The following is a 63201-nucleotide window of genomic DNA, read 5'->3' as shown; positions in this document are numbered from 1 at the left end:
ACGTCTCGAGATCTCGATTTGAAACATCTCGAGATCTCGATTAAAAACATCTCGAGTTCTCGATTTAAAACATCTCGAGATCTCGATTCAAAAGATCTCGAGAAGTCAATCGCTCGAGTATTCGATTCCAAAGATCTCGAGAAGTCAATCGCTCGAGTACTCGATTCGGAAGATCTCGAGAAGTCAATCGCTCGAGTTCTCGAATTCAAAAGATCTCGATTATCAATCACTCGAGTGATCGACTTGAAAAGATCTCGATTATCAATCACTCGATTATGCCCATCACTAATATATATATATATACAAGGTGTTCCGTTTTAACCTGCAAGACCTATATTTTCGCAACCATTAGTCCTAGATGTATACTTAAAATTGAAAAATGTTCAGGATTAAGATATTGAAAGTTTGAAGTGAAAATAAAAATGAGTCAAAAAATACGAAATTTAACTTTTTATACGGGCCCCAGGTTCCCTAACTTATGTTTAGAGAAATAATCTCTATTGAAAACTATTACGGACACAAAAAACTTGACATTTGTGCGACTAAAACTCAAGGAGATATTCGAGTTTAAAGTTTTAAGGGACCATACAAAAGATGAGATTGGAAATTATTGCCATTTCAGAGGAATGTGAGGTTGTCGAAGTAAATAAAATAAGTTGTTATATTTTTCATTGCTATTCAAAAATAAATGCAAATGTAATGCCATGATACGCAAAAGCACTCTACAAAACCTTGAACAATTTGAACTAGTATGTTGTGGCCATCACGAAACTTTCTTCTATATTTTTTTTTTTTTTTCTGATCCCTCCCCATGCTTGACGAGGAAGCAATATTCCCAACAAAAACAAAATGACACATGCAAAAACTTGACGACTATCCCAATGTCTGAATTATTGCAAAAGCAAAGCAAAGAGCGAAAATTGAAAGTTATTTTAAAAGCCTTGCTTGAATGAATTACAAATATTTTATTTGTTAACAAACATAAGATGGCAACAGTTCAAAATTTTAAATCATTGAGATAATATTTCCTATCATTTCCATACAATTAAAATCACGAGAAATACGCAGACGACAATCTATTACGATTAATCTTTCTTATTGTTGCATTAATAAAAATATTTTTATTCGCAAAAAAAAAAAAAATCAACACCTCTTGGAGCGATCGGCGTCAAAATCGAACCAAAGCCTGTTTACATATGGATTCACATATATTCCAAATTTCAACCAGAACGTAGCATTACTTCTTGAGATAGGGCACTCAAAATGGAAAAAAAGAACGGGTGATTGCGCTACCCCCCTTTTAGCGGTTGACGCAAAAATAAAATCAGTTCTTATACCCACTAAGGGCTACTTGCCGATAAATTTTTCTTTCATTCCGTTCATTATTTCTTGAGATACAGCAGTCACAATTGACGACAAAAAACGTTCTACAGCTCAACCCCCGTTTGAGTTATTGACACCAAAATTGAATCAGCACCTGTTCCTGTTAATACCAACAAATGGACCAAATTTTGTTTGATTCCGCCAGTAACTTCCTGAGGAATAGCAAGCACGCGTAACTCGAAAAACGTCCCATTGCTCCACCCCCCTTGGAGGAATTCGCGCCAAAAACTAATGGGCACAAGTTCACATAGGGGCACATATGTGTACTAAATTTCGTTGGATTTCATGCGGTAGTTTTTGTTGTAGAGCGGCCACAAAAAACTGGTCACACACAGACGTGACACACATACATACACACACACACACAGACAGACAGACATTTTCCAAAAATGGTCGAAATGGACTCAGCACACCTCAAAACGTTCGAATCCGTCAAAATTCGAAGTTCGAAAATTTGCACGAATCCAATACTTTCTTCTATATATTAGATATAGAAGAAAGTAAAAATCACACAATATGCACACATATAATTTTAAATCCTTGTTAACCGCTATATTTTCCCCCAAGAGTTATTATTGATGGCGAGTGTAAAGTGGTGTAAGTCATAAAACGCTGTGTATCATAGCTCGGTAAATATTGGTCCTACTACTGTCAAAATTTTCTGTTGGAGTGATTTTTCGATGGAGATTATTTCTCTAAATATATGTTAAGGGACCTATTGCCCGTATAAAAAGTTAAATTTCATATTTTTTGACTCATTTTAATTTTTACTTCAAACTTTCAATATCTTTACCTGATCTGCATCTGATTTTGAACATTTTTTTTCAATTTGAAGTATTCATCAAGGACTAACGGTTGCGAAAAAAAGGTCTTGCAGGTTAAAACAGAACACCCTGTATACATATATATATACGTATTACGAATAATCTTACGAAATAGCTCATAACTGTGACATGAATTTATGTAGATTCTAAATATATTCAGTTATAAATGAAATTTTATTCACAACATTCGAAACCATTCTTCGACAGACAAGAATATCAATAACTCAAGTAACTATCATTATAATTTTCAACATATAATATTCCCAACGGCTGTAAAGAGGTCTTTAATCTTTTTACATGAGTTTTGAAAAAGCTAAAAACTTCAGAAATATTCAAAACATGAAACTCACAGTATCTTTTAATTTACTTATTAAATTTCTGTAAATTTGGTGAAAAGTTTCAAAACCCATAAAAAATTTAACAGGAGCTCATTTTTAATGATATTTATTTATCGGTGATTTTCAATGAATTTAATAGCAAAAAACATAGATGCATAGGACATATTTTTTCTTAAACAAATTCTTTGAAAACAGAATTGTATTGTTTCTATTACTCTAATTTAACTTTCACATAAAAAGATGAATGAGGGGAAAACCGCCATTCATTTTCTTTCTGAAGACCAAGCATTAAAACTCGAAATGAAGTCCAGGATCTGTTGTTTCTGCCCAGCAGGGAGTTCAAGTTCATTCACTAGGTCGACCATGTCTGAGGTATTTTCTGGTGGACATCGTTCTGACTGCAAAAGACCGGTTCTAAACGTGACTTCTTGAACTGCCAATTTCGTTACGTCACCACATCTCCGCGATATATCTCCAATAACGCATGACAGCATATTATAGGCAAGTCTGTAAAAACAAATATTGTGTAGTACATAAAAAGAGAAAAACAATACGTGTCCTTAAAACTACTGTTCGTTTTGTGCTTTTTAAGCCAAAAGACGTGTCAGACGAGGTTCATTTTGATGCAAATTATAGATTATCTTGAATAGAGGTTCTCAACCTTTCGAACTACGCGCCCCCCTTTGAGTATTGATGTGAGCTCACTATGTGAGCATACTTTAAAACTCGATTAGTGCTAGAAAACGTCTCACAATGACAAGCTCATTAGAATGAATACATTACATTGAAAAAACAACCGTTTGTTTACCCCCCTCTTTCTAAAAAATGATTTAAAAAATAATGAATTTACTTTCAAAAGTAAATAAAAAAGCAATAAATTGTCAACTCCAAAGAAGCAATTTTCATTATCAAAAAAAAAAAAAAGTGTTTATGTAGAAACATAAAGGACTCCGAGTTTCTCCGCTAAAAACGAAACATATAAATTAAAACTTTAGAGTGAAAATGAAAAACAAATCTTATCAACAATAATGTTTTAAAAGTAAAAACCATTGCTGCGGGGTAGGAGTCAATCTCATTTTTTGGGTAAAAGCGTCAGATTCGAGAGTTGAATGTTTTAATTGAAATAATCGAATTCATTATTTTTCGATATTTATTTAATCATTTTATTTTTTTTGATTTTTTTTTTTTTGCTTTTCGTGTTTTCTTTCTCGGACTTTTACTGGGAAAGTAGGCTAAAAATAATGATAATAAAAAAACCCCTTAACCGTGTCTCTAACTATTCATTTACCCTGCCTAAAAAGGACAGTGTTTTTTCTTTGCATTGATATTGTGCGGGCAGTGTAACGACTTTTACAGATTTTTTCGCTCTCGCATTTTTCGCGCGATCGAGAATGCAGTTAAGCGGGATACAGAAAAAGTAATGAAAGAGGAGTTTTAAATTTAAATTTTACAAAATTTCAAATTTCTATCGCTTATTTGTTTTTTAACTCTATGTGAAATGCCTGCACGCATGCATGTGTAAAAACTTTACGAAAAGACGTGCCAAAACGGTTTCAGGGATACACTAAAGAAATTCTGAAAAGTTACTCCTTTTTTCCACGCAGCGAAAATTAAGTATTTTTGTAAAAATTTTTCCTGAATTATTACAAGCTGCACGAATTCAGACTTCTTTTTCACTGCTGAGAAAAATATATTTTATTTACCAGTTTAAAGATTAACTGAACGTATTTATTAAATGTATCAGCTTAAGAGCGATTATGGCCCATCCAGATTGACTAAGCTCCCAATGCGAGCGAATGTGTCCCTGGATTTTGCAGCTTTTCTAGAATCGCAAGTAGTAAGTGAGATGCTTGGTACTTGCAATTCTGTCTTAGCGTTGGCCCTAGTTGCAAAAGTGCTTTTAGATCTATGTTTGCAAAAATCTGGAAACCGCCAAGCTACTACTTAAAACTTCTTTAGTTTTCTCTGAAGGTCCCAGAAACATGACTGGCTTTAATCGGAGATATTTTCGCATTATTTAGAACTAGTGGTACCCGCAAGGCTTTGCCCGTAGTTGAAAATTAATTGGTCATTCGGTTCACCAGTATATTTACAAATAATGGATGACGAATTTCTCGCCAATTGGCTATGTTCATTCGTCCATTGGCTTCTCCCATTCCACGTCATGATAATTTCGTAATTTACTCGTCCATAATAATTTTGCTCCGTATAATAATTTTGCTCCGGAAAATTTTCTTAAAATTGAAATAGAAAAAGAACAAAATCAAATTTTCCAAATATCGCTTCAAGGTGCACACCCCCATGCTACAAACTAACTTGGTGCCAAATTTCGTGAAAATCGGCAGAACGGTCTAGGCGCTATGCGCGTCACAGACATCCTACAGACATCCAGACAGAGACTTTCCGCTTTATCTTTACTAATAATAAAGCAGAAAGTCTCTCTGTCCGGAGGATGTCTGGATGTCTGTAGGATGTCTGTGACGCGCATAGCGCCTAAACCGTTCGGCCGATTTTCATGAAATTTGGCACAAAGTTAGTATGTAGCATGGGGGTGTGCACCTCGAAGCGATTTTTCGAAAATTCGATGTGGTTCTTTTTTTATTCCAATTTTAAGAAAAAAACTATCATAAATTACGAAATTATCATAACGTGGAACCGTAACATGGGCACAAGCCAATTGGCGAGATACGAAATTATCATAACGTGGAACCGTAACATGGGTACAAGCCAATTGGCGAGAAATTTCACCATACATTATTTGTAAATATACAGGCGAACCAAAAGACCTTTAATTTTTCTATTACGGGCGAAGCCGTGCGGGTGCCACTAGTTATTAGTAAAGAAGATTTAAAGATGATTTCAGGAAGGTTACTGTCTTTCTGTTGAAAACATTCCTGTTTTTTGCAAGATATGTTACTGGCAGAAATTAGGCACATCAGATGTCTATTATTTTCCAGGAACGGTTCTGAATAGTTTTTACTGTGTAATTAACATAGATCGTGGCCCCACTTAATTCTTGCAGACCTTGACAATCGCAGAAACTCATGGCAACAAAGAGGGCGCTGCAAGGAACCCCTGTTTCCATTACGTTTCCTTTGATTGGCGGATATAGGGGTTTCGTTCAGCGCCTCTTGCGGACAAAATGGGCGACGTCCAATCACAAATAAACAAACTTTGAAAGGTTGACATTGATTTGTGGATGCATGAGCTGCATCGGTTTGACACAGAAAAGTCATAAATTATCAAGGCCCGTTAAGCGTCAACGCCATCTAGTGGGGCCATGCTTAGATATATCGTTTACGTAAGTACAGTCTGACCCCTATAAGATGGAAATGCAATCATCCGGTTTACAAGGGGCAAAGGAACACATCTATTAGTTGTCAGGGTGCCAGCAGATGTGTGTGCCAGCTTTTGCAGGTGTGTGCCAGCCTTTAAATTGAGTAGGGTCACATTAAATTGACGATGGACGGGCGTCAAATTTTTAGTTTTTCCCCCTTATCAAGATAGACTCGTCTTAACTGGACGTTTGCCAATTCCGTGAGCAGACTGTATAGACGTCACAATGAAAACCATCAAAAAATATTTAGGGAAGATTAAAAGAGAAAATCATGTTACGAATCGAATAGAAAATGTTTCATGAATATAATATTCCTTTACTTAAGTACCGATAAGTAAACCAACGGATTTATGCATAAATATATTCCCTGTAAAAATATAACCTGACTCATGAAACTAATCGATTAATTTTACTTACAAGCACTGGAGTTTTACTATTTCGTCGAACGGTTCGGACTCATAATCAATATCTTTCTGAGCCATGTAGGTCTTGCGAAGTAAAGAATATTGTGGTGTACATACATCATCAGCATTTTCAACGCTTTCTTTTAAGCATCCCATGTTTTCTGATAAAACTGCAAAAAAAAAAAAAAAAAAAAAATAATTAGTCATTCTAAAATTTATCGTTTGCTCTAAAGTAGTTCGAGAGACTCTTGGTTATGAATGTTTTTTGGCAATTTCCAGAATGTCAACAAATTTTCGGTTTACAGTCTACAAATTTTTTGTAAAGTGAGCCAAGTTTTGCCAAAAACCTTCATAACGAAAGTATACTTCAATAATTTGGAGGATTTATGATACCGAGATAATTCAAAAGCAGTACATTCTACTAAATATTTTGTGCGTTTCACCTTCATGAAAATGTTACAAATTTATGCCACCAAATGTAGCATATTTATATACAAACAATTTGGCGAGGATCCGAGTTGTGCCAAAAACCTTCATAGCGAAAAAATTCCGAAAATTTGGAGGATTTATGATACCGAAGTAATTCAAAAGCAATGCATTAAACTAAAAATTTAGTACCCTTCACCTTAATGCAAATGTAACAAATTTATGCAACTAAATGTAATATATTTATGGCCAAACAATTTGACGAGGACACGAAATATGCCAAAAACCTTCGTAGCGAAAGTACGCCGATAATTAGGAGGATTTATGACACCGAGGTAATTCGAAAGCATCGCCTTCATACAAATGTAGCAAATTTATGCCAAAAAATGTAACACATTTATAGGCAAACAATTTGGCGAGGATCCAAGTTATGCCAAAAACCTTCATAACGAAAGTGCCTCAATAATTTGAAGGCCATGTGGTACCGAAGGATTCAAAAACAATGCATTAAACTGAATATTTAGCTCCCTTTACCTCTATGCAAGAGTGAATTGTTGTTGCATATATCTTCTAGTAAATCCTGAATCTTTGCATATTGCCCTGGCTTGAACTCTCTGAAATCTTCTTCTTTAGTAGCACATGCTTCATCATAGTTATTAAAACATTTAATACGCCTAATCAAAATTCTAGAAAAGGAAATAAAGTCAAGATTTTAAGAACATGTGAAGTAGGGGATTGTGATGCAAAGTAAAATGGTTAAGCTGACTTAGTTTTTTCAAAATGAACAAATCAGAAATTTGTTTTGAAAATTACAGTACATGAAGAAAGAACATTGTATTTTATAATAAAACTTGCGTTGAAATAGTATTTTTTATTTTTGGCATTAAATTGGAGCCTTTGAAAAAAAATTTCACTCTTTTTTTTTTCATGGGGCAAAGTGAAAAATAAAATGTTTTTCTGATGAAATATTTTCTATTTAATTATAAAACATATTTTTTATCAAAAGAATCAGTAAATAAAATGTTGAATGAATAAATGAAAAGATAAAAACATAAACGAATAATTAAATGAATAAATGAATTAATTTTACTTATGAAGAGAAATAAATGAGCAAGTAAAAGAACGAATAAAAAAGAAAGTAAGTGAATGAATGAATAAATATAAGTGAATTATTAAATGAAGGAATATAAATGAATTAATTAATAAATGTAAACGTAAGTGATTTATATTAAATGATTGAGTGAGTAAATGAAATTATTTCATCAGCCCGGAATAGGAAGTAACTGAGCTGGAAGGCGGTAACTTATTGCAAAATACTTTACATATTTCTTGGACATTTTCTCGATATTTTATTTATGTGCGTTCATAACTATACTGCAATGAAATTTTTACTTTAGTACTCACGCAGCTCTACGCAGCTGTTTCTTCTGTCAAAAATGATCTCTTCAAAACACTAGTATTCTGCCGTGCTAAGCGCAAAAGTCGTATCTGCAGCTGAGGTCAAAAGGAGAAAATACCGTTGAAATTTTTGCACCTCTATGTATTTGATTCAAACGCAATTTTCTCAGATTTTCTTAAAAAATATTTACCATTGACAAATGACCATAAAACGTTGCAGTTAGGTGAAATAGGTATGTGACAACGAACATACTAGTGACAGTAACTCAATTTTGACAAAATGTGCAGATACGACTTTTGTGCTTAGCACGGCAGTATTGGAAAGCTATAGGTAAAAAATTAATACCTTATGCAATAAACAGAATTGCTTAAAAATTGCACTTCAGTTAACTTTTAGATATCTCAAAAAAAAAAAAAAAAAAAAAAAAAAACGCTGAAAATTGTAAGTTTCTATTTATTACAACTTTTTGTTATAAAAGTACAGTCGATTCCCGCTACAACGCAACCCGACTTACGCGAATTGGCTATAACGCGACTTTTTGTACGGTAAAGAATTTTATCCCTAACGCGAATTCTTCACCCGCAACATGAAAATTTTCCGAGGGGAATCGCGGTTTTTTCGTAAATGAATCTTCATCCCTTTGGCATCGCTGAGGGCAGAAGTTCCCACACCGTACTAGTCTAAACATCGCTTATACAAATAACTACTCCTCATTTTCCATTTATTTTTTTCATTCTATATGGGAAAGTTAATGATATATAATCACACCTAAGAGCGCTGTTTCCTTTAAAGTTTATGAAGATAGAAAAAAAGAGAAAGTTCCAGCAACTATAGTACTGTAACGGATTCGGTGCGACTTCCACTTTCTTGAAATGAAGACACAGTTCTTGATAAAAGCACAGGAAATTTATTTACACTATGTACAGGAAAGATCGTCAACAGCTGCAAAATTATTCATCAGCAATTAAGCAATTATCACGCAACACCGTAAACTCAACGTTTACACACGTATTTACTTCCAAATACGAAAACAACACAGCGAAATGCCTCGCTATAAACAGAGCTAATACACACACTCAGTTCGAAATCTGAATCGAAACTCACTGTTTATCCATCGCTAACGGCTTAAATACACCGAAAAGAATTTTCTCAAATATTCCACACGCTTCTCGAAATGCGTTGACCGTTATCAAATTTTATCAATGAACAAAAAGGGAATAGGGGTCGTATATTTTAGCCATATGAAAAAGGGGTTGTATATTCATTACGGGAAACTATTTACAGGTTACGTTACTACAATAATTACTATTTACAGGATTTGTAACATTGCCCCCTTCCTAAGGACTGCACGTCCCGGGCAGTACAATCCCCAGAGAGGGTGCCAAACTTCTCTCACATGTTCACAAATATACACATTAATTAATAACTAACAGATACAGAAAATACAATAATAACAAGAAATATTACTAAACATTAAAAGCAAAAATTATCTACAACTTTTATGTTATCAACCATGGTTGTTTACGTAATACTCATGAACTATGGCCATAGTATGGGGCTAACCGATCATAATGTACAACCCTAGGTTTTGCATTAGGTGATTTTTGGATCCTCACTACGACGTCATTTAGTCGGTTAACGACTTTGTAGGGTCCATCCCAATGCGACTGCAATTTGGGTGAAAGACCTTTCCGTCGGATGGGATTCCATAACCAAACCTTGTCGTCTTCGTTGAATTCATGTCCAGTAGACCTTGTGTCGTATCGGGTCTTCATCTTCTCCGCCGCGTTGTTGATTCGCTCTCGTGCGAAGTTATGAACGTCTTCCAACCGGGCCTGGAGATCCTGGATGTATTCCTCAGGCGATGAAGGCGCATCCGGAGGACGACCGAAGACGAGATCACAAGGTAGCCGAAGCTCTCGTCCGAAGAGCATCTGAGATGGGGCATATCCGGTAGTCTCGTGGACAGCACTGCGGTAGGCCAGCAGGAACAAAGGTAGCTTCTTGTCCCAATCCTGTTGATTTCTGGATACCATAAGCGAGAGATTATTCAGGATTGTGCGGTTAAATCTCTCCACCATGCCGTCCGATTGTGGGTGTAGTGGTGTTGTCCTAGTTTTCTCAATTCCGAAAATTTGACATAGGCCCTTAAACACAGCAGAGATGAAATTCCTCCCTTGATCGGAATGAATCTGCAAAGGTGTTCCGTATCTCGAGATCCAATGTTGGACTAGAGTCTCTGCCACGGTAGTAGCCTCTTGATCTGGAATGGGATATGCTTCCGGCCATTTGGTGAAGTAGTCGATGGAAACAAGAATGTATTTGTTCCCATCAGCAGTTCTTGGTAGAGGACCCAGGATGTCGATCCCAATTCGTTCGAAAGGAGCTCCAACGTTGTACAGATGTAGCTTTCCTCTGCTTCTCTTCTTCGGTCCTTTACGAGCAGCACAGGCGTCACAAGAATGGCACCACTTCTCCACGTCATCCTTCGCCTTGCTCCAGAAGAAGCGCTCCCGAACTTTATTGAGAGTTTTCAAGACACCAAAATGTCCTCCAGTCGCACTACTATGTATTTCTTTCAGAACATCTGAAATCCTGGATCGAGGAAGTAGTAACTGCCACCTAGATGTCTTGCCGTCGTCAGATTCCCATTTCCGGTGTAGCACGCCGTTCCGTAAATGGAGTGAGTTCCATAAAGCCCAGTATCTTTTTGTTGCAGGACTGAAGATGGAAACGTCCTGCCAGCTAGGGCGTCGACTGTCACTTTCCATGAACTCTAAAATTGGTTTTATGTCGGGGTCTTCAAGTTGATCTTTTCGAACTTGGTCATCACTCCATGGATCAGGTTCTGATGATGTTGGAGTCACTGTCACCTGATAGGCGGTAGGGCTAGTCGTTCCATACTGTTTCTCGATTCGGGAACAATAGTGGCAGTTCTCAGGACAGGGTCTCCTTGATAAAGCGTCAGCATTACCGTGAGATAACCCTTTTCAATGCTTGATCTCCATGTCATATTCCTGGAGCCGCTGTATCCATCTGGCTATCTGGCCTTCTGGATTCTTGAAGTTCAAAAGCCAAGTTAACGAGGCATGATCTGTCCGAAGCAGAAATTTTCGGCCGTAGAGGTAATGATGGAAGTGTTCTACAGCTTTCACTATGGCCAGTAACTCCTTTCTGGTGACGCAGTAATTTCGCTCCGACTTTGATAAGCATTTGCTCCAGTAAGCGATGACATGTTCATTTCCGTCAATTTCTTGGGATAAAACAGCTCCAATTCCCTCGTTGCTCGCATCAGTGTCCAGGATGAAGGATTTTTCAGGCTGAGGATAGGCGAGGATAGGCGTTGATGTTAAAGCCTCCTTCAGTCGTAGAAATGCATCTTCGCATTCTTTGGACCATTCAAACTTTTGCTTGCTCTCCGTCAGCTTATGCAAAGGTCGTGCAATGTTGGAAAAACCCTTCACAAACTTCCTGTAGTACGTGCAGAGCCCCAGGAAACTTCGCAACTGATGGATGTTTTCGGGACGACTCCAACTCCTGACCGCAGATACCTTCTCTGGATCGGTTTGCACACCCTCAGAAGAGATGATGTGACCAAGGTAGTTCACTTCCCGGCGGAACAAATTACATTTGGACGGGCTTAACTTCAGATTGGCTTCCTTAAGCTTTTGCAGCACCTTCCTAAGATTTGCCAGATGTTCTTCGAAGCTGCGTCCCACGATGATGATATCGTCTAAGTAGACCAGACAGGATTCGTAAGAAAGTCCTCTTAACACTGTCTCCATAAGACGCTCGAACGTAGCTGGTGCATTGCAGAGGCCGAAGGGCATCACTTTAAACTGCCATAAGCCTTGTCCAGTTGTAAAAGCTGTCTTTTCTCGGTCATCAGGGTGTATCTCAACCTGCCAGTAGCCGCTCTTCACGTCCAGGGTCGAAAACCACTTGTGTCCGGAAAGAGTGTCCAAGGTGTCGTCTATCCGTGGAAGAGGGTAGCTGTCTTTCTTGGTGATTTCATTCAGCCGTCGGTAATCGACACAAAATCTGGTGGAGCCATCTTTCTTTCGGACCAAGACGAAGGGAGAGGCCCAAGGACTGGATGACGGTTCGATTATATCATTCTCCTTCATCTCTTTCAGGAGGGTCTCAACCTCTTCCTTCTTGGCGAACGGTAGTCGTCTTGGATGCTGTTTAATAGGGGGGTGTTCTCCAGTGTAGATCCTATGCTGCGTTAAATTCGTCCGGCCCACATCCTCCGATGTAGATGAAAACAGATGCTTGAAGTCGTCCACCAATTGTTCCGCAGCAGTTCTTTGATCCTTCGATAAGGGTGCACTCCCAATTAACCTCGATGTCAAGGACTCAGAAGACACAGTCTCGGGGGAATTGATTCTTCTAATGATGCAGTTTACGGGAGTACAAGTTGCTAACACTTCGCCTTTCCGGATATTCCTTGGCCTTTCACTCACGTTGGCGACTCTCACAGGAATTACATCCTTGGAAAGGTCCACAAGCGTAGATGCCACCAGCACTCCTTTTGGGTTATTGCTTAAGTTGGGGTATTCAATGAGTCCAAATCTAAAACTATTGCTTTCTTCAATGGAGCCGGGTATTAATGATTCTGACCTTGAGGGAATTGATAAATCTGTTTGGGCAATTATTTGATGAGCGGATTTTACATCACTTTCTGCGGGAAAGACTGCTATGTCTTCTCTCGTCGAGTGCAGCTCGTTAGTCTTGAAATCGAGGTTGAAGTCATACTTCTTTAAAAAGTCCAATCCGAGAATGAAGGGGTCTATGATAGCAGCAACGAATGCGGTATGATGGTAAATGGCATTTCCAAACACAATTTCTAAGTTCACTTTACCTTCAATCTCGATCTTGTCACCTGTCACAGTTTGGAGGGTAACGCAGGGCGGCGTCCACAGAATGTTGAGTCCAAATTGACGAGCCACATCTGTTCTAATGATCGTAACATTGGCTCCAGTGTCAATAATCAGTTCGCAGGGAAACCCGTTTACATATGCGTAAACAAACAGTCCATTACTGCCGCCACTCGTCGATGAAATCTGGAAAACTTTAAGATGGGGCTCATTCCAATTTGGCGACCTCCGCCCCGCGAGATTGCCATGGCTTAGTTTTCCTGGACCTGCGAGGGAGAGGTGCTCTTCCCTCTGGTTGCTTGGCGAGCTTCACAGTTTCTTCGCAAGTGACCCTCGCCGCCACATTTCCAACACTTAAGTGATTGTCCATTTTGGTCCTTGGGAGCCGAAGTCCTTTTGAGGATTCCTGCAATTTCTTTTATTTGCTTTTCTAGTTCAGCAAAGCGTGACGAAACCGGATCAGGCTCATCAGTTTTGACGCCGCGGATCGAATGGCGATCCTTGCGGGTTGCTTGCTGGGCGGCCTCCAACTTCATCGCATACACAACAGCATAATTCAGGTCTTTGACATCCGCCATCCGTAGAGCTTTCTGGATTTCCGGATCTCGAACCCCGTCGATGTAGTAGTTGATTGCCAGGTTGTCCCGAACATCCGCAGGACAGTCGCAAAAAGCAAGATGAGACAGTCTTTCGATGTCCGCCGCGAGCTCTTGCAGGGTTTCTCCGGTTCTCTGGAAACGGGACTTCAACTGGAGTCGGCTGAAATCTTTCTGGCACTTCTCACCGAAGCGAAGCTCCAACGCAGATGTGAGGGCGGCGAAATCCAGGCGCTGGCCGTCCGGAAGGTTCTGAAGAATGTCCGCTGCGTCACCTCTCAGGGATGCTGCAAGATGGCAGGCCTTGGTAGCAGAGTCCCATCCGTTCGCTTCCGCCACTATCATGAACTGAGTTTTGTAAACCTGCCACGAAGTTTTCCCATCAAATGTGGCAAGTTTAATGGACGGTCGAGCAACCGATGTGGGAGCGCCAAACTGTACAGAGCTGCTTTCCGCGGTCGCCAATCTCCTTTCCAGGTCTTTAAAGATGTCTTCTTTAAGTTGATGAAATTTTCTATCTTCTTCTTCCAGTTTATTTTCTACAGCATTGCATCGGCCTTCCACGGAACTTAATTTTTGTTCAAATTTCTCTTCGATAGCATCAACTCGATGCTCTATCTCATTAAATTTATTTTCCATCACAGTCTTTACCGAAGTAAGATCGTTTTTAATTTCCTCTTGGTTAGAAACTAGGTCATTTTTCAGCACCGTTAAATCACTTTTCAATTGGTTTTGATTAGCCGCCATATCATTTTTTAATTGTTCTTGATTAGCTGCCATATCATTTTTTAATTGTTCTTGATTAGCTGCCATATCATTTTTTAATTGTTCTTGATTAGCTGCCATATCATTTTTTAATTGTTCTTGATTAGCTGCCATATCATTTTTTAATTGTTCTTGATTAGCTGTAAAACTTGCAGTCAAGTCACTTTTTAATTGTTCTTGATTGGCTGTAAAACTTGCAGTCAGGTCACTTTTTAATTGTTCTTGATTAGCCGCCATATCACTCTTCACAGAGGTGATTGCGTCAAGAAGTTGTTTTAATTGTTCATCCATTGCGCGAGTAATCACCATAAAAATAAAGTCCTAATTCAAAAAAAGTCTTTATGAAAAAATGTCCAAAGTCACACTTACTCCAAGAAAGTCCAGAAGAAGCCCCACGTTGGGCGCCAATTTGTAACGGATTCGGTGCGACTTCCACTTTCTTGAAATGAAGACACAGTTCTTGATAAAAGCACAGGAAATTTATTTACACTATGTACAGGAAAGATCGTCAACAGCTGCAAAATTATTCATCAGCAATTAAGCAATTATCACGCAACACCGTAAACTCAACGTTTACACACGTATTTACTTCCAAATACGAAAACAACACAGCGAAATGCCTCGCTATAAACAGAGCTAATACACACACTCAGTTCGAAATCTGAATCGAAACTCACTGTTTATCCATCGCTAACGGCTTAAATACACCGAAAAGAATTTTCTCAAATATTCCACACGCTTCTCGAAATGCGTTGACCGTTATCAAATTTTATCAATGAACAAAAAGGGAATAGGGGTCGTATATTTTAGCCATATGAAAAAGGGGTTGTATATTCATTACGGGAAACTATTTACAGGTTACGTTACTACAATAATTACTATTTACAGGATTTGTAACAGTACATTTGTTTTTCTTACTACATAATGTACGTACCGTAGTGGTTTATTTTACGTCTTCCTTTCCCATTGATCATTGATTTTTTTGCATCGTAGCAGTTTTTTATGTTGAATAAAACGTTTTTTATTTTAAATACAATAAATAAAAATTCAAGTTTTTGTTTAAGAAACAGTAATGTATAGTTAAGAAATGGTTTTTAACAGTTTAAGGTGGTGTTTACAAGTGTTTTTAATCGTATGGGTATGTTTATAAAAGTTTTTACACATACCCTTTTCCACAACGCGAGATTTCAACTTACGCGAAGGGTCTTGGAACGCATCCCTCGCGTAAGTCAGGACTCGACTGTGCACAACTTTTAGCAATTTAAGATTACGGTTACGGACTCTACTCAATAACTATTTTTGAAACTTAAAGTTATATGCGAATAAAATTTTAACAGTTATGAATTACCAAAATTGCAAACATATTCTTATGAATACTTATCATCGAACTTTTATTTACTTTTTATATAATGGGAAATTTTATTTTGTCATTGAACGCATTTTGAATAATTTTTTAAATTCATGTTGTATGTTTCGTCAATATGAAAAAAAAAAGTATTTTTCAATATAAAACACTTACGGGCAGGCGGCGTTTAAGTCATCTTCACTTCCAGGAAACTCGACTCTTGTCATTTCAGGATTGCAAACCTTGTAAGCACTTTGCTCACAGTCCACGTCTAAACCTCTGCTTGCAAAAGCTGGGAGAAAAGACAATTCCCGTTTACATGCTGATTTGTGCATTTCAAATGCTTTGATAGTTGACCAAAATTAATAGACAGAAAAAGAAAGGTCAGCAGTAATTTGATGTTTTAGTGCATGAGTTAAGGAATTGTTTTTTTCAAATTACTTTTCATAAAACTTCGTTGTTCAAACATTGCAGTTTTATAGGTTTTAAACAAGTAAAAGGATCAAAAATGACTTACAATTACTGACTATGCACACATACATAAATTGACAGAAAAAAAAAGGGTAAACAAAAAAAAAAAAAATGCTGAAATTTATTTTTATAATACTTCAGTGATCAAACATTATAGTTCTACATGTTTTAAATAAGTTAGGGACATGGGGTCTCCGTGGCTCTGTGGTAGAAACTTCGCTTAATATATCGGAGTGCAAAGGCTCGAGTCCCTCCAAGACCCTGGGTGTTCTTTCTTCTCTTGTTGCTGTAAATCTTTCTTGTGTTGTCCTATAGGAAAAGCAATAAAGATGTCCATCCCCTCGAGACAATGATATCATATCCCTCCATAGTGTTTGTTAAATACTAGAAAATCGCCCGTCAAGGTATGGCGCGTGAAAATTGCTTCTACATTTGAACGAAGCAACTGACTGTTTGGCGACATTTTGATAGTTGAGATTTTTACCCGAACTCCAGTGGATTAACCCCCTTGTGTTGTCTTATACACAAACGAATAAAGAAGTCCACCCTCTTGAGGCAATCGCATCTACTCTTTGCTTAGTGTTTATTAAATCGTTGCTTGAAAAGAATAGTGACACTACTCAAAAAGAGATTTTTAATTGATAACGCTTTTAAAAAATTGTTCTTTTATATACAATAAAGATACAAGAGAGAGGGAGAGAGAGAGAGATAGAGAGAGAGAGTCGTAGGTAGCAAAGTTGCCGGTGGAAACAACTTTTATTAAAGTCTAATTTGACCTCAATTTGATTAAAATTTAATTGAACCCTAAAAGACTAGCACAAAAACTGCATTAAGTAAACAAAAAGAATAGTATTTATTATTTTTAAGAGGCATTACAAAACTTAGGAACTGTTATGAATAAAACAACGATAAATTACAAATCGCAACAATTTAAGAAAATGGTCTCTTGAAAAAGTTGCTTTTTTGAGTTCTGTCTTTATTTTTTTCAAGCTGCGTAATGCGGCCATGTAAACATAAACAATTAAAGTATTGATCTTTCTTTAGAAACTACTGACTCTACACACACAAATAATTCTAAAAAAAAAAAAAGAACAAATAAAATATCTTTAAATATACTAAAGATATTTTGTTTTTGTTACGTATGGTTAACGTTGAGCTGAAATATTTAACAGATGAACTGAAAGTTCAAGTATTTGCAGGGAAATCCATGAAAAGAATTCAAATCTCTGTGTTTTGACATGTGTGGTTGCGACATGTTTTGATTTTGTTCATGCATAATTAATTTTGTACTGGAATATTTGACGAATAGTTCAAAACTTCAAGGATTAACAATAATTTACGCAAACACTTTACATTTCCGCTAATTAATGGATATATTTTAATTTATAACTGGTTTTTGATTAATTTTCTAAAGAATATTCATTGTGAAAATGTAAAGTCTCGATAGTTACAAAAATGAATAGAACTTTAAAATACAGCTAAGAGAAAGAAAGAGAAAGAGAGAGACAGAAACCATTCAGGATTAAAATAATTCATTCGAAGCAGTTTCAATGAAATATCATTAGTCTAAAACAAACATTATTTTTATAATAACTTAGTGGTGGATATATTTTCCCTACGTCGTTAACTTAAACCACACCACTGCCTTAAATAGCTGAAACAAAAATAAATGTGAAAGCAAAAGATCAATTATTGACAAAAATTAAAGAACACGGTTCAATTAAAAATATTAATTTTCAACTAGAGCTATTAAACGACGCCTTTTTCACTAATAAAAAGCCTTGAATACTATTTCTGAGAACTTTGTACGCATTTTTGTTGAATAAAAGAATAATGTCATTAATATTTCTGATTTTCAATACCATTTCAAACTGCAATTTAATTATATTTTTCGTTTTACCAGTTCACCTGTAATTAAACATTCAAAATTTTAAGCCATATCAAAGTTTAATTTCAATTTTTAATTTAAATTAGATTCCTAAAAGTATTTTGAAATACAAAAAATATTATGGACTTTTTTTATATTAAATCAAAGACGAAAATGTATTGATTGAAAGATTCAATTAAAAGAATTAGTTTTTTTCCACTTACCCTTATCTGCTAGGAAAAGTAATACAACTACAGTCCACATACTTATTTTTACAATAACTCTATGAATTGAAACAATTATGCTCTGTTTTAAGCGTTGTTATAACCTTTTTCTTCAACGCCCCGTCAGTTAGTATAATAACCCTGTTAAAATGGGACAGACACTTAAAATGTTGCTAATTAATACCGCAATGGAGTCTTTGAAAGGAAATCCTGTCGGGGTTTTATCAGTAACTTAAGTCATAAAAAACCTTGTGAAGGAACAAATCTATTTCCCTAAGTTATTGGCAATGAAGCAATTGCAACTTTGTCGCTTTGCATTTTTTAATCTGAGCAATGCATATTCTACTAGAAGCTTTTTAGACTCGGAAACCGAACGCAAATAACTTTCATAATTGTTGCCAGCAACTTACTATGCAAGATAATATTTAAATGCCCTATTTAAAAATGAGAAGTAATATAAAAACTCGTTTTTTGCATTAAACGTCTTAGTTGATAGAAAAACTGAAACTTTTTAAAAATAAAACATTTAAAAACATTTATCGAAGTAAAAACGTACAAATATCAATACGTAAGCTCAATTTCCGTAATCGATCTAGTGTTTAGGACATAGGACTCGCGAACGCGGATTTGACTCCCGAGGTCATACAGCCTCCAGAAAACATACAGTACATAAGTTTTTCTAGAAATTTCACCTCTCGTTTAATTATGTTTAATTGAATGTTTGGAAACACCAGCTTTTTGGGTGTTTTTGTTGACTTATTACATTTGGGCAAGCTATAGGCAAGACTAAGGCTTTTAGCTTGGGAATCCACACAAAATCGTAGACTAGAAGATAATTGGTAAAAATAAGTCCCGTCATGACTTGCACAGTTCAAAATCTGATTGGGTGTTCAGAGTTGCGTTGGTGTACGCTAGAATAGTCTTTGCCTCTTATCAAATGAGAGACACCTGAAGTGATCACTATCAAGCCAGCAAATAGTGGACTGAATGATTCTGTCAGCTTTGATGGTTATGACACTACCTTGGAGCCTGCTTGTTGTATCACGGGTGAGTCGGAGGGACATTCCATTGTTGCTGGTGGAAGGTTTTTAGTTTGAACACGATCTAAAAGAAAATCAAATAGTGATTTTTAATTGCTCCATGTATGCTCTTTACTTGACAGAAAGGTCTGCAATTTTATTGTCAAAGAGATTAGTGTGAGAGGCATCCATCGTATGTAGATATTGCACTGATGAGAAGGTTATTTAAGGAAGCACAGCACTGAAACAGACGCTTTATTATCAACTTCATTCCAGTTAGGAGCTCTACGGCATTACGTCTATCTATTAAGATCCAGATATTAGTGGATGATACAACAGCTTAACCGAGTCGAGTGCCTTATCAATTGCAACTTTATCAGACCTAACTAGTATGTTGTGGCCATCACGAAACTTTCTTCTATATTTTTCTTTTTTTTTTCTGATCCCTCCCCATGCTTGACGAGGAAGCAATATTCCCAACAAAAACGAAATTACACATGCAAAAACTTGATGACCATCCCAATGTCTGAATTATTGCAAAAGCAAAGCAAAGAGCGAAAATTGAAAGTTATTTTAAAAGCCTTGCTTGAATTAATTACAAATATTTTATTTGTTAACAAATATAAGATGGCAACAGTTAAAAATTTTAAATCATTGAGATAATATTTCTGATCATTTCCATACAATTAAAATCACGAGAAATACGCAGACGACAATCTATTACGATTTATCTTTCTTATTGTTGCATTAATAAAACTATTTTTATTCGCTAAAAAATAATGATAATAAAAATAAATCAGCACCTCTTGGCGCGATTGGCGCCAAAGTTGAACCAAAGCCTGTTTACATATAGATTCACATATATTCCAAATTTCAACCAGAACGTAGCATTACTTCTTGAGATAGGGCACTCACAATGGAAAAAAAGAACGGGCGATTGCGCTACCCCCTTTTTACTTTCTTCTATATCTAATATATAGAAGAAAGTATTGGATTCGTGCAAATTTTCGAATTTCGAATTTTGACGGATTCGAACGTTTTGAGGTGTGCTGAGTCTATTTCGACTATTTTTGGAAAATGTCTGTCTGTCTGTGTGTGTGTATGTATGTATGTGTGTGTGTATGTATGTGTGTGTGTATGTATGTGTGTGTGTGTGTCACGTCTGTGTGTGACCAGTTTTTTGTGGCCGCTCTACAGCAAAAACTATCGCATGAAATTGAACGAAATTTGGTACACATATGTGACCCTATGTGAACTTGTGCCCATTGGTTTTTGGCGCGAATTCCTCCAAGGGGGGTGGAGCAATGAGACGTTTTTTGAGTTATGCGTGATTGCTATTCCTCAGGAAGTAACTGGCGGAATCAAAAAAAATTTGGTCCATATGTTGCCCCTAACTGGAGCAGGTGCTGATTTAATTTTGGTGTCAATAGTTCAAACGGGGGTTGAGTTAAAGAACGTTTTTTGTCGTGAATTGTGACTGCTGTATCTCAAGAAATAACGAACGGAATCAAACAAAAATTTTTTGACAAGTAGCCCTTAGTGGGTATAAGAGCTGATTTTATTTTGGTGTCAACAGCTAAAAAGGGGGTAGCGCAATCGCCCGTTCTTTTTTTTCCATTGTGAGTGCCCTATCTCAAGAAGTAATGCTACGTTCTGTTTGAAATTTGGAATATATGTGAATCCATACGTAAACAGGCTTTGGTTCAATTTTGACTCCAATCGCTCCAAGAGGTGTTGATTTTTTTTTTTTTTTTGCGAATAAAAATAGTTTTATTAATGCAACAATAAGAAAGATAAATCGTAATAGATTGTCGTCTGCGTATTTCTCGTGATTTTAATTGTATGGAAATGATCGGAAATATTATCTCAATGAATTAAAATTTTTAACTGTTGCCATCTTATGTTTGTTAACAAATAAAATATTTGTAATTAATTCAAGTAAGGCTTTTAAAGTAACTTTCAATTTTCGCTCTTTGCTTTGCTTTTACAATAATTCAGACATTGGGATGGTCGTCAAGTTTTTGCATGTGTCATTTTGTGTTTGTTGGGAATATTGCTTCCCCGTCAAGCATGGGGAGGGATCAGAAAAAACTAGTATGTTGTGGCCATCACGAAACTTTCTTCTATATTTTTCCTTTTTCTGATCCCTCCCCATGCTTGACGAGGAAGCAATATTCCTAACAGAAACAAAATTACACATGCAAAAACTTGACGACCATCCCAATGTCTGAATTATTGCAAAAGCAAAGCAAAGAGCGAAAATTGAAAGTTACTTTAAAAGCCTTACTTGAATTAATTACAAATATTTTATTTATTAACAAACATAAGATGGCAACAGTTAAAAATTTTAAATCATTGAGATAATATTTCCGATCATTTCCATACAATTAAAATCACGAGAAATACGCAGACGACAATCTATTACGATTTATCTTTCTTATTGTTGCATTTGGAGCGATTGGAGTCAAAATTGAACCAAAGCCTGTTTACGTATGGATTCACATATATTCCAAATTTCAACCAGAACGTAGCATTACTTCTTGAGATAGGGCACTCACAATGGAAAAAAAGAACGGGCGATTGCGCTACCCCCTTTTTAGCTGTTGACACCAAAATAAAATCAGCTCTTATACCCACTAAGGGCTACTTGTCAAAAAATTTTTGTTTGATTCCGTTCGTTATTTCTTGAGATACAGCAGTCACAATTGACGACAAAAAACGTTCTATAGCTCAACCCGCCTTTGAGTTATTGACACCAAAATTGAATCAGCACCTGTTCCTGTTACTGGCAACATATGGACCAAATTTTGTTTGATTCCGCCAGTTACTTCCTGAGGAATAGCAAGCACGCGTATCTCAAAAAACGTCCCATTGCTCCACCCCCCTTGGAGGAATTCGCGCCAAAAACTAATGGGCACAAGTTCACATACGGGCACATATGTGTACCAAATTTCGTTCGATTTCATGCAGTAGTTTTTGCTGTAGAGCGGCCACAAAAAACTGGTCACACACAGACGTGACACACATACATACACACACACATACATACATACACACACACATACATACACACACACACAGACAGACAGACATTTTCCAAAAATAGTCGAAATGAACTCAGCACACCTCAAAACGTTCGAATCCGTCAAAATTCGAAATTCGAAAATTTGCACGAATCCAATACTTTCTTCTATATATTAGATATAGAAGAAAGTAAAAAGGAAAAATATAGAAGAAAGTTTCGTGATGGCCACAACATACTAGTTAGCTGTTGACACCAAAATAAAATCAGCTCTTATACCCACTAAGGGGTACTTGCCGATAAATTTTTCTTTCATTCCGTTCATTATTTCTTGAGATACAACAGGCACAATTGACGACGAAAAACGTTCTATTGCTCAACCCCCGTTTGAGTTATTGACACCAAAATTGAATCAGCACCTGTTCGTGTTAATGGCAACATATGGACCAATTTTTGTTTGATTCCGCCAGTTACTTCCTGAGGAATAGCATTCACGCGTAACTCAAAAAACGTCCCATTGCTCCACCCCCCTTGGAGGAATTTGCGCCAAAAACCAATGGGCACAAGTTCACATAGGGGTACATATGTGTACCAAGTTTCGTTCGATTTCATGCGGTAGTTTTTGCTGTAGCGCGGCCACAAAAAACTGGTCACACACAGACGTGACACACACACACACATACACACACATACATACACACACACAGACAGACAGACATTTTCCAAAAATAGTCGAAATGGACTCAGCACACCTCAAAACGTTCGAATCCGTCAAAATTCGAAATTCGAAAATTTGCACGAATCCAATACTTTCTTCTATGTATTAGATATAAAAGAAAGTAAAAATGGAGCTGAAATCTTCGTTTCCAATCTGAAATCTGTGTGAGAAGATAAGGACTTTTACGAAGATTCTGTTACCACAAAATCTGACTGTCTATGCTGCCTTTCCTATAAGTTTGATCATCAGTTTTTTAGGCTAGCAGGTCATACACCCAAAATTACGGCGATTCCAGGGTAGGTTTGCCCCAATTCTAGGTGTTAGTCTTGATGTACATTTCTGTTTTACAAGAAATCAACTAATCTTTTTGAGGCAAATACAGTGAACAATTAGTATTACGGGAGCGTTGCGATGAGATAAAGCCGATTTAGTTCATTTATAATTTGAACTTTTAAATTGCCTCTGCGAACCGTATGATACTAAAGTAAGTCATTTTAGTTCATACAAAATCTTCAGTTCTGAGGATCACATGCTTGAGCCTCCCCTCTATGCGTTAAAAAATCTTAACCTTTTTTTTTCGACATTTGAGACAGCGAGAAGCAAAGAGATTTAAGTGCCAAAATTAAAAGTTTCTATGTAACCAAATGATAGGATAATTTCTTCTCTGTTTCGGGGCAAGAGGTACAACTATAATTCCTGGTAGGTGCTGCTATGCAGCTTGATTTGGAAAAGAATTTGAGTGGAAGCATACTTAAGATATGAACTTTAAATGCGTTTTTCTCAAAGTTGAACAAGTTCACTTACATTCCTTTGCTTCTCACTGCCACATTTGATAGAATAATTTGATTAAATGATGTATGGGGACCCGAGTGTCGAAAAATGCAAGACTTTTCAAACATCAACTCTGCATAATTGCGTTAGGTGGTTTAAGAAGCTCCTATATGTGTACATCAGTCATTGAAGAGTGTTTGTATTGCTTTTGTAGTTTGGTTTGAAATGCTTAAGAAAATTTTAATTTCAATAGTTAAGACTATATAGTTGGGGCAAACTTAACAGATATATATATATATATATATATATATATATATATATATATATATATATATATATATATATATATATATATATATATATATATATATATATATATATATATATATAATGGCAGAGTTGCAATACTGTGATTAGGATCTCGTAGCTTTTACAATGTTGCCGGGTTAGCTTTGTCCGAACTATAGATGAATGTATTTTTAAGGTGAGAAGATCACAAATGTGGACAAAATAACTTGTGCATGTAGTGTTTTGAAACACATGGAGAATTAAGAGAGAAACTTAGCTTACAGAAACATATATTTTAAAGAATAATCTAACCAAATACCTTAAAGCTCTGAAAGCAATATAGATTCTAAATATATTGAGTTATGAATGCAGTTTTAATTTCAATGTGTCAAAACATTATTTGACAGGCTTGAATGTAAATAACTTAAGTAACTGTCATCCTAATATTCAACATACACTGGTGGACAATTGCTAAGTACGGATGGCAATAGCAGCGTTAGCAACCACAAAATGGAGGGCAAGGAAATATGGAAATTAGCATAAGTTCGGGACACAGTAAGACGTGTTGTAAGTATGCAAATTTTAGATTCACGACTTTGCTGGTCACGTGATATAAAGGTTTTGGCGCGTTGTGAACATTGTTATGCAAAGGCAAAGTTTGACGGGAAAGAATCAGTTGACGAACTCTCATTTTTCGGCATGTCTACCCGACATCCCTTACATGATTTTATGGGTGGCCGTGTGGTTGGCAACATCGAAGAAGGGCAGAAAAATTTAGATGTTGCCAGGAAGTTAAACGTCAGCCGCAGGGTTGTTTCGAGCATTTGGAAATCGTTTCAAACAATGGAAATTGTAGCATATGTCACGGGGGAGGTCGTGTACTCAATACGACGTCAGCAGAAGATTGGTACTTAGTGCTAGCAACAAAAAGGAATCAGCGCAGCACAGCTACTGAGGTAGCAAAGCAGTTTTCTGCTGCTACTAGCAAGCAAATATCCCGAAAAACTGTAGCCAGACGTTTGCATGCAGTAAGACTATACGCCCTTTAGCTTGTTTTGTACATCCCATTGTGTACAAGTCAGTGTTTTGCTCGTCTGTAATGATGTCTTCAGCATCGCAATTGGAGAGAAGTCGACTGGGCTTGTGTACTATTCTCAGATGAAAGCTGGGTCAATCTGTCGTCGAAATGTGGAAGACAACTAACCTAGCATGAGAGTAGTACAGCATACAAGCCGGCAAACATAAGAGAAAAGGACTAATATCCTACAAGTTGTGTCATGGTATGAGTAGGATTTTGATCAATAGCCGTACGTCGCTCATGTGCTTCCAAACAAGACTATGACGGCTGGCGATACATTAATGTTGTTTTGCTGCCTCATGTTCACTTGTTCCGTGGTGCTGTAACTAATTAATTCCTTTTCATGGACTGCAACGCAATATTTCATCTAACAATTGCTGTCCAGAAGTGCCTAACTCACTCAAAGTAGTCAATCAAGCACGTTCTATAGATGTGAATCATATTGAAAATGTTTGTGATGCTTTGTGGAGCCTTCTTGCTGGTCAACAACGCCCTCCAATAAGCAAGAACACCCTTATCTGTGACTGACAGAAGAACGGGATAAATTACCCCAACAGCTGCTGGATAATGTTGTGTAAAGCAACACATGACGTGCCGAAGCTTGCATCGCTCTCCATGGTAGCCATATCCCATATCCCCCAAATATGCTATTTTGAATCCACTGATGGTACTCCTGGAACATAAATTGACCATATCCCCCAAATATGCTATTTTGAATCCACTGATAGTACTCCTGGAATATAAATTACATCTGACGCCGAAACACCTGAGGGTGGTAATTACATTTTTTCACTTTTACGTAGTCAGCCCAAAATGACCATTTTATCCTCTGAACACTTTTCAATGCCTTTTGGATTTTAGAACACAATAAATTATCGTCATTGCAATGTTCTAGAGTTCTGGCATTAGTTTATTTCACTTGGCATCGAATTACACTTACTTTTTTACGCGCTACATAACACATTGGGATCCGTCCTTAGCAATTCTCCACCAGTGTATAAATCTCCCAATGATTGAAAAGGAGTCTTCCAGCATTTTATATCTTGACCCATTAATCTTGGAAGCAAAAAATCTCGGAAATATTTAAAGTATGGGAGGAACTCACAGTATGATTTAATTTGCTTATAACATTCATGTAAATTTGTTGTGAAGTTTCAAAAATCGGAAAAAATGAACACGGTGTATTTGGTAATGATATTTATTCATTTATTGGTGATTTCAAATGAATTTAATAACAAAGAACATAGATGCACAAGAAAAATAGTTTTTCTGAAACAAATTTTAAAAAACGGAATTGTACTAGTTCAATTACTCAAGTTTTATTTTCATACAAGAAAGATGAATAAGGGGGAAAAAACCATTCATTCTCTTTCTGCAGCCCAAGCGTTGAAACTCGAAATGTAGCCCAGGATCTGTTGTTTCTGTTCAGCAGGGAGTTCAAGGTCATTCACTAGGTCGACCATGTCTGAGGTATGTTCGGGTGGACATCGTTCTGACTGCAAAATGTCGGATCGAAACGTGATTTCTTGAACAGCCGATTTCGTCACGTCGCCACATCTTCGCGATATTTCTCCAGTAACGCATGACAGCATATTATAGGTAAGTCTGTAAAACAAACATTATGTAGCACATAAATAGAAAATATATTTTTACGTGTCTGTAAAACTACTGTTCGTTTTGTGCTTTATAAGGATAATGATTTAAAGAACGATACTGTGCCAGATGAGGTTCATTTTATTGGAGATTATCTACGACAGGGGTTCTCTACCTCTCGAAATCCATCCTCTAACATTTTCATTGCGAACTTAAGAGGACATATCCTGAATATCTCTGTAAGAAAACCTTTTGATTCAAAAGAACCCATACCCAAAATCTAATCTACTAGCTTCAAGTTCAACTTCTTCGGTATGAGAATATGTGGTGGTGAAACATTTGGATTTTGATGAAATTGAAACTCTCAACATTCACTATCAGCGGGTGCCAATACCACGATAGTTTTGACTCCAGTTTCTCCCACCAGATGAAGACATCTGGTTTCTATCCAATGCGAAATTGCAGTAGGAATTTAATCTTGCTAAGAGCATTCCATGCTTCAAAATTAAGTATGTAGAGACAAGTGAAACTGGAGTAGAGTAAATGACTGGTTATGGGAACCCAATCAGTATAGAACAGCTTTGTTTCGTATTGTTTGCAACATGTTTGTAATCGATATTCCAGGAGAACCACCAGTGGATTAAAAATAGCATATTTTTAGAAAACCCCACCACATTTTTTGCAAACACAAGTTTTATCCATTTAAAGAAAAAAAACGTTTGATTTAAGTTTTTGAAAGACACGCTTCACTAACTAAAGGGCAGGGTTACGGCAGCGTGGTTGCTTGGCGCGTTAAACGATGAACTATGTAGTTGAAGGTTTATTTTGAAGTTTAAATCAACTGTTAATATTTTTATGCGTTTTGGCGAATAGTTTTAAATTCCGAAGAGACTTTAATACGCCTTTTGCAAAGGTGTGTACGCTTTTTAATTGAAGAAAAATGATCAATTCACATCAGAAGGGAGGTGGGGGGCGTGGATTTTTTTTGTTCATCGGACTTACCTTAACTTATCACAGTGGTAAGGCAGGGGTATCGCCGTTCGGGTTATTGCTAGTTGATGATAAAACATAACAAACATAACATTTGGCAGATTATAAATAAAATATGCAGCAGTAGAATAGTTCTGTTATTTTTTTAAATTTATCCATTTTTCTGCTTTTGTTTAGACGAATCTTTCAAAAGCAATTTGACAGTTATTCATATTTTAATATCAATGTTGGTCGAATTGGTAAGTTGACATTAGATTATATTGTTAGAAAAATAATTATTTTAATATGACAGAGTCCTTTTTTGAGTATCTACTGAAATTTTTTGAATTCAGCTAGCAGAACCATTACAAGCCTTTTGTAAGCCCACAACTAAGCGAGTATGCTCATAACTAGTCAAATTAGTGCGTTCCAATTTATGTCCAAAACAATAAAGAAATCATAGTTGAAAATTTATGAAAATTTCACAGCTGTAGAAGTGTAATTTCATAGTTCAAACCCCGTGATAATTAGTTTGTCCACAATCTGGAACTGCAACAGCACAGTTCAACGGCAATCCAAATTAAAAAAATAAATAAATAAAAAATAAATCTTCAACCATGCCCATTAGGATGCCCTCCCCCCCCAAAAAAAAACAACTTAAGTCGATGCTTCAAGTCGCACACCCTCTTATATTTTTTCTTTATGGTCTAAACAATTGCAAAAAAAAGTTTCATATAATTTGAATAACGGTAACCCGAGTTGACTTACGCCTGAAATTGTGTGTACTACGCCGAATCGAAAGAAACAATTTTTTTTTCGGAAGTTTGAAATCTCATTTTGATAAAACGTTGCCCCTATAGCCCCACGTGTACCACAAAAGTATTTATACAAATTAAAAAATATTTAGGTGTCTAGCAGGAGGCCTAAAATTTGTAATTTTCTTCAAAAAATTTATATTTCCTATACATTTATATAAAAATGTGAGATATATTTTAAGAAGAAAAATATAAACTAAACTTGGTGATTAGCACTAAATAGAAATTTTTGCTATTTGCGATATTCATGTCTCCCCACATAGTAGGGGAGACCGGGGTTAGTTGTGCCAGGGGTAAGTTGTGCTATCGAGCCTCCTGACTGAGCCAATAGTTTTTAACGCATGTCGCGTCATGTGAGGGAGCATGTTGATGGTCTCAGTGCCTTGTGTAAGTTTGGAAGTATAGCGTTGGATTGTTTTCAAGATAAAAATATTTATCGTATTTTTTACAGCAAAAGTTAATTTTGTGACCTGCACTGGAATTGTCATTGCCACTATGGATACTGAAGTGTGAAAACTTGCCTAACATTATTTAGTTACTTAGGTTTCAAGCTGTTATTCTATGCATTTCATTTGTCGATTATGATAATATTTTGAAAACTATTGAGTAAAGTTCAAAATGGCGTAACACGGGGCCACTTGTGACAGTGTCACTACTTGCCCTGGTCCGTTATCCGTCAGCGATGAGAGCGTTGATGACCAAAATGATAGTGAAAATAATAAATATGAAGCTGTTATCAAGCCCAGCACTTCAGCTATAAATTTAATATGTGATAGTAAGAATTCGGATCAGCCTTCGGAAGTGAGAAATCTCATTTAATTAGATGAGTCTATGACTGTTGACATTAGCATTGTAGCACTGTATGTTTTATGGAGAAAAAACGGCCATATAAAACTGAAAATTGATGGTGCAAAAATTCCGCCCATATATGTTTTAAAACCCGTCATTTTAGCAATCGCACCTAAAGAGAAAATTGGAGCAGAACAAAAAGTATGAGAACGCAAGAAACAAATTGAAGGAGTAGAAGCAAAATTTAAACTGTTATTTAAAAAATTGAAGAAGAAAGATCCAGATAGCTCTGAAGGTGATAAAAATTGATTCTGTATAATTTTCTTGGAGCAATACAAAGTTTCTAGAACCGTAGAAGAGTGGGTCAGAGCATGACACTTAAAAATTGGTCTCATGTCCCATGTGCTAAAAAACAAACTTTATTTTATTTGCACACACACCACATCATCTCACACACCACAACATCTAATCACATTAGATGTTGAAACAACTGATGATAATGAGCAAATATGAAAATAGGTTGACCTGTAGATATGCAACTACACATTGAAAGAATTATGTAGCTAAAACCGAGTCAAAGATTAATATGGAAAAAAACAGAGTTGGTCTACGTTTTAACTTTCCTGATTAACAGTTTTGTAATGTGTCTCTAAAAAAAGTTCACAAGTGTTAATAATGTAGCTATTTTATTTTCATTTCGTTTAAAGTGTTATTAAAAACATGAAAGTGTTCTTTTTTTTTATTAAGAACATTATAAATGAAAAAAAAAATCATTCTTAACTTAAACTATCCCATTTAATTGCATTTTATATATAATTTGTACATGTTACAACGTATTTGTACATTTGTACGCGTTTTTCGTGTGTTACAACGTTCCTCAAGCTTATCACTACTAACTTCGCTGCGGGGCAAGTTGGGACGAACTTAGAGGCTACGCAAATTCTATTTATGACGTGAAAAACGTTTAAAATGTTGATAATTGCATTATAAATATATTGCTCAAGGTTTACTCAAATGATATGATGCACTAAATGTATCTCGTCAGTTCAAATCTTACGGTAATATCAAAAACGACAGAAATGTCACTACTAGCCCCGGTCTCTTCTACGCAAAATATGGATTTTTTTCCAAGTTTAAGTTAAATTTTTCAATTTAAATATATCATTTTTTTTATTATTCACTGGCAAATTTTGATTTGAAAATGTGTTCGCAAATGATTTTTTAGCTTGATATTTTATTGAAATGTATATGTAATGTTTTAAAAACATAAGTAAAAAAAATCCATTTTTTGAAGAAAATCATAAATTTTAGGCCTCCTGGTGGATACCTAAGTGTTTTTGTGGTCCTTTGGGGCTATAGTGGCAACGTTTTATCAAAATGAAATTTCGAACTTTCAAAAAAAAAAAAAAAATATTCGGCCAAGTAAACAGGGCTGGTTTAAACTTTCGGACTGTTTATCAAATCATATAAAACTTTTTTTTTTAAATAATATTTCTGACCTAAAAGGAAAAATATTAGAGGGTGTGCGACTTGAAACATCGACTTTCGCTTTCTAATGCCCATAACTAGTCATTTACCCTACCCAAAAAGGACATTTTGTTTTCTTTTGATTGATATTGCACTGGCAGTGCAACATCTTTTACAGATTTTTTCGCAGTTGTATTTTGGGAGCGATCGAGAACGCATTTAAGCAGGCTACAGAAAAAGTAAAAAAGAGTGGGAGCACAACTAGCGTTTTAAAATTGAATAGAAAATGTTTCGTGAGTACACGAGATTCGTTTACTTAAGTACTGATAAGTAAGCTACCTGAATTATGCATAAATATATTCCCCGTATCCTTACTCATGAAATCAATCGATTAATTTTACTTACAAGCACTGGAATTTCATCATTTCGTCAAATGATTCGGACTCATAATCAATATCTCTCTGAGCTATGTAGGTCTTACGAAGTACGGACCGTTGTGGGGTACATACATCACCAGCATTTTCAACGCTTTCTTTTATGCATCCCATGTTTTCTGATAAAACTGCAAAGAAATAATTATTCGTTTCAAAGTTTATCGTTTGCTCCAAAGTAGTTCGAGAGACTCTTGGGTATGAATGTTTTTGGCAATTTCCAGAATTTCACCAAAGTATCGATCTATAGGCTACAAAGCTTTTGTAAGATGAAATGTACATATTTATGGCCAAACAGTTTGACGATGATCCGAGTTAGGCCAAAATCCTTCATGGCGAAAGTACTCCAATAATTTGGAAGATTTATGAAACCTAGGTAATTCAAAAATTAAACATTTTAATGAATATTTAGTGCCCTTCACTTTTCTGCAACTGGAACAAATTTATGCCACCAAATGTAACATATGTATCATCAAACAATTTGGTGACAATACGTGTTACGTCATAAACTCTTATAGCAAAAGTACTCCCATAATTTGGAAGATTCATGATACCAAGGTGATTCAAAAGTTATACATTTTACTGAATATTTAGTGCCCTTCACTCTCTTGCAAGCGGAACAAATTTATGCCACCAAATGTCACATACGTATGGTGAAACAATTTGGTAAAAATACACGTTATGTGAAAAACCTTTATAGCGAAAGTATTCCAATAATTTGGAAGATTTATGATACCAAGTTAATTTAAAAGTTATGCATTTTACTGAATATTTAGTGCCCTTCACTCTCTTGCAAATGGAATAAATTTATGCGACCAAATGTCACATATGTATGGTCAAACAATTTGGTGATAATACGAGTTATGCCAAAAACCTTCATAGCAAAAGTATTCCAATAATTTGGAGGTTTTATGATACCAAGGTAATTTAAAAACAAAACGTTATACTGAATATTTAGTACCCTTTACCTTTGCAAAGTAACAGTTTTGTGCCACCAAATGTAACAATTTTTTTGCCAAAGAATTCGGCGAGGTTCGGAGTTATGCCAAAAACCTTCATAGCATTAGCGTCCCAATAATTTGGAAAATTTAAATTACCAAGGTAATTTTAAAGCATTGTACTGAATAATTTTAACTCCTCACCTTTGTGCAAGAGTGAGTTGTTGTTGCATACATCTTTCAGTAAATCCAGAACCTTTTTGAATTGCCCTGGCTTGAACTCCCTGGAATCTTCTTCTTTAGTAGCACACACTTCATCATAGTTATTGAGACATTCAGCACGACTAATGAAAATTCTAGAAAATGAAATAAACCCAATATTTTAAGGATCATGTTAAGTTTATGTACACAATATTTCAACAATTAATTTTTAACTAGCTGCATTACCCCGCTTTGCTCGGTCTACCTTGAAAATACAAATTGCGTCAAGTGACTATATTCAACAATCAGACTTCAATAAATTAAAATACATCATGCAAAATTTCTTTTCCAAACAATGACGACAGATATTAAAATACTTTTAAGAAATTAAGTCGAGAAAGATGGATTTAAAAAGCGTAACCATGGAAACACAAAACAAAATAAGTTTAAGGAATTAAAATGCGAAAGAAAATGGTTAACAATTTGAATGGAAACGCGACTTTTTGAACTTCATTTAAAAAGGCTTATAACTTTTTTTCCTTTGGAGATAGAAGCTTAGTTTTTCGACCATAGGTCTAGCTAGATCTGGAGTAAAAAATGTCACTTTTTACAATGGCGTCAAAAAGAAAACTGTGAGACAATTCATTCAATTTTATTGATAGATTTAATAAACCTATACACCTAAACCTAAAGAAATTCGAGCTAAAAAAGCAAATAGCTCCCACCGTAAGTAGGTTAGAGCATTGAAACAAATTGTTTAGAACGCGGAAAATTCTACCCTTTTCAACGATACATATTAATTCTATCAATTTCAGTGACAAAAAGTACTACTTTTGACTGAAGGAAACAACCCCATTATCACTGCAATTACTATTAATATTACTGTTGTATGGCACCAAACTTTTGTAACAATCGGTTTTATATTTAATCATTTAATAGGTAAATTGCATGGAATTTACTTTTTTTTTGCCCATAACTTTTTTCTAAAGAACAAATATGATCAAACAAAGTAATGGGACCTAAGTTGAGCCATCCTCTATCTATTAAAAAAATCATCATCAAGATCGGTTCACTTGGCAAAACGATGTGAGAGGACAAGCAAAAAAAAAAAAACATACATACGGTGTATGAATTAATAACCGCCTCCTTTTTGAAGTGTGTTAAAAAGTTCCCCTCCCAAATCCAATGTCTGGATCCGCCACTGAATATATTTAACCACTTAATAGGGAAGTTGATTGAAATTGACGGTTTTTTACGCATAACTTTTTTAATAACGAATAAAAATCGTGAAACAAAGTAATGGGACGTAAGTTGAACCATCCCTTAACCATTAAAAAAATCATCAAAATCGGTTCACTAGGTGAAACGAAGTGAGAAGGCAAGCAAAAAGAAAAAAAAAAAAACTATATACGGTATGAACTAATAACTGCCTCCTTTATGAAGTCGGTTAAAAATTTAAAAAGTTTTGAAAAAAAAAAAAAAAAAAGAAGAAAATGGCATAATTGACATAAAACTTTTTTTTAGTACACTCGTAGATATATCTTGAAAATACCAAGAAAATTGTAAGTTTCTATCATAAACCCTTTTCGAGAAAACTGAACACAAAGTTTAGCAATTTAAAAATTACACGTATACAGGGAACAGACACCCCTTAAGAATTATTTTCACAATTTATAAACATAATTATGTGAAATTATTTTAAGGCAGCTCTGTTTTACCAAAAATGCAAATATTTGTTATTTATCTTCTTATGAATACTTTGCACCAAACTTTTATTTAATTTTTATGTGATGGAAAATTTACTATCGTATTAAACGTATTTTGCATTTATTTTTTTAAATTAATGTCTACGGTTTGTTAATTAAAAAAAAAGAAAGTATTTTTAACATAAAACACTCACGGGCAAGCGGCGTTTAAATCATCTTCACTTCCAGGAAAGTCGATTCTTCTCATTTCAGGGTTGCAAACCCTAAAAGCTCTTTGTTCACAATCCACGTCTTTAATTCCATCTGCAAAAGCTGGGAGAAAAAAGATCTTTGGTTTACATGATGATTCGTGCATTTCAAATGTTTTGATATCAAAGAAAGATAAATTGACATACAATAGTTCAGCAGTAATTTGATGTTTTAGTGCATAAACTAAGAAATTGTTTTTTCCAAATTACTTTTCATTAATCTTCAGTTCACAGACATTGAAGTTATACAGGGTCTGTATAAAAAATAATGAGACTCATTTTTTCCTGATGCGACTGTACCTTCCAAGGACGCACAAATCAGTAAGAACGGTGACGGGGGGTTACTGATGGGACTCTCTCCGGTCCGCAATCACCTGGGAGTCTTTTTTCGGGTAGCATCGTCTTTATTGTGTACCTCTGTTGCTAACGTCGGTTTCAGCTCCAAAATGTAGGGAACGTTTGAGCAGCGTTACGCGATTAACTTTTGTGTGGAACTTCATAAATCGGCCTCACAGACTTTAGAGATGTGTAAGCAAGAGTTCGGAGATAATTGTCTGTCAAAGACGCATGTGTCCCATTGGCACAAGTGTTTCAAAGATGGCCGGGAGAGCTTCGAGGATGAATCTCAAACAAGGTGTCCGTGGACGCAAATGTGGATCGCGTGCGTGTTGGGCTAAATTCGGAGCATCGGTTAAGTGTGAGGAGGATTGCAGATGAAGTTAGACTTGATGGAATGACAGTTCACAGCATAATCGCTGAAAACCTGAGAAGTGCTGGAAACACCTGCTTCATCTTCGAACACTGCCTGGCCCGCAGTGGTATCTTTACGCATCCCCAGCCCGCCAACAGTCGCCATTTAGCCCCAGCAGACTTCTATTCCCGAAGATGAAAACATCACTAAAAAGGCATCACCATGAAACGCTATATGCCATGAATGCGCTAGTACAATACTTTTAAGGGAAATTTTGGAAGCAGGCTACAAAACAGCCTTCAAAGCTTAGAAGACTCGCTGGGATAAGTGCGTGTTAGGCCAAGGGTCTTACTTTGAAGAATTATGGGTGTGAGTATTAATATCTGCAATAAATTTTTAGAACACAACTCAGTCTCATTACTTTTTATACAGATCCTGTGTAGGGACTCAAATGAGTTAAAGTGGTGAAAAGGATTTTGTAATTATTCACTATGTGCACTCATACAGGGTGGGGCTCGGGAACTTCCTCTTTTAAAAAGGAAATAAAAAAATTTATATACCTAAAAATTCTTTATTATAATCTTTTTCCTGTCACACATGCTGGGAGATTATGCTTTGCTCTGTTTTGAAATAATATCTTGTAAGAGTTGCCCTCCATTGACAATACACTGATTTAGTCGAACTCGGAAGTTAGGGTAAACTCTTTGGAGCATGTCGACCGGTATATTGGAAGTTTCGGCTCGGATGCGGTTCTTCAAGTCCTCCAGGGTTCGTGGAGGATCGTTATAAGCTTGCGACTTCAGATAACCCCACAGGAAATAGTCACAGGGGGCTAAATCAGGCGAACGTGCAGTCCACTTTAAGTGCCCATTCTGATCGAGCGGCTGTAAAAAATATGCCTCCACAGTAAAAGCGCGATGCTGTGTCGACTAAAGCATGATAGCAACTGTAAGCATGATGTAACAAAACTTCACATTCAGATCTTTCCGTTGAGCCACTCCCCACCACTCTGTGATGCCTCACAATTTTTTGGCGCAAAATTCAAAAAAAGAAGTTCCCACCCCATCCTGTACATAACTTGACGGAAAAAAAAGTGCCATAAGGGAAAAAAAATCATTTTCACAAAATTTTAGTACTCAAATCTTGCAGTTTCACTTTTTTCAATGATTCAAAGACTTCCGTGGCTCTGTGGTAGGAGCTTCGCTTAATATTCCCGAGAGCGTGGGTTCGAGTCCCAGCAAGACCCTGGGTGTTATGAGACAATGACATTCAATCTTTCCATAGTGTTTGTTAAATACTAGAAAATAACCCGTCAAGGTAGGGCGGGGGAAAATTGCTTCTACATTTGAACGAAGCAATTGACTGTTTGGCGACATTTTGATAGTTGAGATTTTTACCCGGAGCTCCAGTGGATTACCGCTAAACTCCAGTAGATAGCGTTCATTGTTGACCATTTCCTCTTTCTTCATTCTCCTAAAATGACAAACTTACCAATCAAACAGTCAAGTTACGGAATCCACTTCAGCCTTGTCAAAATAAAGCATTTCCCTGCATGTCAAACATTCCAAAAAAATATTATCAAATTACCATGCCGTGATGCGGGTTTCATTGCTGATGACGTCAGCGTTACTCGATCAGTAAATTCGCAATTACATATATATCAGGATTGCCACGTTAACACAAACAGTTAAAGTGGTGAAAGTTTTTTAGAAATTACCTACTATGCACAGCCATATAACTTGGAAAAAAAAGGTAAACCAATCTAGTCTTTTTAAATTTACCTAAAAAATATATACATTTTTAATATATGGTTAACCTTTTACTGAAATATTTAACTGATGAAATAGAAGTTCAAGTATTTGCAATGGAATCCGTGAAAACAATTTAAATCTCTGTCATATGATTGCGACATGTTTTGATTTTTTTCGTGCATAATTACTTTTGGGAGGGAATATGCGACGAATAATTCAAAAATTCATGGATATTTAACAATAGTTGATGTGAAAATTTACGCTTCCGCAATTAATGACAATGTCTTATATCATTTCTTGTACTTAATTAATTTTCTAAAAACATATTAATTGAGAAAATAAAAAGTCCCGATATTTATAAAAATTAGAAGAACCAACAAATACTATTAGTACCATATACCAAGCAGCTAAGAGAAAGAGAGAGAGAGACAGAAAACACTCAGCCAAAATTAATACATTTGATACAGTTTCAATAAGATAGCATTAGTCAAAAATAAAATAAATTGTTTTCCTAATAAATTAGGTTGGATTCCCTATAAATACTCTTCTAGCGAATTTTGTATCACTTTTAATGAAAAAAAAAAAAAAAAAAAAAAAAAAACACAATTATTTAATATTTTTTGTTTTATGAGTCTGGCTGTAATTTTAAAATTCACATTTTTAAATCACATCGAAATTTTCTCAGATTTTCTGATTTAAACTAACCAAAAAAAAAATTTACAAAACTGCAATTTTTAAATTTAAATTAAAAAATACAAAAATTTTTGCGTGTCTTTTTTGCATTAAACCAAAGACAAAAATGTATTCACTGAAAAAGTCAATAAAAATAAACACTTTTTTCCACTTACCCTTATCTGCTAGGAAAAGTAATACAATTACAGCCCACATACTTATTTTTACAATAACTCTAAGTATTGAAACAATGATATTTCGTTTTAAGTTTTGCTGCAAAACCCCTTTTTCTCCAATTCCCCTTCAGCTAATACTATAATCCAGTTAAACTGAAAGAGTTACTTTAAATATTGCTAATTAATACCGCAATGGGAGTTTTTGAACGGAAATCCTGCCGGGATTTTATCAATAACTTAAGTCATAAACAGCCTTGTGACGGAACAAATCTATTTCCTTAAATTATCTGCTATGAAGCAATAGCAACTGTGTCGCTTTGCATTTTTTTAATCTGAGCAACACAAATTCTAATATAAGTTTTATAGACGCGGAAACGAAAAACAAATGACTTTCATAATGGGGTCGTTCCCAAAATTTTAAAAGTATTTTTTTTTTTTTTTTTGAAAGAGCATGCTTAAAGAAATAGGATCTGACCATTTTTTAAATAATTTATTTAAGTTTAATATTTAAAAAAGAATTTCTTAAATCGGTGTGCTTTCATTGTTTACACTTCAGTCGTGTGACATCACAAATGATGACATGCCATTCAATGTTGCCATTCACAGAACAAAATATTTAATTCGCATCTTTACTCACGTGTATTGGCAACGATATGGTTGATAGCAAGCGAGAGCGCAGTCTTTAATGCGCTTGTTGATTATCATAACGTGGAATCGCGGTAGAAAGATGCGCCATAGTGCATCATTTGTGACGTCATCAAGGCCACGCCTTGTTTGAAGAATCGGACATTTTTAAAAAATAATAAAAAAATAACGTTTGGAAAATGAGAGTATTTTCTGGATCCATGTTATTTTTTTTTTGCTCATTCTATCCATTTCAATGACTAAAAGTAGTACTTTTGACTGAAGGAAACCACCTCATTGTTGAAACAGTTTACGATGCAAAATATTATTAAAAGGCCTTTTTTTGACAAATGGGAAGGAATATAAAACCTTTTTTTTTGAAGGAAATATTTTAGTTGATAGAAAAACGGAACATTTTAAAAAATAAAGCATCTAATGAACATTTATCAAAATAAAAATGTTCACAGGTGTAACTAGTTGAGTCAACTCGATTCAATTTTAACAATATTATGAAGCAGCTGCTCGAATAAATTTGACTTATTAGAAGAAAAGTGGACTTTTTCAAAAAGCTGTTTCAACAAATCGCCTCGTTTGTAGGAGGCCTTACTTTTGTAAAGACTCTGCGTCACTTGATTCCAGCCTCCTGTCTTTATTAGAGTTTTTGAAACATAAAATTCCTTCAGTTATTTCTAAAAGAAAACAATATAAGACGAAATGAAGACAAAATGTGTTGCGCATTTAACCGTTAACTTCTACTTTTTACTTAAATCTGTAAGATTTCTCGTTTCTTTGTGTAAACAATTCAAAGCTAGTTTAATGTACGAGGAAACGTGTTTGAGAGCAATGTTTGATTCGGGGATATTTCGATAATTGGAAATCGGCACGGTCGTCACATTTTGGCGTAAATATTTTGATTTTGGTAACCCTGCTTATTTATAGTAAGCCTATGTTAATAGATGTTTCTGGTTTTTTTTAGATTTGCGAAGAAAAATACCTCTCGCGCAGGCGCTGGAGCCAAAAATTTAAGCCAATGAAGAAAGATCGCCAAATTCCAAATCATCGAAATATCCCCTTTGATTCATTATCAATTTTAAGCTCTGTTTCTCAGAATGATGACAATCCAGTTCACATTGAAAAAAAAAAATAATTAATTTGAATTCTGAAATTTTGAATTCAAATTATGTTTTTCGCAATCACAAGTTGCGACCAGACCCTACCCATTGGTTACTACCCTACTCACTTGTTTCTAGTCACGGCTCCTGTCCCTCCAAGTCTACCTCTCCTCTTGAACGGAGACGTGTGTATTAGTTGTGTATGTGTACGTTTTTGTGTGTGCGTAGACCTATGTGTATGCACGTTGGCGTGTGTGTAAGTCTGTAAAGGCACTGTGTGTATGTGTGTGAGTGCGTAGTGTATGAGCGTGCATGTGTGTAGGACGCCACCGACTAGGAGCGGCTACCGGGGGACGGAGTCGCACCTGCAGGTGACGGTGGGAGCTGAAAAAGGCACGGACACCAAAGACGGTCAAATAAGAACAATAAGCAATCGTGATTGCTCAAAAAAAAAAAAAAAAAAGATTGTAACTATACTATTGAATTGTAATTAGTTGTAACTTTTATTATTAAAACGAATTCCCTCTGGGAGGAAAATAATAGGGATAGTTGCGGATATAATTGTCAATTAATTCCTTACCAGGTGGAAAGCATTTCGATATAACCCACAGATGGTCTTTTGCAACTACAGGTTGCAATGCAAATCGGGTTGTGCTGAAATTCGCTACATCTTATTTAACTGCATTAGAATATCGCCTGTCAAGGTATGACGGGTAAAAAATGCTTCTACATTTGAACGAAGCAATTGCCCGTTTGGTGATATTTTGATAGTTGAAATGGAAACTCTGACTATGAATTAATTCTAAACTCCAGCAGGTAACGTTCATTGTTGACCTTTTCTCCGTTTCTTCATTTCCTTGAAATGACAGTCTTACCAGTAAAACAGTTAAGTTACCGGATCGAGTTCAGCCTTGTTACAACAAAGCCTTTCCCTGCATAATAAACATTTCCAAAACAAATTATCAAATTATCACGCCGTGGCGCGAGTTTGATTGCAGAAGTTTGCGCGTTACTCGATCATCCGCTATTATATATATGAGGATTTTCTGTGTAAACGCGAGCTTTATAGTCCGAATTTCAGAATCTACCTTTGGGTGTAATTTTAAAACGAACGTCAGAAATACCAGTGTTGTACCGGTAGAAAAATATTTGTGAGCAAGGAAAAGCCAAATGCTGTAGCAGTCAAGCGAGAATTTTCAGGTTTTATATAAACCGACAAAATTCTTCGCTTCATCATGTAATTAATTTAAATTGTTAGCCACTTGCTTTGAAGTTTAACTAAAATGGCAGAAAACAGTCGACATATCCCAGAGGGAATAACAATTACTTTCAATTACTGGATCTTGCTCAGGCGTCGTGTGAGCGTCAACACTGTTTGTGCCAACGTCAGCAAGATTGATGTCTTCTTATTGCGGAGTTAGTGAATTAAAGTGGGGAAAATAAAAAGGCATCAAGATGAATGTATCATGCTCTACTCTTCATGAATAAAGCGCCAGAGGGTTCATGGTTGGGCAGTCCCTAGCATTGATTGATTGATGGAGTTTCCGGACCCTCGATAATTGCTTTCGTGGTGTACAAACGTCTCTTTTGCACGTCGTGTGTGTTTCGGTGTCGTACTTCGTCTAAATAATGTTGATGAATATGCCGGAAGTATTCGGCCTGAAAAAGCAGTGAAAGGATTTGGATACCAGATGGATGCTTTCTGTTCACGATTTTATAAGTGAGGGATATTTTGAAACTAGAAAATCGTAAGTCATGGTATGACGGGGAAAATTGTTGCAACATTTGAACGATGCAACTGTCTGTTTGGTGATATTTTTGTACTTGAAATTTTAACCCTAATTTCAGTACATTACCCTAAACTCCAGTAGATAGCGTTCATTGTTGACCACTTTTGCGTTTCTTCATTCTCCTAAAACGACAGTTTTACCAGTAAAACAGTAAAGTTACCGGATCCAGTTCAGACTTGTCAATATAAAGCATTTCCCTGCATGTCCAACACTCTCAAAAAATATTATCAAATTATTATGCCGTGGCGCGAGTTTAATTGTTGATGACGTCAGAGTTACTCGATCAGTGAATTCGCAATTATATTGTCACAAATTCTGTTAATAGTAATTATTTTTTTTTTGATTAATTTGTTGTGATCTGGGTAAATTTGGCGTTTATTCCACTAACTCTTCTAAAACTATCGTAGTAGCTTCACCTGTAAATAGTTTCTTGAAATGCATATACAACCCCCCTCACAATTTAATGAAGTATATGGTCACCCCATTTCTGAATGATAAGTCTTGTGAATGGAATAAAAAGAAAATATGAGAAATTGGTAGAACATTGTAGGATTTTCTGGATATTTCTTTGCTGGGTATAAAACGCCGGGCGTCTTGTGAATGGAGGAGTCCGTCAGTTTGCTTTCTAACTGTGAGGCTCGTTTTCAACCGTTGCGCTGGAAAGTGTATTAGCCTTTGAGCAGTGTTTTTGCGTATTTCTAATGTAAATACGTTTGTAACCGTTTAGTTTACGGTGTTAATTGATATTTAACTAATTGCTACGGTTAATTTAGCAGCTGTTAACGATATTTCTTGTACATAGTTGTAAATAAATCTCTTGTGTTTTTCTCAAGAACTGTGTCGTCATTAAAGAATTTCTTGAAGTAGATGGACTCGTAGCAATATATATGTATATGCAAGTTTAACATTGATTATTGCCATCAAGTTGTTCTCGAGTGACTACATGTTTTACACAACAATAAAGTTAGACAATGTTTTGTTCGTTTTCAACGGCAAAACAAGAAGAAACTCAATGAGATACGCTGTAACAGTTGATAGTTTTGGTGCATAGAGCATTAGGGATAAGTTGCCTTCTTCAAAGACTGTTCTTCGAAAAATGGTGGCTTTTCAGTATTTGCAAACAAACCGTGGAAAAATTCAATCCAAGTAGCCCAACTTGGGCTACTAAACTAGTTTCAGCAATAACCTCGGCCAATCATTTTTCACAGTAGGAACTAAAATGTGATTGACCAAATACCACTGATCAACAAGCAAAAGATATTAAAGAATTGTGACTTCATTGTCATCACTGATGATAAAGTGTTAGCAGCAAGCTCTTTATTATCACTAGGCAACACTGCACCCACAAAAGAGTGTTGTTGTCACGAATGCCTTATAATATTCCACTGTAAATTTTACTAAATTTTTTTTTATTACAGTTTTTGAAGCCTAATTTGAGCAGTTGATGAATTTAAAAAGAAAAACGTCATTGTGTACCGTCTTTTTCCCAGTGATCTGATAACCGAGAAAAATAGATTGTTGTCCAATAAGGCCATTTGTCGCCTGATAAGAACACAGGTGTCCTTATCCAGGACATCGGAGGATCAGGTGGAGGTAATAATTCTCTGCTGTATATGTGCACATACTGTTCGTAGGAGAACCCCAAAAACCGAAAATAGTGCAAACTAATTACACTGAGAGCAAAAAAAAAAAAAAAAAATCTTCAAAATGCTTTTGACATAACTCCTGTTGTTTCTTATGTGAAATGACCCCATGAATCTAAATATGCGTCCGGTCTGCAAACCTTTCCGGGACTGAAAGAAAGATACTGTGAAAATTTCAGCGAAATCGGCCGGGTAGTTCTGGAGTTTTGCGCGTTCAAACAAACATACACTTTTTGGAGACTTCATTCTATACTATGTAGAGATGCTACTTTATAAGCATGCCTAACTTCATTTTAAATCACAATTATATACGGGAATGCAAGTTGAATAATACGGGAAGATTCTTTACTGACTATCTGTAAGTGACTCTGAACATGCAAAATGCGATGCTTCCTAATTTTTGAAAAAATCTTTTTGCAACGTGAAATTTGTTTCGGACATTATAAAATTTCTAGATGACATGGGAAAGACGGAAAAGATAAAATGATTAAACCTAGCAAAATTTGCTAGTTGCAAAAACTAGTATGATTAAGAGGGTGAATGTCCTTTTAAAAACTTTTCTTATAAACTAAAATGAATTACAAATATTCTGTGTTTTAACAAAAAAAAAAAAAAAAAAAAAAACTGTCTACAGATAAACATTTTAAACCAATGAGATGTCTTCCGTTGTCGGCCGACTGTGACATCATTATCAATCTCGTGAATAAAAACTTAGATTGTACTTATAATCTGCTAAAAAAGGTTATATAGTTCCAGTTCTACATAACTTGCAAGTTCCGAAAAAATCCACCAGACTCAGAAAAAATTGCTGTTTCATTTGGTACTAATATTTTAAATGCGCAAGCACGTTTTCACTAATAAATCGAGAGAAACTAACTATGATGTTAACTAACACATTGAGATTTTTTTTAGGTTTTTAATTATTAGCTTCAGTAACTAATGTCTTACCAAAACGAGATCTAGCTAAAAAAAATTTGGAAAAAAAATAGAACCGACTTCAAAATTGCTCTAAAAAGTGAAAAATAATTTTATTCTTTAAACACCAGCGATAATACTTTTAAAAATAATTTTTGAAGTTGGCGCAAAAGCGAGCCATATAACTCAATTACAAATTTAACCGGGCTCAGTTTCTTCACTACCACATACATTATGCATATGTGAGTAACTATATAAATGCTTCGTTCCTAACTTTGGATGATTTTCTGAAAAAAAAATATGAACGAAGCATGGTTACATTGAATTTCACTTTCAGTTTTTGCGCCAACTTCAAAAATTATGTTTAAAAGTATTATCGCTGGTGTTTAAAGAATAAAATTATTTTTCACTTTTTAGAGCAATTTTGAAGTCGGTTCTATTTTTTTCCAAAATTTTTTTATTTCATTCTTTTTTCTATTGCAAATTGGAGCGTAATGTTTTGAATAACGTTTCATAAAATATTTTCTATTAATGGGGTCGTTTCCAAAATTTTAAAAGTATTTTTTTCTGAGCGAGCATGCTTAAAAACATAGAATCTGACCATTTTTAAATAGTTTCTTTAAGTTTAATATTTTAAAAAATTACTTAAATCGACGCTCGTTTATCGTTTAACGCTTCGGCCGATGACATCACAAACGATGAAATGCCACTCAGTGTTGCCATTCACGGTCCAAAATATTTAATTCGCATCTTTACTCACGTCTATTGGCATCGATATGGTTGATAGCAAGCGTAGAGCGCAATTATAATTCCCTTCTTGATTATCATAACATGGAAATGCGGTAGAAAGATGCGCCTTAGTGCATCATTTGTGACGTCATAAAGACCACGCCTTGTTCGAAGAATCGGACATTTTAAAAAATTAACTAAAAAATAACTGTTGGGAAAATGAAAGTATTTTCTGAGTCCATGTTATTATTATTATTATTTTTTTGCTTATTCTATCAATTTCAGTGACAAAAAGTACTACTTTTGTCTGAAGGAAACAACCCCATTGTCATTTTAGTTGATGCTTATTGTTATGTAAAGCTACAAATTATTGTCCCGTTGTCAGAGCTAAGATATAATTGGAAGCAACTACGAACTGCGAAAAGTGGGGGCAAACCTAATCTTGCAACGTCGTAATAGTGTAATCAGGATCTGCGTAGCCTTCACAGCGCTGCAAGGTTAGGTTTTCCCGACTAAAGTTACAGCATCCAGAGACTGCAGTTTCGTTCTTATTTGGGGCTCATCATCGTGGAACAATAGCCATAACCTTGATGAAGGCAATTAACATCATATAAACGCTGAATGCATCTTCATACTTTTAGCGGAAGTCATACAAATTTCTGTCTAAACCGTAGTTTTGATCGTTATTTTTTCGAGGTGAAGCCGAACCTAGACACCTCCGCTGGTTTTCTAAAGTAATTTCAGCTACACTAGTGAAAACATACTCAGCGTTTATAAGAGCTTATTTCCTGCAGCTCCAATATAACTAGTCCAGACTGATGAGCCCAAACTAAGAGCGAATTAGATGCTGTAAATAAACTGTTCGGTACTGCTTCTTATTGTTATCGGTTCACACGTTACATACTGTTTTTCATTTTTTGGCTTTTTTCTTTTTTATTTTTGTGCCAATTGATGTCAATACTGCATTGCTTCCCTCTACTGTTACTTATCTTGAAACATACTGTAGTTTTGTCATTTCATTTTCATTTTTTGAAGCTTTTTCTACCAGTAAACCTTCTTCAATTTTTGTAATTTGGAGAATCACAGTATTGGTTTACGCTCTGCCTGTAGTTGACCACAATGAGAATAAACTAGAAAATGCTAGACATAGCATTTTCTAGAATCTGCATTAGAATAGATGTTAGAAAATACATTCATATATCCTATTCTTAAATAGTATAGGGTTCTGCAGTCAAAAAATGTTTGAAATAAAAAGTAATGTTCCAAAACAGATAGATCGACTTGAAATCGTGAACTTAGAATCTCGAAAGCAAGAATTTGTATGTGTGTGTGTGCTTTGGCTGAAGTATGTGATTTTGTCTGTAAGCGAAATTATAACAGGGGGACAAGTGTCCGCGTGCCCTCCCCCCTGGCCACTGACTAGAGCCATATAAAGGCTATTTTTACACATTCAACGTTGGTGAATGGGAAAGAAGCCTCTTCGCATTTTGCAAGAACTTCTGGTTTATTACTGTATTAGTGTTAATGTTTATTCTGCAAAATAAAAGTTAAACAAAGTAAACCACTTTTGAATATGAAATGTTTTGTGATTAAAAAGAAATGTAAAACAAGTGTTTAAAAAGAGACTTGATTAATTAACCTGTTCATGCTGAAGAACTGAAAACCTTCACGAAATTATCAAGAGAAATTCTTATGTACCTTTCTAATTATACACTAAAACAGAGTTATTAACTTTATTTCATCGTTATTAAGTCACATATTACAACATTATAACAAAAACAGAGACAAATCTTAGACCAAAAACTAATTTATTTGGAGCAATTCATTGTATTACATTTTTTGAGTTTTATCGGTTATGCAATCACATTTCTGATAGGATGTACTACAAATCGTTCTAAAAAAAGTCTATCTTGATTTTAATTGATCTATTTTTGTCGTCGAAACGTGTGTTTATTGTGGAAAAGGCAGCAAGAAATGGAAAACTAGACAAGAGAACGAGCTTTGAAGAGGCGAAGAAGCAGTAAATTCCGAGTCATTCGAACGGTAGTCAGCAGTAATCATCATCATGAATAAACATCACCAGGCACTACAAGTGAATAGTCGTCATTTTCGTCACTTGGAAGTCATCAACATCAGAGAATAGTCGTCGTAGTTGCCTTGTCGCTATCAGTCAGTAAAGTCATCAATTCGGTTCTGTAATAAGTCATTGTTAGTATTCACGTCCCATTGGACCTTTGGTGATTGATCAAGTATTCACACAGTCAATAGTTTGGTGATGGATCAAGCATTCACATAGTCAGTAGTTTCTGCGATTGATCAAACATTCACATAGTCAATAGTTTGGTGATCAATCAAATATTCACATAGTCAATTGTTTGGTGATTGATCAAATATTCATAGTCAATAGTTTGGTGATCGATCAAATATTCACACAGAAAACAGTTTTGAAATCTATCAAACTTGAACATAGTCAATAATTTGGTAATCAAATATTCATATAGTCAATAGTTTGGTGATCGATCAAACATTTACATAACAGTCACAGTGTCGCTATCTTCATAGTAAGCAAACATTTCATCTTTTTCAAATCAACATTAATAATTACATAGATTTTTCAAAATAATCACTTTTCAAGAAATTCATAAGCAAAGGCGTCAACTAATTTAAAAGTAAATATGTACAAAATTCTATTTACACTATATACAGTCACAATAAGTTAATATCCATCCATTTTAAGGTATTTTTTTGTTAACCGCAGGTTTTCTTGGCGGTTTTGGTGGCGGAGTTTGAGTAGCCACAGTATTTTTGTTGTAAATGGGTTTGCAAATTATAAATATAACGTGGAGTTTGTGTCCACTTATTTGCGTAGCCACATTTGTTTTGTTGATGACAGGCTTCGTGAGAAGCACGTTGAGGTGTTTCCTCAAGCAATCCAATGCATGAAGTAATAGTAAGGCGGAGACGCTGTATAAAAATCCCGACACATCGTGGTAACCAATGTAGTCGGTGAGTTTAGCTCCGAAATAGATATAAAGAGCAAGAGTAAGAAATAGACTAACCATCCTCGTCATCTTAGAGGTAGCTAGACTTTAATAGTTCTAAAATAAATCACAATTCAAACAGCAATTCAAAAGAAAGCAATCTTTTTAAGCTTTAATCTATACAACTTTAAAACAAATGAGACGAATTTGTCAATAATGAGAAGACTTCAATTGTTGTGGCTAATAAAAATTCATTGTTACGTTTGAGGGTTTTCAATATTGTAACATTGCAAAAATGTTATTGTTGTAGCAATTGAATTTCAAAAGACAACAATGATTTATAATAATATTACCCGGAGTACAATAAAAATAATAAAAGAAAAAAGCAGAACTTCCACGAGTCTTGCAATTTTTCAAACTATTTTTTTTTAATTACGAGGTGTTACGCAAATTTGAGTTTAACTATTAATATTTTGTTTGTTGTTTACCTATCATCATAAACATTATACTAATATTATATTTTAAAGATTTCGTGGGAACAAACTAATGTTTATTTTCAGTAAGTTACAGCCCTATAGCCAGGGATAAGGCAGAAATACATGAAATACACCGCCAACTCAGTCAATTCCAGCCGAGGACTGCAGTTTCGTGCTTATTAGCACTCATCTGCCCGGCATAGAAATGACTGAGCTGGAGGTGGAAAACCTCTTAAGGATGAGAGAGAGAGGTTCTTTCCCTGGGGCTATAGGGCTGTAACTTACTGAATATACCTGCCTTGCCTTCAATCTTCGAGTTGAACCGAACCATTGCTTCGGTCACTCGTCTAGTCAGTGCTAATTCTTGTACTAGCTACCAGTTTATTTGGCACTCTTGGCAAACAAACTGGCTAGTTTGTTTGGAATTTAAAGTGTTTCCTTGCTTACTCTAAGGTGATATTATCATTAAATTAGTGTAAAAAGGAAGTCATGTGAGGTACACATCAGCTCGTTTTGTTTCTTATTCAGCCAGCACAATCTATACTTCTCGCACCACGATTATTACCAAACCCTGGTACAGCTCTTAACTTTATAGTACGACATAGGTAACTTTGTTTTTTAATTTTATTTGTTTCTTCAACACTGTATTAGAGATCAATGTTTTTACAAAAAAAAAAAAAAAAATAATTTTCACAAATCATCATTATTTGTTTGTCTTCTAAAAAAAAAAACTATAAACACGCATTAAACTTGAGGCGATTAGCACTAAAAACTTATCTTTGTTCCTCTCTGGAATTCATGTGTAGTAAATTTAATTATAACCATTTAAGTATTACGTTTTCCCTAACTAGTTTCCATTTCACAGCATACAAGCTGCTTGTTATGCAATCCTGTATTTTCTTACTTATCCCTGATCATATGTTGTTGGCGTAGATGATAAGGATAAAAATACTAACTGTGTAGTTGAGGCAAACCAAATGGTAGCATTGTGAAGGCTAAGCAGATCCTAATCACTGCATTACCTCGCTTCCAGGTTAGGTTTACCCCCACTATGGCGCAATAGCACTGAAGAAGGGAAGATTTCGATAATTCACATAGGCTTACTATAAATCAGCAGGATTACCAAAATCAAGTTATTTATGCCAAAAATGAGACGTCAGCGCCAGATTCCCGATTATCGAAATATCCCCCTGAAGAAATTTGATGCTTGCTTCAGAGAAGCCTTCATTCAAAATTATCACTACAATTACTATTAATGTTACTGTCGTATGGCACCAAACTTTCATAACAATGGGTTTTATATTTAATCATTTAATAGGGAAATTGCATGAAATTTGTTGTTTTTTGCCCATAACTTTTTTCTAAAGGACAAATATGGTCAAGCAATGTAATGGGACCTAAGTTGAGCCATCCCCTGTCCATTAAAAAAAGAATAATCAAAATCGGTTCACTAGGAGAGACGCTGTGAGTGGACAAAAAAAAAAAAACATACATACGGTATGAATTGATAACCGCCTCCTTTTTGAAGTCGGTTAAAAATACTCTCGATTAAGTCGCCTTTCGAAAAAAGAAGAACTATCAAAATCGAATCATCCATTTAGGCGCTACGGTGCCATAGACAGACACAGACATCAACTATATAACCTTTACTGTCGCAACACATCACGTTGTGTTGCGAAGATAACGATATAACCCCATTTCTTGTTACGTCGGGGGTTAATAAGAAAGTAAAATGATCATTGTGTTAACATATTATCCCGCTTTAAATAGTTTTCTAGTATCAAAATGGTGGCGGTGACCAGACCTCGGTTTCTAGTGTGGTGTTGTTACAAAGGTCTTTTAACAAAAATAGCATCAGTTCATCACGCTATTTCCGTTGTGACCTTGGACAAAAAAATAAATTTAAATTTATTGTTGTTTCACAAACTATGGCCCCACTAGATAGAGCTAACGCTTTTGTATAATTTTCGTTTTATAACAGTAAGTGAAATATAGTGAGGCCATGCACAAACATTTAATTGATGCAACAAACTCGTTGTAGCATATTTCGAGTTAATTTCACGCGAAATTGAATAAAACTTAACTAACAACATACGAATATCTTAAAAAGTGTATGTTTTGAATTTACGTCGATTATAAAATGATGAAATCATTTCTTACGAATGGCGAATTGAAGCTAATTTTTTTCAATGTTGTCGAACAATTCTCATCAGGAGTGTATTTATAATTGGATAAAGGAAGACAAATCTGAAGATTACGTTCGAAAGGCTTTATTGTAAGTTGAACACGATTAATTTTATGCACTCAGGCTGGTAAATTTTACTTGTCTAGATTGGGGAATTACCATAACGTAGAAAACTTGGCAAGTTTTCAAGGTCTGTCACTAAATAAGTCAAAAAAAAAAAAAAAAAAAAAGTTCATCTCCTCGTCAAGCTTTGCCAAAATCAATATTCTTGACATTTAATGCCAACAAATCGTTTAACAAGACTAAAAGTTGGATAAAAATATGAAAAATTTGGCTATATAGTTAAGCCATTAAAATGTAAAATAATTCTCAAAATACAAATAATTTTTCTTTCACTCATCAAACTTCTAGCAAAAATTCTGCACCTCAGAGCCAGACTAACGTGAGTCCAAAAATTGCATTTTGCCGTTTTTTAGTGCATTGTATGTATAATCCTTTTTGACATCAAGCCATATGAACGTAATTATTAAAAAAAAAGTTCTTTGTAGTAATTTACCAGTTTTGAAAGAGTGTACTTACGCATTAACACCACCGCAGCAGAAGTTGTGCTAATGCGGCGATAAAGAGCAATAATTTGGCGCAATTATTGTTGTTCGCAGGCGCACGCATCTTTTGGATTCCTTGTTGCCTTATTTTGGCAACAAGAAAAAACCGCCAAATACTTTGGAAATCGCCAAATACTATAAAAAACGCCTAATCTGTGGCTACGGTGGCGTTAAAACGTAAGTACCTAAAACAGCGCGAGTTCGGTGCTTTGTATGCACCAAGCGACCGTTTTTCCGCTCTCCTGTCAAGTAGCGATTATGTGACTAACGGTAGGCTGGCTGTGAGGTACAAAATTCGCTTGGTGTAAAAACCATTTACTAAAACAACGGAACTATCTTGGTAAGTCATCTCTTGGAAAAAATGTCACGTGGCGTCAATTTAACGGAAAATTACAATATGTTAAAGAAATTCAAAAAATTCAAAAACAAACTCACTAATAGTAACAAATAACTTAATGTGCAACAAAACGGATCTTATTAGTTATGAAAGCCACACTCGCCAGCGGTTACGGATACCGTCAATAGTTTCACATGTTATTTCATAAGCAGTCGTACTCTTAGAGTTTGTACGAAACTTTTACTGTCTGACCACGGATTGTATGGAAAGACAAAAATCCGTTTTACAGCCGGAAATGAACGAATCTATGATTTTTTTTACCGATGTCAGCTTTTGCAGAAGCAGAGTCTGATTCAAATGAGCGGAATACGCGCATCAAATTTTTACTTTTCCCCCTTATTCACTTAGATTCGTCTTATCTGGACATTTGAAAATTCCATGCAATCCGTGGTTGAACAGTATAAAAGAGCTGCAGAACGAGAGTGGTGTAGCCTTTTTTAACTAGGCCTTTCTGTTATTGAATGTCAAAGTTATTATTATTATCATTACTATTTTAGAAATTTAATTAATTCTTTATAAAATATATACTTGTAAAATCTGGGAATTAAACTTGAAAAGTGGAAGGAATCTTAAACTGTATGAAAATACAATAGAAACACGTAATAACGAAGTCTTGATTGGGTACGAGCATAGTATTCTCTTTTAAGGTATCAATCAAAGCATAGAGAACGTGTTAAGGAATTTTACAGGCAGGTGAAGTCCAAGGTCCCAAAAACAATGGGTCATGTTCCAACAACTGCTAGAAATCCTTACGAGTACTTAAAAAAGTACAGCGGAATTAAACAAGAATACAAAGGTAGGTATATTTTTTATTTATTATTTTGTCTGGAACGAACTTAGTTTATTTGTCTCTAAATTATACAGATCAAATGAATTGCATATTGAAGGTTTATATTGAAACCTATAGACCATACGATGAAAGAAGACAAATATGGTTATTTGATAGTTTTTTCTTTATACAGTTCCCTTGTGCGACATGCACGCACGAAAATTTCCCGTTCTAACTTCAACCTTAATCCAGTTTGACAGCTTTTTTTCGCGAAATATATTTGACTAGCGGTTCCCACACGGCTTTGCCCGTAGTAGAAAAATTAATTCATTTGGTGGGCCTGTATATTTACAAATAATGGATGATGAATTTTTTGCCAATTTGTTATGTTCATTTGCTTGCCCATGGTATGGTAATTCGCTTGTACACATTATAATAATTTGCTCGGCCATGTTATGATAATTTGCTTGGCCACGTTATGATAATTTGCTCGGTAAAATGTTCTTAAAATTGGAATAGAAAAAGAACAAAATCGAATTTTCAAAACATGGCTTCAAAGTGCACACCCCTATGTTGCGAACTAATTTTGTGCCAAATTTCATGAAAATCGGCCAAACAGTCTAGGCGCTATGCGCGTAACAAACATCCAGACAGAGATCCAGACTTTCAGCTTTATTATTAGTAAAGATTACACGGACAATCTGAAGAGTAGCGGTTTGGAGCTAATGGGATAGCCGCCACAATTTCCAGACCTGAATCCGACGGGAAATTTTTGTGACCATCTTGACTGACATTTTGCTTCTTTAAGTCCTCCTTCAAGGTCGTTACATGAGTTAAAACAAGACTTACTTCATGTCTGGTCTTTGCTTCTCCTTTCAGTGTCCAACAGCTGAGTTTACTGCCTGATCTATCTATGCCATCAATGAATTTAAGAAACAGGGGGTACTAGGGTAGTTCACAAATACATGTAAAAAAAAAAGTTTCTTCTAAATAACGGGACATTCTTCAATATTTTTTTATACTTGTGAATAGTAATATACTGGAGGAATTCAGCTTCCCATTTCAACCGAAAGAGGAAGCTCAAACCCCTGCCCCAATCTTCACAAGTATGGGGAGAGGGGTTTAAAAATGCATCGAACTGAAAAAACAATGCTACATATTATAATTCACACTAGTAGTATGCATACACATAGCAATAAAATAATTATTTAAAAAAAAAACCCAGCTGGGGAAATAATGTTTCTTAAATTTATGGCATTTTCTTTGCTACGGGTAATGTTCAATAGAGGGGTCATTGAGCACCCTCTTAAGATTTGAGTAAGAAGCTAAAAATTTTACAGCATATTACTATTAGTAAGTCTAAAAAAAAAAGTAAAAAAACAATATATATTTAATTTGAATTTTTGGCATCTTGAATTCAAATTATGTTTTTCGCAATCACGAGCGTGTGTGTGTATGAATGCGCGTGTGTGTTTGTGTAGGCGCATGGGTGTGCGTTTGTGTAGACGCGTGTGTGTGTATGTATGCATGTGTGTGCGTGTTGTGTATGCAGTGCTGTGTGTGTACGCGCGTGTGTGCGTAGGCGTTCGTGTGCGTATGTGTATGTAGGCATATGTGTTTGTATCTGTGTGCAGGCATGAGTGTGTGTATGTGTGTGTGTGTGTAGGAGTGTGTGTTTTTGTCTGTCGCAGGCATGAGTGTGTGTATGTGTGTGTAGGCGTGTGTGTGTAGGATATCGACGCAACCTGGAGACGGTTTTCGCAAGAGAACAGCATCGTGAGGCCGGTCGACGCGACGGTGGTGCTGGCAGAGGGTGCTGGTGGGAAAATAAAATGATAGCACTCCAAAACAGTCAAATAAAAACAATAAGCAATCGTGATTGCTCAAAAAAATAGGGGGTGTCTTGGATTCTAGCTGAAAAAAGATTTTTTGAACCACCCAAGTGGATACATTCCTAATAGACGGAGAGCCCAGGGCCGCCAGACCTAACTTATTTTCTAAGTAACAGAATGTGTAGGGCAAAGTAGAGTTAGCATGTACTTTGAACGTACGCGTAATTATTAACTTGGACCGAGGGCCAATTTGCAGGTACTGGATACTGAATGTACGAAAAAACAGTGCTAACCTAACTTATTAACACGCTTTTATTAGCTTCACCTGTATGTATGTATGTATGTATGTATGTATGTATGTATGTATGTATGTATGTATCTTGTAATGGAATCTTGCAGCTCAAATTTCGCCCACTTCCTGCGATCGGATTCTTTTGAAATTTGGCACGCGATCTCAGACCCGATGGCAATGCAATATTCTATAATCAAATTAATTAATTAACTCTTTTAATTGTGAGTTTCCTCCAATTTTAATCAATATTTTGGCATAAATCCAACAATGTGAAGAAGGAAAAATAAAAAAAAATACATTAAAAAATACTCGCAAAAATTATTTAAAAATATCTACAAAAACCTTTAATTTTTCTGCATCAGACAAAATTTGTTCCAATGTTCCAAGGTAATTAGAACATGAAATATAACTGTTTTTAACTAATTTCATGCCAAAATTGAGGTGAGCCTTCAATTGGAAATTTATTGCTGATGAGACCATTGTTGAACAAAACTTTTATTCAAATGCATCTCAAATTTTCAAAGTAATGTAAATATGATTTCCGCAAACATACATCGATGACTCACAGTAGCTTCCCATCGGGGTGCCCTTGTCTTAACTTTGAGATATTGCCTCGCACTCGTTTCATAAATAATTTCGTCAATTAAGTCCCAATCTGATTCAAATTTTCATATACCGCACAAGAAAAAAAAAAAAAAAAAAAAAAAAAAAAAAACTTTGCCTGATAATTTTCCAACAAAAGACTAAAAAACAGAAAAATAAAATAATAGTTTAAAAAACTAAAAAAACACGCTTTCGTAGCAAAATGAACTAAAAAGTGAAAAATAATCTTTGGATGGTAGTAGTTGACCAATCACTTAATTTTAATGGAATACAAAAAACCGTGGGGGCTTCTTATCAGTTGTCTTGAATTTCTTCCATTTAATGTCCAAGCAAAAATGTAAATAGACAGCACCCCACGCTTTTTTGTATTACATTAAAATTAAGTGATTGGTCAACTACTACCTTCCAAAGATTATTTTTCACTTTTTAGTTCATTTTGCTACGAAAGCGTGTTTTTTTAGTTTTTTAAACTATTATTTCATTTTATAAGTCTCAGTTTTTATATTATGATACTCAGGGAGCTATTCCAAGACATTTTGTAAGCTGCCAGACCAATCGCATGGGCCAAACATCCAGGCCAGACACAGTTAAAACAACCTACCAAACTTCCAGACACGTTCCGTGGGCACTAATGGCTGCCAGTGGCGCAACCTTACTTGTTTTCTAAGTCTCAATTTCTATATTATGATACTCAGGGAACTATTACAATGCATTTTGGAAGCTGCCAGACCAATCGCATGGGCCAAACATCCCGCCAGACAAAACTGAATATACGCAAAAACAGTGCTAACCTAACTTAATTTCTAAGTCTCAATTTTTATATTATGATACTCAAAGAGCTATTCCAACACATTTTGTAAGCTGCCAGACCAGTAGCATGGGCCAAACATCCCGCTAGACACAGGTAAAACAACCTACCAAACTGCCAGACACGTCCCGTGGGCACTAATGGCTGCCAGTGGCGCAACCTTACTTATTTTCTTAGTCTTAATTTTTATATTTTGATACTCAAGGAACTGTTCCAAAACATTTTGTAAGCAGCCAGACCAATCGTATGGGCCAAACATCCCGCCAGACACAGTTAAAACGTCGCTCTGAGTACGAGCGCGACGCTATTATTCTTGTGCTTAAGCACTGAAAAATATCGTCTGCTTTGAAAAAGCAATATTGTTCCCCGATTTTACGTCCCCCGAATCTTCGTTTTCTCCACATTTAACGTTTTTTTCATCAGGTCCCACAGTTATGCCTGCTAACTTAGACCGAGTGCCAAATTTCAGATACTGGGTACTGAATGTTCGCAAAAACAGTGAAAACTTTACTTATTTTCTGAGTGCTGATTTTTCACACGCTCGTACTCACAGCGACGTTTTAACTGTGTCTGGCGAGATGTTTTGCCCACACGATTGGTCTGGCTGCTTACAAAATGTTTTGGAACAGTTTCCTGAGTATCATAATATAAAAATTGAGACTTAGAAAATAAGTAAGGTTGCGCCACTGGCAGCCATTAGTGCCCACGGGAAGTGTCTGGCAGTTTGATAGGTTGTTTTACCTGTGTCTGGCGGGATGTTTGGCCCATGGTACTGGTCTGGCAGCTTATAAAATGTGTTGGAATAGCTCTTTGAGTATCATAATATAAAAATTGAGACTTAGAAAGTAAGTTAGGTTAGCACTGTTTTTGCGTATATTCAGTTTTGTCTGGCGGGATGTTTGGCCCATGCGATTGGTCTGGCAGCTTCCAAAATGCATTGTAATAGTTCCCTGAGTATCATAATGTAGAAATTGAGACTTAGAAAATAAGTAAGTTTGCGCCACTGGCAGCCATTAGTGCCCACGGGACGTGTCTGGAAGTTTGGTAGGTTGTTTTAACTGTGTCTGGCGGGATGTTTGGCCCATGCGATTTGTCTGGCAGCTTACAAAATGTTTTGGAATAGCTCCCTGAGTATCATAATATAAAAACTGAGACTTAGAAAATAAGTTAGGTTAGCACTGTTTTTTCGTACATTCAGTACCCAGTACCTGCAAATTGGCCCTCGGTCCAAGTTAATAATTACGCGTACGTTCAAAGTACATGCTAACTCTATTCTGTCTTACACATTTTGTTACTTAGAAAATAAGTTTGGTCTGGCGGCCCTGGGCTCTTGGATTATAATTGAACTCTTATTTGTTATGTTTTTATGATATTTTCCATATAAATCGGTAATGTATTGTTATCTCCAAGAATGAGCTTTTCCGCCAAGAGTGCGTTTTCTGTTGTAAGCATTTTTGCGTTAAAGTTATGCACGTTTCTATAGTATATCCAATAAACATGTGTTTAATGTATATTTACTCCAATTTAGTGCTTCTACGATCATTCATTTACAAGTTAGATTCCCCCTAGAAGACAGATTGTACTTTAATTTCTGAATGAAAGTGCCAAAGCTTTCGTTTGCTTTTGATGTAAAAGGAAGGATCTAATCGCATGCACTTTTTGATGTCTTTGAGTTGATCGACACTCAAAAAAACAATAAGATAATTCAAAATCGTCACAAAAAGAAATTCTTTTGCTATTAACTATTATAAATGAAGATTTTATACACCGTAAGAAAAGTACAACATCATTTTCAAAGAAGGATGTTTAATAAGGACTACTGTTTAATAAGAATTATGAGACTAAGACGGGGGGGGGGGGAGTCATGACCCCCACAATACTCCCTTTGTTTCCTCCCCTGAATTTTATGAAATGTATTTGGGGCAAAGACTAGAAGGTTTAAGATATAATTTTCAACTTTTCTGTCTGGAGAAATGAGAATACTGTGGCTGCATATTTGTCCCAAATATATTTTTTCCACCATTGAAAATAGATTCGAATTTTCAAAAAGCACACCATTTTAACGTTTTACTTATGTTTCAGACACAAAACAAGCTCGCTGTGAATGCAAAGAACAGCAAAGGACTAAGACTAAATCACAAACAACAATGGATCAGGAAGGAATGATTTTAAGAGACACTTCTAAGAGGAATTTCATCAGGGAAAATGCTCTTAATGTAATAAGGCGTCCTGCGTCAACCCCTAATCCTAGGCTTGTGGACGATAGAAAAGGAAATTCAATTGATTTGGAACACTCAGGACTTGTTCCGAAGTACTTGCAAAAAGAGGTAAATTGAATATTGAGAGATTTTTTTTTCTTCTCTCGACAAAGTTTTGGTTGTTTGCAATGATTTAGTTTCTGGGAGCGTAAAACATAAAATAAGTGTTTGAAAATTATTTTTTACTACTACTTGGAAGCTTTTAGAAAGTTTGTCATTAATAATAAAGAGAGTTTGAATTATAGGCACTAAAACATCATATGCTTACTGGTATATACTAAAAATGATTGAAGTACGCGCTGAAAGTAAAAAAAAAAATCTACTTTTTTACATAACAAAAACTTCTTATATCTGAATAAAAGAAATTTTCGCCTTTCGATGTTTTTCAGTAACAAAGACATACTACTGTGCTTTACATATAATGTAAAGCATTTCATATAATGTAAAGCATTTCATATAAGTATATTACAGCATTTAGTATATATTAATATATATTACATCATAGTAAAGCATTTAATATATATTACAGCATTTAGTATATATTAATATATATTACAGCATTTAATATATATTAATGTATATTACAGCCTAGCAAAGCATTTAATATATTTAAACATAAAATAAGCGTTTGAAAATTATTTTTTACAACTATTTGGAAGCTTTTAGAAAGCTTGTCATTAATAATAAAGAGAGTTTAGATTATAGGCACTAAAACATCATGTGATTGCTGGTATATACTAAAAATGATTAAAATACGCACTGAAAGTTAAAAAAAAATGTACTATTTTACATAACAAAAACTTCTTATATCTGAATAAAAGAAATTTTGGTCTTTCGATGTTTTTCAGTCACAAAGACAAACTACTGTATTTTTCATATAATGTAAAGCATTTAATATATATTGTTTAGGATTATGGAGAAGTACCGAAGTATCTTCGCCGGGATCCGAGATAGCTTAGAAGCTCATAGACAGGAATTTCTAAAATTCATTTATGAAGAGCAATTGAAGCAAATACCGCAGAAATTAAAAGATGAGACGAAGAAGCAGATTTTTGAGGTACATAAGATGAACGTTTCATTACTTCAGTAGAAAATAGGGTGATTCCCCAGTAGTTGACCACCTGCCAGTAATTGGTCACTCGAGCACTATTATGTACAAAAGAATAAATAAGTAGATATTTTTAATCTGATTGCTGAAACTAAGTTATAGCATCCCATGAAGTGTTCTCTTATAATTTATAGTTGTAACTAAAGTGTTGAATGGAGGTTAGGACGGTACAATTACAAAGACATGTAAAATATTTCAAGAAATTCACTTTTCTTACTAGTGAGAATTGTCATGAGATAAAATATGTAATCGTATTCCCTGACGTTAAATTTTATTTGATAGGTTCATTTACTGATATATGCTGATCATCCATGTTTATACTAAGTAAATAAAAAAAATTGCATCAATTTACTAAACATTTTTGCTGGGATTGAGGAGTGATCAACTACTGGTTATCCAAAATGCAATTAATACCAGTAGTTGACTAGAACTGTCAAACAATGAACTTATGCTGATTTTAAAGCTTTTTTCTCGGAACCAAAGTGATTACAAACATTTTTTAGCTTAAGATAAAATATAATGCTACTTTTGTTTTTTTTTTTTGACTAGTCGCATGTCCGCTGAACCAATAGAACCAAAATTTTTTATACGATTATTTGAACAAATGTTCTCCTAATAGCGATAATGTTAAACAACATAGTAATAACACAGATTCTGTTATATTTCGGAAATTTCGAATTGTAACACCCACATTTTTCTTGCGCAAATTGATCCTCGTTTTGAAAAACCTCAAATTTCGTTGTAACGAGTGGCGTGTGACAAAAACTGCAAAGATGAAAATTGTTTATCCTAGTGACAATATAAAGGTGAAGCATTTTGCATAACTCACAGAGTAAGACAGTAAGAGAATCACCAACCACTAAACACCATGTGCAAAGCTTAAGGAAAAAATCTTTAAAATGCTGAGCGGAAAGCGTGTTTCCTCAGTCAGTGCTTAAATTTTCGAACAAACAATTTTCATCACACGTCGATCAATCCAACGCCATTTCTGGCTCATCAATTACACTAATCAATTTGCTCAAGGAAAAAGTGGGTGTTGTCATTTGAAAATTTTGAGATTCTATCACTGTAACCGCAGCTATGGGATCACTGCGTGTTGTTTAAAATCATCAATCTCAAACGCATTCCTTCAAATAACCGTATCTAAAATTTTGGATCGTTAGGTTCAGTGAATAGGCCGCTAAGACTCCGTATATCGGGAAAGTTACTTTTGGAAACCCCGTATAAACTATTAAACTTTTTTCAAAAAACTTTTCCTAAATGTTATAACATTACTTAACAGTAATGTTATAACATTTAGGTATTATTCTGTCAGTTATGCTGACTAGATTCCGGTCGACGGTAATGTTCGGGTCCTGCGGCGACTTACATGATGGTGATGTCATATCTACTTGGAGTGACTGCTACGGATTGGAGAGAAATTAAAGAGATATCGCTAAGTTGTTATCATTTTTGGCAACTTATTTTTTGCTCCAAATTTGGCTAGAAATTGCTAAATGTCACCAAATTTGGCGACTTTTATTTAGGGTCATTGCTGGCACAGTTTAAAAGTATGTGCGAGTGTTGATTGTGTTAGCTATCTCACTTTTAATTGATTTTGCGAATTATCCGCGAAATTCATTTATCCGCGGTTACCATGTCACCCTATTCTTTGGATAATTAGGAGTTTACTGTACTTACACTGATCACCCATAATATCAGTGCATTATTTTTAGTAGTAATGTTTTAATATTTAAGCATTATACGAGCAGTGACATCTGTGATCACCGCTCCGTGAGACAACACCGCTCCGTGAAAAGACATCCGAATCGGATGTCTTTTCATTCATAAGCTCATTACTTTTTGCATTGAAAAAGGCGTTCCTTATAACGCCGAAACACGTGTCTGCAGCAATCTGCAATTTATGCTTTTTGACGTTGTTTTCTCTTACTTTACTGTTCAGCATAAAGGTATTTATATACCCTTATCTTATGACTAGAGTATTGAGATAGGAAAATGTGACTGATCATTCAGAGGGAAAAAAAAATTCCGTTTCATCAATTTTTTTAAAAACGCTCTTTCCAACAGGAATTAACTTTTCTAAATTGTTCTTTTAGGGTCTTGTCCGGAACTGGAAGGAACTTCTGAGAAGGTATCTGTCATTACCAGTCCAGACAGACACATTGGTTCAGACTGAGCAAAAGATAGATATTGAACGCCGAATGGATGCCATAGAAAAAGACATTGAATTGCTCTCAAGAAATAGGGACATTTATGTACGAAAATCTCTTTAATCCGCTTGAGTTGTTATATGAGTTTAAGTTGTGATGCTTTTCATTTGAGGTAGGATACGCAAGAGTTATTTGATGCATTTGAATTAGGCGCAATGGCAAAAGTAAGTGTTAATTCTACGTTTGGGCAAGCATAAGTTCTACGAAACTCGCCTAAAAGGACAATATGAGAGTGGAATAATGTTTCTAACCTTCATATTTAATCAGAAAAGACATATAAATCAGTTAACATAATGTATGGCTAGGGTGTAGATGGCTGCTTGCCTTTAACTAAGGTAAAGCCTCCGGTTGCCGACACCTGCATTAATAATTGACACTTATGAAGAGAAAAATATACTAACAAGAGAAATTACACAACAATGGGGTTGTTTCTTTCAATAAGAAGTATTACGTTTAGTCACTGAAATTGACAGAAAAAGTAAAAATAAATGAATAAATAAATTTAAAAAAACGTTCAGCCAGAATTTTTTTTATATTTCCAACAGTTATTTTTTATTCAATTTTCTTAACTGTCCGATTTCGGAAATAAGGCTTGGTCTTTATGACGTCACAAGTGATGTGCTTTGGCACGCTAAGCACGCTTTGGCAAAGCGTAAGCAGAATGTTTACGCTTTGCTGTCAACCGCGATGCCAAGTTATGATAATTTGCTCTGTGCGCTGATGGGATTAGTAAATGGCATTTCATCACTTGTGATGTCATGTGCAGAAGCGCAAAGAAAAAAAAATCAATCTGCGCACCAATAAAAAAAGTTAAAAAATATTAAACTTCGTCAAATCATTTAAAAAACTATTAAATCCTATGTTTTTAAGCATGCTGTTTCAGAAAAAATACTTTTAAAATATCGGAAACGACCCCATTGCACAACAAAAATTTATAAAATTGTACAACAATTATAAACATTATAAAATCGTGTTTAAATTTGCAAAGTTTACCTTTAAGCTTATTATTAGTTGAATTTCAGCACTTGTGCTTATCATGTTAATTGATTATTTTCTTTAAAATTGTCAATTGTTACTGCAGTGTCAACTACTGAAGGCTTTAATTTGTAAAGAGCCTGAAGAAAAGAAAATGAAATGGATACTAATTTTTGAAATTAAAGTTTTATAAAAATCAAACAAGCAAAAAAATTTTTCAAAATTGGCAAAATGTTGGTTTTTAGACTATTATAGTTTAATTCGTTTTAGAAAATTTGTATTTCTGAAATTGAAATCAAGATACATGTACTTTTTATTTGTTTTGCACCGTTTTCAATTAAAGAAAATGCAATTATATTTAACTACATCAGTTGTTCAATTTTGGATGTTCACTGTTCGTTTTTGTACACTTTCTGGACATCGACTATCATTTCCATACCTCTTGAAGCAGCATACCTCATCAAATACTGTTTGCAGAGGCACAATAAGGAAACGAACTGTGTTTCTACTTGGTTAAACAACTTTAAAATACCTATCAGTCTTTTTCTATGTTTGACCAAGAATGCTCTCAATTATAAAAAAAACAAGTTTTATTTTCTATCTAAACTTAACCTTTATGTGTACTTCTGTCAAACAGAAAAAGAAGATGTTTGGATTGCATATATTTTTTAATGCTTAACCCTTTATATGTTCCAAGAAACACAGAGCTATGTATTAAGAAATCCTATTTTTATTCATAAAAAAATCAATTTTTCCATTTTTTCCAATCTCCCGAAAAAACCCGGTAAAAAACCGTTTTTTTCTCCGCCACTTCGAAATTTCCGGAAATTTTACATCTCTACTCTTCAAACAAAATTATCGAAATCGGTTCATTCGTTTAGGAGCTAAGATGCCACAGACCCCTGTTACGAAGATACTCCCACTAGACACATCAAACTTATAATTCCCTTTCTTGTTGCTTCGGGGTTAAAAACACTGATTGGAATTCAATTTTTACTTTTGAACAACTTGATGTTACGCATTATGTAAAAAAAGGGTAGAAAATGCTTTTTCGTTGCACACTGACTCCCCCGCCCCCTTCTGCATAGCTTATAGTCTTTTAAGATAACTAGCAGTTTCTTTAGTTTTATTTTCATTTAAAGAAAACTTTAGTTTACTATAATGTCAACTTAAAATTCCAAAAACGAGTCCCACTATCAAACATTTGCATAAGAAATGCATACTGTAGAATCCATGTCAATTCAACAAGGGCTGCAACATGATGGTCTCGGATTTTTTTGAAATTAA

At 35.3% G+C, this 63201-nt stretch overlaps 3 protein-coding genes across 3 annotated transcripts; 1 reads left to right on the top strand and 2 right to left on the bottom strand.

Annotated features, from left to right (window-relative positions):
- Nucleotides 1-2635: 2635 nt before the first annotated feature.
- On the bottom strand, nucleotides 2636-18424 carry LOC129225876 (uncharacterized). Its single transcript, XM_054860404.1, has 5 exons — nucleotides 18260-18424; nucleotides 15872-15989; nucleotides 7247-7398; nucleotides 6300-6456; nucleotides 2636-3052 (listed from the first exon to the last, which is right to left on the bottom strand). Exons 1-5 carry the CDS (start codon nucleotides 18297-18299, stop codon nucleotides 2809-2811), a joined length of 711 nt encoding a protein of 236 aa, XP_054716379.1. The 5' UTR covers nucleotides 18300-18424; the 3' UTR covers nucleotides 2636-2808.
- A 7913-nt stretch (nucleotides 18425-26337) lies between these two features.
- On the bottom strand, nucleotides 26338-37759 carry LOC129225875 (uncharacterized). The gene is made up of 5 exons (XM_054860403.1): nucleotides 37603-37759; nucleotides 34259-34376; nucleotides 32362-32513; nucleotides 31194-31350; nucleotides 26338-26760 (listed from the first exon to the last, which is right to left on the bottom strand). The coding sequence occupies exons 1-5, from the start codon at nucleotides 37640-37642 to the stop codon at nucleotides 26517-26519; spliced, it is 711 nt and encodes a 236-aa protein (XP_054716378.1). The 5' UTR covers nucleotides 37643-37759; the 3' UTR covers nucleotides 26338-26516.
- A 14017-nt stretch (nucleotides 37760-51776) lies between these two features.
- On the top strand, nucleotides 51777-58575 carry LOC129226761 (enkurin-like). The gene is made up of 3 exons (XM_054861390.1): nucleotides 51777-51855; nucleotides 57446-57690; nucleotides 58531-58575. Exons 1-3 carry the CDS (start codon nucleotides 51777-51779, stop codon nucleotides 58573-58575), a joined length of 369 nt encoding a protein of 122 aa, XP_054717365.1.
- Nucleotides 58576-63201: the final 4626 nt, after the last annotated feature.

This window comes from Uloborus diversus, chromosome 7 (genome assembly GCF_026930045.1).
Source record: "Uloborus diversus isolate 005 chromosome 7, Udiv.v.3.1, whole genome shotgun sequence".
Lineage (NCBI taxonomy): Eukaryota > Metazoa > Arthropoda > Arachnida > Araneae > Uloboridae > Uloborus > Uloborus diversus.
This window is presented reverse-complemented; position numbering and strand designations above follow the sequence as displayed.

What these genes read in the sequence shown, in the direction of transcription:
- LOC129225875 (XM_054860403.1), bottom strand. Translation starts at nt 37,642, where the DNA reads ATGTGGGCTGTAATTGTATTACTTTTCCTAGCAGATAAGG. An exon ending in GATTTAAACGCCGCTTGCCC is followed by an intron (nt 32,514 to 34,258) that starts GTGAGTGTTTTA and finishes TTCATTTTCTAG; the next exon opens with AATTTTCATTAGTCGTGCTG. An exon ending in CAACTCACTCTTGCACAAAG is followed by an intron (nt 31,351 to 32,361) that starts GTGAGGAGTTAA and finishes ATTTCTTTGCAG; the next exon opens with TTTTATCAGAAAACATGGGA.
- LOC129225876 (XM_054860404.1), bottom strand. Translation starts at nt 18,299, where the DNA reads ATGTGGACTGTAGTTGTATTACTTTTCCTAGCAGATAAGG. An exon ending in GACTTAAACGCCGCCTGCCC is followed by an intron (nt 7,399 to 15,871) that starts GTAAGTGTTTTA and finishes TTCCTTTTCTAG; the next exon opens with AATTTTGATTAGGCGTATTA. An exon ending in CAATTCACTCTTGCATAGAG is followed by an intron (nt 6,457 to 7,246) that starts GTAAAGGGAGCT and finishes TTTTTTTTGCAG; the next exon opens with TTTTATCAGAAAACATGGGA.
- LOC129226761 (XM_054861390.1), top strand. Translation starts at nt 51,777, where the DNA reads ATGGGTCATGTTCCAACAACTGCTAGAAATCCTTACGAGTACTTAAAA. An exon ending in AATTAAACAAGAATACAAAG is followed by an intron (nt 51,856 to 57,445) that starts GTAGGTATATTT and finishes CTTATGTTTCAG; the next exon opens with ACACAAAACAAGCTCGCTGT. An exon ending in CGAAGTACTTGCAAAAAGAG is followed by an intron (nt 57,691 to 58,530) that starts GTAAATTGAATA and finishes TATATTGTTTAG; the next exon opens with GATTATGGAGAAGTACCGAA.